The sequence below is a fragment of the Leuresthes tenuis genome, unplaced genomic scaffold (assembly GCF_036924035.1).
Source record: "Leuresthes tenuis unplaced genomic scaffold, fLeuTen1.0.hap1 SCAF_12, whole genome shotgun sequence".
Classification (NCBI taxonomy): Eukaryota; Metazoa; Chordata; class Actinopteri; order Atheriniformes; family Atherinopsidae; genus Leuresthes; species Leuresthes tenuis.
Window position 1 is genome coordinate 12,526,038 of NW_027325366.1, and position 72,089 is coordinate 12,598,126.

At 42.0% G+C, this 72,089-nt stretch overlaps 11 non-coding genes and 1 pseudogene across 11 annotated transcripts; 4 read left to right on the forward strand and 8 right to left on the reverse strand.

The window, feature by feature from the left end:
• Nucleotides 1–5,637: 5,637 nt before the first annotated feature.
• LOC140266511 (U2 spliceosomal RNA) lies at nt 5,638–5,828 on the reverse strand. The gene has a single exon (XR_011907135.1). It is a non-coding gene; the product is annotated as a U2 spliceosomal RNA (small nuclear RNA).
• A 9,748-nt stretch (nt 5,829–15,576) lies between these two features.
• On the forward strand, nt 15,577–15,726 carry LOC140320649 (U2 spliceosomal RNA; annotated as a pseudogene).
• A 4,632-nt stretch (nt 15,727–20,358) lies between these two features.
• Nucleotides 20,359–20,546, reverse strand: LOC140320566 (U2 spliceosomal RNA). Its single transcript, XR_011918402.1, has one exon. It is a non-coding gene; the product is annotated as a U2 spliceosomal RNA (small nuclear RNA).
• A 275-nt stretch (nt 20,547–20,821) lies between these two features.
• On the reverse strand, nt 20,822–20,935 carry LOC140266079 (U5 spliceosomal RNA). Its single transcript, XR_011906747.1, has one exon. It is a non-coding gene; the product is annotated as a U5 spliceosomal RNA (small nuclear RNA).
• A 411-nt stretch (nt 20,936–21,346) lies between these two features.
• LOC140320462 (U2 spliceosomal RNA) lies at nt 21,347–21,536 on the reverse strand. Its single transcript, XR_011918310.1, has one exon. It is a non-coding gene; the product is annotated as a U2 spliceosomal RNA (small nuclear RNA).
• Nucleotides 21,537–28,368: 6,832 nt separating this feature from the next.
• LOC140320568 (U2 spliceosomal RNA) lies at nt 28,369–28,556 on the reverse strand. Its single transcript, XR_011918403.1, has one exon. It is a non-coding gene; the product is annotated as a U2 spliceosomal RNA (small nuclear RNA).
• Nucleotides 28,557–28,831: 275 nt separating this feature from the next.
• On the reverse strand, nt 28,832–28,945 carry LOC140266080 (U5 spliceosomal RNA). The gene has a single exon (XR_011906748.1). It is a non-coding gene; the product is annotated as a U5 spliceosomal RNA (small nuclear RNA).
• A 411-nt stretch (nt 28,946–29,356) lies between these two features.
• Nucleotides 29,357–29,546, reverse strand: LOC140320463 (U2 spliceosomal RNA). Its single transcript, XR_011918311.1, has one exon. It is a non-coding gene; the product is annotated as a U2 spliceosomal RNA (small nuclear RNA).
• A 25,379-nt stretch (nt 29,547–54,925) lies between these two features.
• LOC140320560 (U2 spliceosomal RNA) lies at nt 54,926–55,113 on the forward strand. The gene has a single exon (XR_011918395.1). It is a non-coding gene; the product is annotated as a U2 spliceosomal RNA (small nuclear RNA).
• Nucleotides 55,114–55,501: 388 nt separating this feature from the next.
• Nucleotides 55,502–55,615, forward strand: LOC140266066 (U5 spliceosomal RNA). The gene has a single exon (XR_011906734.1). It is a non-coding gene; the product is annotated as a U5 spliceosomal RNA (small nuclear RNA).
• A 275-nt stretch (nt 55,616–55,890) lies between these two features.
• LOC140320561 (U2 spliceosomal RNA) lies at nt 55,891–56,078 on the forward strand. Its single transcript, XR_011918396.1, has one exon. It is a non-coding gene; the product is annotated as a U2 spliceosomal RNA (small nuclear RNA).
• Nucleotides 56,079–61,183: 5,105 nt separating this feature from the next.
• Nucleotides 61,184–61,374, reverse strand: LOC140320315 (U2 spliceosomal RNA). The gene has a single exon (XR_011918174.1). It is a non-coding gene; the product is annotated as a U2 spliceosomal RNA (small nuclear RNA).
• Between the last annotated feature and the right edge of the window lie 10,715 nt (nt 61,375–72,089).

The following is a 72,089-nucleotide window of genomic DNA, read 5'->3' on the forward strand; positions in this document are numbered from 1 at the left end:
ACAAGAAGGTGTGAAAGTCCGACCATGTTTTGTAAAAAGCGGTTAAGAAAAGGTGTGAATGCCCAACAATGTATGATCAAAAGAGGGAGCGGAGGTTTTCGGCTGCAAGAAGGTCTGAATGTCCAACCATAATTTGTAAAAACCGGGGAAGAAAAGGCTCGAAAGCCCGACTATACACCATCAAAAGCGGGAGCAGAAGTGTTCAGCTGCAAGAAGGTCTCAATGTCCATCAATAATTGCTAAAAAACATGAAAGAAAATTTTCGAATATCAAACCGCACATGATCATATGCGAGAGAGGAGGTGTTCAGCTGCAAGAAGGTGTGAATGTCCACCCATAATTCCTGAAAAATGGGTAAAAAAAGGTACGAATGCCCAACCATACATCATCAAAAGCCGATGTGAATGTCAGATCATAATTTGCAAAAACCTGATGAGAAATGGTGCGAATGCTCGTGGAACTCGTGGAAATAAGTTTATTCTTTGATTCCTAAAGGTTTAATGTTGTTCTTTGGTATACTGCAAAGTAATACTTTCTATTTTGTTGAAACCGATTCAGACATGGATGAATATGAAGGACAAAGCAGTTTTAACTTGGTTTGAGTGAAGGAATTCATTTTATATCAAAATCCGAAATTGTGTAGAACTCGTCAATCGACGCTTATTCTCGGATTCCTGAAAAGGTTTAGAGTTGTTCTTTCCTATCCTGCAAAGTACAACGTTCTTTTTTTGTTTAAAGCTATTTAGACATGGATAAATATGAAGGACAAAGCAGTTCCTTCTGTGGGTACAGTAGCTCCCGGAATATGGTGACTGCAGGCCCTGAGCCTGGTGGACATAAGGCCCTCCTGCCCTGTGTTGGGTCCCAGGTTGCGGGGATGCCTATTGCAGCCAGTCTCTGGCTGCCCTCTCCGGGGTTGGAGGGACCAGGCGGATGAATTAATTATTCTGCTAGTTTATATATTTTAAACATAAACAATAAACATTTATAAAACTTCCCTTGGCAAGGCAAATCTGTTTGGCATAAAAGGTATGCAGACTACAATTCTGCTGCCATAATGCACAACTCTGGATTTTGATATAAAATGAATTCCTTCACTCAAACCAAGTTAAAACTGCTTTGTCCTTCATATTTATCCATGTCATAATAGCTTTAAAGAAAAAAAGAACGTTGTACTTTGCAGGATAGGAAATAACAACACTAAACCTTTAGGAATCCGAGAATAATCTTATTTTCACGAGTTCTACACAATTTCGGATTTTGATATAAAATGAATTCCTTCACTCAAACCAAGTTAAAACTGCTTTGTCCTTCATATTTATCCATGTCTAAATAGCTTTAAACAAAAAAAGAACGTTGTACTTTGCAGGATAGGAAAGAACAACTCTAAACCTTTTCAGGAATCCGAGAATATGCGTCGATTGACGAGTTCTACACAATTTCGGATTTTGATATAAAATGAATTCCTTCACTCAAACCAAGTTAAAACTGCTTTGTCCTTCATATTTATCCATGTCTGAATAGGTTTCAACAAAAAAGAAAGTATTACTTTGCAGTATACCAAAGAACAACACTAAACCTTTAGGAATCCGAGAATAAGCTTCTTGTCACCAGTTCTACACAATTTCGGATTTTGATATAAAATGAATTCCTTCACTCAAACCAAGTTAAAACTGCTTTGTCCTTCATATTTACCCATGTCTAAATAGCTTTAAACAAAAAAGAACGTAGTACTTTGCAGTATACCAAAGAACAACACTAAACCTTTAGGAATCCGAGAATAAGCTTCTTTTCACCAGTTCTACACAATTTAGGATTTTGATATAAAAAGAATTCCTTCACTCAAACCAAGTTAAAACTGCTTTGTCCTTCATATTTATCCATGTCTGAATAGGTTTCAACAAAATAGAAAGTATTACTTTGCAGTATACCAAAGAACAACACTAAACCTTTAGGAATCCGAGAATAAACTTATTTCCACGAGTTCTACACAATTTCGGATTTTGATATAAAATGAATTCCTTCACTCAAACCAAGTTAAAACTGCTTTGTCATATTTTTCAGCAAGTATGGTCGGACATTCACACCTACTCACAGCTGAACACCTCCGCTCCCGCATTTGATGGTGTATAGTCGGGCATTCTCACCATTTCTCATCAGGTTTTTAGATTATGATCTGACATTCACACCTGCTTTTGATGTTGTATGGTTGGGCATTCGCACCTTTTTTATCCATTTTTCAGGAATTATGGGTGGACATTCACACCTTCTTGCAGCTGAACACCTCCTCTCCCGCATATGATTGTGTGCGGTTTGATATTCAAAAAATTTTCTTTCATGTTTTCTAGCAATTATTGATGGACATTGAGACCTTCTTGCAGCTGAACACCTCTGCTCCCGCTTTTGATGGTGTATAGTCGGGCTTTCGAGCCTTTTCTTCCCCGGTTTTTACAAATTATGGTTGGACATTTAGACCTTCTTGCAGCTGAAAACCTCCGTTCCCTCTTTTGATCATACATTGTCCGGCATTCGCACCTTTTCTTACCCGCTTTTTACAAACCATGGTCGGACTTTCACACCTTCTTTTAGCCGAACAACTCCGCTCCCGCTATTGATTGTGTAGAGTCGGGTATTTTAACCTTTTCTTACCCGCTTTTTACCAACTATGGTCGGACATTCACACCTTCTTGCAGCGAAACACCTCCGCTCCCTCTTTTGATTGTGTATGTTCGGGCATTCGAACCTTTTCTTACCCGCCTTTTACAAACTATGGTCGGACATTCAAACCTTCTTGTGGCCGAACACTTCCACATCTGCTTTTGATGATGTATAGTTGGGCATTCACACCTTTTCTTACCCATTTTTCAGTAATTATTGGTGGACATTCAGACCTTCTTGCAGCTGAACACCTCCGCTCCCGCTTTTGATGGTGTATAGTCGGGCTTTCGAGGCTTTTCTTCAACGGTGTTTACAAATTATGGTTGGAAATTCAGACCTTGCAGCCGAACAACTCCGCTCCCTCTTTTGATCATACATTGTCGGGTATTCGCACCTTGTCTTACCCGCGTTTTACAAACCATGGTCGGACTTTCACACCTTCTTGTAGCCGAACAACTCCGCTCCCGCTATTGATTGTGTACAGTCGGGTTTTTTAACCTTTTCTTACCCGCTTTTTACCAACTATGGTCGGACATTCGCAGCATCTTACAGCGGAACACCTCCGCTCCCTCTTTTGATGGTGTATGTTCGGGCATTCGAAGTTTTTCTTACCCACTTTTTACAAACTATGGTCGGACATTCAAACCTTCTTGTAGCAGAACACATCCACTTCTTCTTTTGATGATGTATGGTTGGGCATTCGCACCTTTTCTTACCCATTTTTCAGGAATTATTGGTGGACATTCACACCTACTTGCAGTCGAACAGCTCTGCTCCCACTTTTGATTATGTTTGGTTGGATATTCGAACCTTTTCTTAACTGCTTTTTACAAACTTTGGTCGGATGTTCACACCTTCTTGCAGCCGAACACCTCCGCTTCCTCTTTTGATGGTATATATTCGGACATTCGAACCTTTTCTTACCCGCTTTTTACCAACTATGGTCGGACATTCACACCGTCTTTCAGCGTAACACCTCCACTCCCTCTTTTGATGGTGTATGTTCGGGCATTCGCACCTTTTCTTACCCGCTTTTTACAAACTATGGTCGGACATTCAAACCTTCTTGTAGCCGAAAACCTCCACTCCCTCTTTTGATCATACTTTGTCGGGCATTCGCACCTTTTCTTACCCGCTTTTTACAAACTATGCTCGGACATTCAAACCTTCTTGTAGCCAAACACATCCACTCCTGCTTTTGTTGATGTATGGTTGGGCATTCGAACCTACTTGTTGCCCGCTTTTCATTAATTATGGGTGGACATTCACACCTTGTCGCAGCCAAACACCTCCGCTCCCTGTTTTGATCATGTATGGTTGGACATTCGCACCTTTTCTCACCCGCTTTTTGCAAACTATGGTCGGTCATTCACAGCTTCCTCTCCACCATACTTGTATGGTGGGATATTCACACCCACTTGCATCCGAAGATCTCCGCCCCCACTTTTGTTGATATTTAGTCGGTCATTCACACCTTACCCGTTTTCTTGCCGCCAAACACCTCTGATCTCACTTTTGATGATGTAAGATTGGGCATTCAGACCTTGCTTTTCCTGCTTTTCACCAACTATAGATGGACATTCACACCTTCTTGCAGCCGAACACTTCCGCTCCACCTTTTAGGTTTCTATCACACCTTTTTTTTCACTGCATTTTATAGATTATGGTCGGAAATTCTCAACCACTCATCCGAAGACCTCTCCTCCCGCTTTTGTTAATATATTTGAACTTTAATCAGACATTCACACCTACTTGCAGCCGAACACCACCTCTCTAGCTTTTGATGATGTATGGTCCGGCATTCTTACAGTTTCTAACACATTTTTCAGCAATTATGGTAGGACATTCACACCTTCTTGCAGCTGAACACCTCCTCTCCCACTTATGATCATGTGCGGATTGATTTTCGAAAATTTTCTTTCATGTTTTCTAGCAATTAATGATGGACATTTAGACCTTCTTGCAGCTGAACACCTCTGCTCCCGCTTTTGATCATACATTGTCAGGCATTCGCACCTTGTCTTACCCGCTTTTTACAAACTTTAGTCAAACATTCACACCTTTTTGCAGCCGAACACAGTTTTTTGCAGCCGAATTTGGGCATTCGAACCTTTTCATACCCACTTTTTACCAAATATGGTCGGACATTCACACAGTCTTACAGCGGAACACCTCCGCTCCCTCTTTTGATGGTGTATGTTCGGGCATTCGAACCTTTTCTTACCCGCTTTTTACAAACTATGCTCAGACATACAAACCTTCTTGTAGCCGAACACATCCACTCCTGCTTTTGATGATGTATGGTTGGGCATTCGAACCTACTTGTTGCCCGCTTTTCATTAATTATGGGTGGACATTCACACCTTGTCGCACCCAAACACCTCCGCTCCCTGTTTTGATCATGTATGGTTGGACATTCGCACCTTTTCTCACCCGCTTTTTGCAAACTATGGTCGGCCATTCACAGCTTCCTCTCCACCATACTTGTATGGTGGGATATTCACACCCACTTGCATCCGAAGACCTCCGCCCTCACTTTTGTTGATATTTAGTCGGTCATTCGCACCTTACCCGCTTTTGGCAAACTATGGCCTTCTTGCAGCCAAAAACCTCTGATCTCGCTTTTGATGATGTAAGGTTGGGCATTCAGACCTTGCTTCACCTGCTTTTCACCAAATATAGTCGGACATTCACACCTTCTTGCAGCCGAACACGTCTGCTCCACCTTTTAGTTTTCTCTGGGGCATTCACACCTTTTTTTTCAACGCATTTTATAAAAACACCACAGGAACACCGTATTGAGGCTTTGTTCTGACCGCTCATTCGGTTCGCGTTTCTTTCAAGCAATTCTCCTGGTTAGCCCGCACTCGGCTCGCTCCCAGAGCCGTGTTAAAGTCTACTTCGCATTCACTCTCTTTTCTCAGCAGACTAAAAGAAACTTCCATCCTGCACCGCTGTTTGCTTTTCCACAAGAGCAGAGGAGAGCGCACCGTTCCCAGCGGTACTGCAGTACCGGGTCGATGCTTGGAGTGAACGGAGCAAGCTCCTTTTTCAACTCCTATTGATAAAAATCCATTTAATATGTAGTCCTCGCATAGAGGACATATCAGACATTAAACTGATAAGAACAGATACTACACTTGATCTTAGCCAAAAGGCCGAGAAGCGATAACTGTCCACTGGTTCACGTCCGAGGGCCCTTCCTGGCACAATGGGCACTTGTAGCAGTGTTCTTTTTATGGCCATAGTGTCACTTTGCACCTCCGCCCACCCGCTGCACTGAGCACTCTTCAGCCCTTTTAAATGGTATAACTTTACACTACCGCATGCTCCAGCGAGCACCATTCAAGCAACAACTTTGCACTCCAGCTTCGAACATCGGCACAGTCGCAACAAGTAAGGCGACTCTACTCAGAGAAGTCACTCTGCACAGTAACAAGATTTCTTTTGCACAGACAGAAAGGGCTTCATCCGCAAAGGTAAAGCCTGCCAAAAATAGAAACAACTCATTAGTGCTGCTCAACGTTGTACTTTGCAGTAAAAGAAAGAGCAAATCTAAAGTTTCAGGAATCCGAGAATAAGCTTACTTTCATGAGTTCTTCACGATTTCGGATTTTGCTATAAAATGAATTCCTTCACTCAAACTAAATTAAAACTGCTAAACCGCTAATCTGTTACATACAAGGCAGATGTCAAATTCACCGAAATAGGATCTAAGGGTATTTGGCTTATCGAGCTGTAGCAGCTTCGGTAAAAGAGTATAAGTTGAAGAGTTTGTGAATAAAGGTGTGCGCACACATAGTGAGTTGTAGGAAAATAGGCAGGGAGCAATGCCGGCTGGGGTATATGTTCTTGTATGTTGTCTGACTGTTTGATTTGAATGTGTTGTGTAAGTGTCCTGTTGAATGTTACATGTTTGGGCTTTGACACGCTTCACTGTGGTTGTTAACTGTGTGGTGTGTCCTGAAATGTTATATGTTTGGGCTGTGTGACATGCTTAATGCTTTTCAGTAGCAACCCACTTATTCATATATAGCAACTGACAACATAAGAAGTCCGGACATCTTTGATAGTAGTTGTAGAAGTATCCTTATTGATAATAGATAAACTAATTCATAGTGATAGAACAGTAGATGAACAGGTGCCTGCACATGTCTCATGAAAATAAAATGGGTGTATGATTGCTGACGGCAGAGCAATACTGCCAAACTTATGAGTTCTTGTGGCAAACTTGATTCAGTGTCTTGACGTGTATACGCTGTTTCGCTGACTTGTCACAAGAAACAAAGTGTGTTTGATAAGATCCGACCATTTTATTACGGGAGGATCAGTATGTATGGATTCTGATGTGACTGATAAACCCATTCGTATCTTAAGCATAATCTAATACGTGAGACAACGCCCTGGCACACAATCAAAAAAAAAAAAAGAGAGAGCGGTTTTGTGTCCCCACAGTCCATAATGTAGAAAAGAGAGAAAAAAGCCTTTCTGATTTGGTGTGTGTGCTCACAGTGCAGAGTGTAGAGAAAAGAGAGAAAAGAAAGCCGTTTTGGTGTCACGGGAGACAGAACAGCAAAGGGCTTCATCGAACATTTAAAAAAGATTCAGATTGTTAGAATATCCAGAATTTATAGAAATGGTGGTGATTACTCTTATTTTCTAGAATGGAAATAACTGCACCATGTCTGTTTTATGAATTTAAGGGGCTAAAAAGTTTTGTTCTCGTTTTTCTATGATTAACCGAATGTATGTGAGAGTCCAAACAGACAGAAGGGTTACGGCCGAGCGCTGGACCTTCCAAAAAAGATGAGACAGGTTGGACCCGTGCCGTACTAGTTAAGACCTGCCTGTGGATAACAGGTTCTTTAAACTCTCACAAACTCACACACGTTCGCACACATACACCCATACACACACACATTCTTGAACTTGCTGCAAGATTAAACCTTTGCATTAACTGACTCCAGCAACTCTGAGTCTCATTGAGAGACTTTTCTCAACAATTGGGTCCTCAAACCAGATCTCAACGTTTTTTCCGCTGTCCAGGGTCGGAGCTGAAACCGTGCACGGGGGAGTCAAGTACTCCTAATGAAAGACCCCCTGCTGAATTGCGGTAATTAGGGGCCAGTGTCCACTGAAAGGGGGAAACAGGGACGAGATCGTACTTTTGAATCAATGGCCAGAAGCCATTGGCAGTGCAGGCATCAACAATAATGGTGTTATTTCACCCATTAACACTTAAGGTACCTCATGCAGTGGCTGTGATATGGTTACTTAACAAAATATCTTTACCAGACATCTCTCCTACATAACAGTTCTTCTTTCACAGCCACACCTTGTTGTCGAGAGATGTGCTACACTTAATCCATCCACACTGCTACCTACCCCACAGATGGAAAGCCTCATGATTGCATGTCAGAAATAACCATCAGTGTTTTACCCAGGCCAGACTTAACTGATATACGTTATGAAAATGCAGAAATAACTATATTTATTCAACAGGTCAAGCAAAAAACCCTGATGGCACAAATGCTACAGGATTTACAGTAGTAACAGAAACTGAAGTTTTCTTAAAACAACCACTACCAAAAAATTACTCTGTTCAAGCAGTCGAATTGGTAGCTTTAACTGAAGCTTGTAAATTAAATAACAAAAAGGTTGTTAACGTTTACACTGACAGTCAGTATGCTAAGTGTGACCAAATTTCATCTGCAGAGGCAAAAGTTTGCAAAGCATGGAGATCTGTGAGGGAGTCTTCTGCCTGCAAAGAGAGGGAAGCGAAAACAGGAAAAGATTTAGCTGCTTGCTTAGCTGCAGCATCAGCTCTGGCATTGCCACAAGCAACAGGATCGTCTGAGTTAGTGTGAGCCGCACACTTACAGACCGAGATTGCTGTAGGCAAAAGGATCGCATCAAGAAGATCAGAAACCTGCTTGGAGTTCAGAATAGTTTTACCATCTGATTTAAGGAAATGCCTGTGTTTCCACAGCGCACCAAAGTCATGAACAACACCAAAAGCATATCTGGAATCTGTGTAAATAGTGACTTACCAGCTGCCAACTTACAAGCTTCAGTAAGTGCATTAAGCTCAGTAGTTTGAGCAGAGAAATGTTTAGGAAGAGAACCAGACAACAAAGTGTCATGTGAAGAACATACTGCAAACCAAACACAGTTAGTACCTGTGGCTGGATCACGCAAAGCTGATCCATCTACAAAAAGAATCATGTCAGAGTTTGGAAGAGGAGTCTCTAAAAGATCAGGTCGGGGTGTACAAACTTGTTCCAAAACAGCTTCACAGTCATGAGGCTCCCCATCCTCAGGAGTTGGAAGCAAAGTAGCAGGATTCAGAACAGTACAACGTTTAACAGTGACATTTGGCATATCACAGAGGTGTATCTGAGCCAACGAGCAGTTGAAAGATGTGAAGTTTTCTGCTCGAGAAGAATAATGGCAACAGCATGAGGAACCAAAACAGTCAAATTAGCGTAGCCCACAATATCTTGGGAGGCCAGGACAGCTTTCTCTGCAGCTGCAACAGCACGAAGACAACCAGGCAGGCCTGCAGCCACAGAGTCCAGTTTTGCTGAGAAATGAGCCACTGGCCTTTGCCTGCCCCATGTTCCTGCATAAGAACAGATGTCATACAACCATGCTTCTCATCAACTGCCTGTATGAAAGGTTTATGAGGATCTGGAATGCCAAGTGTTGGTGCTGTTTGAAGAGCCAGCTTAAGCTGACTAAAGGCTGATTCAGCCTCAGGAGTCCATGGAACACGATCAGCTGACTGGAGGCCTTTACCATGGATAAGAGCACCTAAGAGAGCTTCGAGAAAAGAGTAGTTAGGAATAAAGTTCCTGCAGTAAGATGTTATACCTAAGAATGACATAAGCTGTTTTTTAGTAACCGGTTTAGGAATGATCTGAACTGCAGCAACACGTTTAGGAGAAAGTGAGCGCCCATCCTTAGAAATCACATGACCCAAAAAGGTGACTTCGTCCTGTACAAACTGTAACTTAGAAAGGCTGGCTTTATGGCCATAAGAAGGAAGATGTTTCAACAGATTCACTGTCTTTTTCACACTGTTGTTTAGATGGACTACATAAAAGGATGTCATCCACATACTGCAAAAGAGCAGAGCCTGTGGTTGATTGAAGTTAATCCAGACTAGCTTTGAGGGCAGCATTGTAAATAGTGGGACTTTCACAGTACCCCTGGCATAACCGGGTAAAAGTCCAAGATCTCCCTTCAAACTAAAAAGCAAACCAAAATGGGCTATCAGGGTGCACTGGCGACAAGTCAACCACTGAGAAAAACTGTGCATCTGATGTAATTTGAGACAAAATAGTGTGTGGGTTGGGCACAGTAGGAGCATGTGGCTGAACTGCAGCATTCACCGCTTGGAGGTCCTGTACAAAACGCCATTCATCTGGCTGGCCAGCATCTTTAATCTTTTTAACAGGAAACAATGGAGTAAGCACAGGTGAATTTTCAAAAGGAACAATAACGCCTGTTTTCTGAAAAGATTGAAAAACAGGTTTAATCCCTTTAATTGCTTCAGGCTTAAAAGGGTATTGTTTTTTACATGGACAAAAGTCTGATTTAGGGGTGACAATTACTGGTTCACAGCCTTTTATCAACCCCACATCATATTTGCTCTTAGCCCAAAGATCATTGGGCACTTCAGCCAACATGGGTATCGAAGACAAATCTGTTTCAGATAAAAAACATGCTTCAAAATGTGATTCTGTGGTAGGAATTAAGTCCACAATTCTTTGACAATGCATTGTACTCAAAAATGTTTTTTTGTACGCTGACAATCGTTCAGAAAACATCAAATTTGGATCAGCAGGTGAAACGGTCCACTCCATTTCTTTCTGACATGTAGCAACAAACTCTCCCACACCTTGTCACTGCAAGTGTGTACGTTTGGCCAAGGAAATGTGAGGGCGAGTACCACAAACATTAAAAAAATCGAAGTGCTCTGGAGTGAGCGACACAGCCAATAAAGTAGGCGCACATATTTTTTCACTTCTTCTCATAGTCATTGTCAGGCCCCAAAGAAATGTGTGATGTGCAGTGCAAATCAGTAGGTTGCATGAAATCAGAAAGGGGTGAAACTAACGCTTTTGCTTCTTCCACTAGTTGTTGTGAAAAAGGAGAGCTGGGAAGTTTCCACTGATAAGCATATGTAAGTGCCGATGAATCAAACTGCACTGCTGTGAAAACTTTGTCAGACTGTAACATAACCTTAACACCCTCTGGTGTAGAAGTTAAAATAATGCCTAATTTACACATGAGATCACAGCCCATCAGGTTAATGGGACACAACTCTGATAACAAAAATGAGTGTTTGAAGGAGAGCTCATCGGGAGTGAAAACACGCAATGGGCATTGTCATTTTCTCCTTCACAACCTGGCCTGATGCAGACATACAGTAAACGTGGTTTCCACTTAACTTTGGAGGACAATCAAACTCCCCTGACGTCACTACCGATGAACATAATTTCCTATATTCTGAGAGAAATATCTTTGCTCTAGGACGGAAATAGCATGCAAAACTTTACTACGTGAATCACAGTCGGCAAGCGTTTCTTCACTACACAGAGCAGGAAAAATGTGTGAGTGTGTTTATGCTATCACCCATTAGTGGAGGCTCCGCTGCCGCGTGACGTCCAGAACCTGCCTCCCACCCTCAGTCAGCCTTTTGCCCAATTTCATCACTTTTCAGCTGTGGACAGTCCTTCTTCCAGTGTCCAGCCTGGCCACAGTAAAAACAAATATTCGGATCATAGCTCTGGCGTGGCCCATTTCGACCTCCTCTCCCACACGTCCACGTCTTCGACTTCGGCCTCGTCCTCTGTTTACACACACTGCGTAATACATGGTCATGGCTGCCAAATGCAGCTCCTTTTCACACTTGTCCCTTTTGGTTGTCTTACGCGTCTCAACTTGGTTATGAGCATGGCGAGCATATCGGCGAACGTCAGCCAAACGAGGACCCTCACACCATCCCACGTAAATGTTCTTTACTTCAGTGGCGACATCTGGCATGAGGCCTTTAATTATTGCATCGCAAACTGTGGCCTTCTCTCAGCCAAACACCTCTGATCTCGCTTTTCATGATGTAAGTTCCTGCGTATGCTGCCGCTTACCTGGATGACGTCATCATCCATAGCAACAGCTGGGCGGAGCACGTTCAGCAGATGGCGGCAGTGCTGGAGTCACGGGGCTCACGGCCAACCCAAAGAAGTGTGCAGTTGGATGGAGGGAGGTACGGTATCTGGGGTACCACTTGGGCGGCGGACAGGTGCGTCCACAGGTAGACAAGACAGCAGCGATTGCATCCTGCCCAAAACCTAAGACCAAGAAAGAGGTGAGGCGGTTTTTGGGGCTGGCCGGATATTACCGGCGATTTATTCCCAACTTCGCGGAGCTGACCAGCCCTTTGACCAACCTTACCCGAAAAGGTGCCTCTGATCCGGTCCGGTGGACGAAGCAGTGCCAGGTGTCACTTGAGAGGGTAAAGCAGACCCTCTGTGGGGAGCCTCTTCTCCACACACCTAACTCCTCTCTCCCATTTGTCCTGCAGACTGATGCATCGGGAAGGGGGTTGGGGGCTGTTCTGTCCCAGCAGGTGCGGGGCGTTGACCACCCAGTGCTTTACATCAGCCAGAAACTATCCGAGAGGGAGACCAGATACAACACGGTGGAGAGGGAGTGCCTGGCCATCCGGTGGGTGGTCGGCGCTCTGCGGTATTACTTGCTGGGGCGCCCATTCACCCTTTGCTCGGACCTTGCTCCCCTCCAGTGGCTCCACCGAATGAAAAATGTCAATGCACGGATCACCCGCTGGTATCTGGCACTACAGCCTTTTAAATTCAAAGTGGTCCATAGGCCGGGGGCACAGATGGCTGTGGCCGACTTCCTTTACAGCTCGCATGGCGAGGTGTGTGTGTGTGTGTGTGTGTGTGTGTGTGTGTGGGGGGGGGTTAGGCCGGACCGCTCCCCGGCCAAGGTCAGGCGGTGGAGGTATGTGGAGGGGGCGTGGTGCATCAGCTGCAGGAGAGAGCTGTGGAGAGAGCTCTGGGGAGCAGGACTAGGTGAGTGATTAGTACACCGGCAGTCACTTGTCTAATCACTCTCCTCTTTAAAAAACTCAGAGCTGTAAGGAGGATTGAAGTGGAGTCGGCAGCACGAACCGGGAGGGAAGGCCTGCGAACGACTCCACATTCATGAAAAAAGGTTAAATAAACTATACGTTGAACCGTCCTCTGTCTCTGAGTCTCTCTGAAAGAACCCGCAGTGGCAACAGGCCGCCTCAATGTGCAATTATTAAAGACAGTAGAGGACAATCTCTCTCGTTGGAAGTCCTTACCTATATCACTTATGGGGAGAGTTACAACCATTAAAATGATGATACTACCAAAAGTTAACTATCTGTTCTCAATGATCCCCATAAAACCACCTGCTACTTGGTTTAAGTCACTAGATTCATGCATCTCTAAATTTCTGTGGAAAAACAAACCACCACGTATTAGTTTAAAAACCCTACAGAAGACCAAGGACAGGGTGGATTAGATTTACCTAATTTTCAGCACTATTCCTTAGCCAATAGGTTACAGTATATATCAAAATGGTTTAAACCTAGCCCAATAGATGAACATGGATAAGTATAGAACAAGCATTGTGTGATAATCTGGAAATCTCTGACCTGCCACTTATTAGTCAAATGGTGAAAAATCACAAATGTTTCAAAAGCATTAACATCAGCACCTCTCTGACAGCCTGGTGGGAATTTCTTAAAATAACAAAGTCTTCACTTGTCCCGTGTAAGCTTACACCCATCTGGAACAATCCTGACATCCTGCAAAACAAAAAAATGCTAAACTTTACTCTGTGGAAGATCAAAGGAATCAAACATCTGGAACATATAATCCAAAATGGACATTTTATTTCATTTGATGAGCTCATATCACAACATGAGATAGGCAGCAATAAATTCCTAGAATATCAACAACTTAAGTCTATAATAACAAAGAAATATATCCTCCACCAACCAGACTTACAACTCCCGATTAGGGTAGCAGAATTTCTAAGCATCTGCACCCCAAAACTACTATCAAAAATATATAAATTATTGTCTAAGATAGATGACACAATGTCTCTACCGTCCTCAAAATGGGAGGCAGATTTATCCATCAGTTCTAGTCATAGCTTCTGGCCACAAGTATGTTTGAACACCTTCACAATGACTCGAAATCCTAATTTACAGCTCATACAATACAAAATTCTTCATAGAACACACTATACAGGACAAAGGATGTTCAGGATGGGTCTAACACACTCAAACATCTGCTCACATTGCACAGATAACACACCTGATGATTATGCACACGCTTTGTGGTTTTGTGCGCCTGTCCAAAAGTTCTGGCTTGAAGTCTGTGCGGACCTATCAACATGGCTAAAGTGTAGCATTCCTGCATGCCCCACACTGTGCATACTGGGTGACTTAGACAACATCAACGTGGAATTTAGCTTAGCACACATGATCCTCACAGTGTTATGTATAGCAAAGAAAACTATTCTCATGAACTGGAAAGCGAAGAACAATCTGTGTATTAACCAGTTTAGAAATTTTCTTTTAGATTATATTAGCATGGAAACAATGTCTGCTTCCTCAAAACATCAATTGGCTGAATTTAATTCTCTCTGGTCCCCTCTGATTAGCTTGATCACATAGTGTTGGTGGTGGGTTGCTGTCCCGTCGCTCTGGGCGGTTGGGTGTGTGCTGGGGGGGGGCTGTGTGGCTTTGGGCGTCTGGTGGTCTCTCGGGTCGTGGGGACCGGGTTGGTCATTGCTGGGGGGGACTGTGTGTCGGGCTTGGAGGGCAGTTTTGGGGGCTTGCGGGTGGGGCTGTCTTGCGGTGTGGGGCGGGGTCCCTTAGGGGCCTTGGGGTGGTGGCTGCTGGCTCTGTACCGGGTGACGGGGCCGCTCTGGCGTGGGTGGTGGAGCTGGGCCTGGACCTGGGGGCTTGCCGCTGCCTTGTGCCCGGGGCGGGGCCCTGCCTGTGCCTGGGGGGTCTGGGTTGCCCTGGACATGCCACAGTATGCGTGGGTTGGTGCAGGTCCTGGTGCCGGCCTTGTTGCTCTGGGAACTCCAAGGTGTCCGCAGGTGGTTGTTTTTTTTAGGGTGTTGGGGCGTGCGGTGAGGAGGAGGGGGTCTGTATGGGGGTGTGCTTTTCCCCTGTTGGGGGGGGCCTGGGGGGGCCTGGGTGATGGTGGGTCTCAGGCCCGGGCTGCTGCGACTGGTGTAACCGGGTGATTTGTTTGTTTGTTTGTTTGATTTTTGTTGTTGTTTGTTTGTTTTTGTAGAGGTCCTCTGGGGTGGGGTTGGGTTGAGTGGGGTGGGGCGGGATGGGTTCCTTCTGGGGGTACAGTAGTTCCCGGAATATGGTGACTGCAAGCCCCGAGCCTGGTGGACATCAGGCCCTCCTGCCCTGTGTTGGGTCCCAGGTAGCGGGGATGCCTATTGCAGCCAGTCTCTGGCTGCCCTCTCCGGGGTGGGAGGGACCAGGAGGATGAATTAATTATTCTGCTAGTTTATATATTGTAAACATAAACAATAAACAATTATAAAACTTCCCTTGGCAAAGCAAATCTGTTTGGCATAAAGGTATTCAGACTACAATTCTGCTGCCATAATGCACAATTCCGGATTTTGATATAAAATGAATTCCTTCACTCAAACCAAGTTAAAACTGCATTTTCCTTCATATTTATCCATGTCCAAATAGCTTTAAACAAAAAAGAACGTTGTACTTTGCAGGATAGGAGAGAACAACACTAAACCTTTTCAGGAATCCGAGAATAAGCGTCGTTTCACGAGTTCTACACAATTCCGGATTTTGATATAAAATTAATTCCTTCACTCAAACCAAGTTGTGATATGTCTATGCAAGGACCACATATTAAATGGATTTGTATCAATAGGAGTTGAAAAAGGAGCTTGCTCCGTTCACTCCAAGCATCGACCCGGTACTGCAGTGCCGCTGGGAACGGTGCGCTCTCCTCTGCTCTTGTGAAAAAGCAAACAGCGGTGCAGGATGGAAGTTTCAGGGACCCCAAGATGAAACTTTCTTTTAGTCTGCTGAGAAAAGAGAGTGAATGCGAAGTAGACTTTAACACGGCTCTGGGAGCGAGCCGAGTGCGGGCTAACCAGGAGAATTGCTTGAAAGAAATGCGACACCGAATGAGCGGTCAGAACAAAGCCTCAATACGGTGTTCCTGTGGTGTTTTTATAAAATGCGGTGAAAATAAAGGTGTGAATGCCCCATAGAAAACTAAAAGGTGGAGCGGAAGTGTTCGGCTGCAAGAAGGTGTGAATGTCCGACTATATTTGGTGAAAAGCAGGTGAAGCAAGGTCTGAATGCCCAACCTTACATCATCAAAAGCGAGATCAGAGGTTTTTGGCTGCAAGAAGGCCATAGTTTGCCAAAAGCGGGTAAGGTGCGAATGACCGACTAAATATCAACAAAAGTGGGGGCGGAGGTCTTCGGATGCAAGTGGGTGTGAATATCCCACCATACAAGTATGGTGGAGAGGAAGCTGTGAATGGCCGACCATAGTTTGCAAAAAGCGGGTGAGAAAAGGTGCGAATGTCCAACCATACATGATCAAAACAGGGAGCGGAGGTGTTTGGGTGCGACAAGGTGTGAATGTCCACCCATAATTAATGAAAAGCGGGCAACAAGTAGGTTCGAATGCCATAACATACATTATCAAAAGCAGGAGTGGATGTGTTCGGCTACAAGAAGCTGTGAATGTCCAGCCATAATTACTCAAAAACGGGTAAGAAAAGGTAGTATTGCCAGACCATAAATGATCAAAACAGGGAGCGGAGGTGTTCCGCTGTAAGAAGGTGTGAATGTCCGACCATAATTGGTAAAAAGCGGGTAAGAAAAGGTTAAAATACCCGACTGTACACAATCAATAGCGGGAGCGGAGTTGTTTGGCTACTAAAAGGTGTGAAAGTCCGACCATGGTTTGTAAAAAGCGGGTAAGAAAAGGTGCGAATGCCGGACAATGTATGATCAAAAGAGGGAACGGAGGTTTTCGGCTGCAAGAAGGTCTAAATGTCCAACCATAATTTGTAAAAACCGGGGAAGAAAAGGCTCGGAAGCCCGACTATACACCATCAAAAGCGGGAGCGGAGGTGTTCAGCTGCAAGAAGGTCTGAATGTCCATCAATAATTGCTAGAAAACATGAAAAAAAATGTTCGAATATCCAACCGCACATGATCATAAGTGGGAGAGGAGGTGTTCAGCTTCAAGAAGGTGTGAATGTCCACCCATAATTCCTCAAAAATGGGTAAAAAAAAAGGTGCGAATGCCCAACCATACATCATCAAAAGCAGGACTGGATGTGTTCGGTTACAAGAAGGTTTGAATGTCCGAGCATAGTTTGTAAAAAAATTTCCAGTTCACTCCATTAAATGCTTTTTCTGCATCTAGAGAGTCGATTGTGGTTTCCAAGTTGTTGATGGTTGAATAGTCTATGAGATTAATGATCCGGTTTGTGAACGAACTGTTGTGCCTACTGCTCTTCAGCCTGTCAAATGAAACGTAGAATTTAAAACGTGACAAATGAACGAAGACCCAAGCAGTTGAGTCGTAAACTAATCAATACTGTTTCCTGTGCGAGGACCTGTCAGTCGAGGAGTTGAGTCATGAACGAATCAATACTGTTTCCTGTCCTGCTGACTGAGCTTATGAAGCTGCCGCCTGCCATGTGGTGAGGAAGGGTACTGCATGAAAATGAACGAATCACTCACTGAGACAACTCGTTACTCCCGAGTCATATAAAAAATTTGTTCATGTCGAACGAATCGCTCACGAACGACACATTACTATCTATTTGACGAGTTATGCATGAATTCGGATTTTGCAATAAAATTAATTCCTTCTCTCAAACCAAGTTCAAACTGCTTTGTCCTTCATATTTATCTACTTCTAATCTAGTTTCAACAATAAACAACCCCACATCATATTTGCTCTTCGCCCAAAGATCATTGGGCACTTCAGCCAACATGGGTATCGAAGACAAATCTTTTTCAGATTAAAAACATGCTTCAAAATGTGATTCTGTGGTAGGAATTAATTCCACAGTTCTTTGACAATGCATTGTACTCAAAAATATTTTTTTGTATGCTGACAATCGTTCAGAAAACATCAAATTTGGATCAGCAGGTGAAACGGTCCAATCCGTTTCTTTCTGACATGTAGCAACAAACTCTCCCACACCTTGTCAATGCCAGTGTGTAGGTTTGGCCAAGGAAATGTGAGGGCGAGTACCACAAACATTAAAAAAATCGAAGTGCTCTGGAGTGAGCGACACAGCCAATAAAGTAGGCGCACATATTTTTTCACTTCTTCTCATAGTCATTGTCAGGCCCCAAAGAAATGTGTGATCTTCAGTGCAAATCAGCAGGTTGCATGAAATCAGAAAGGGGTGAAACTAACGCTTTTGCTTCTTCCACTAGTTGTTGTGAAAAAGGAGAGCTGGGAAGTTTCCACTCATAAGCATATGTAAGTGCAGATGAATCAAACTGCACTGCTGTGAAAACTTTGTCAGGCTGTAACATAACGTTAATACCCTCTGGTGTAGAAGTTAAAATAATGCCTAATTTACACATGAGATCACAGCCCATTAGGTTAATGGGACACAACTCTGATAACAAAAATGAGTGTTTGAAGGAGAGCCCATCGGGAGTGACACACGCAATGGGCGATGTCATTTTCTCCTTCACAACCTGGCCTGATGCAGACATAGAGTAAACGTGGTTTCCACTTAACTTTGGAGGACAATCAAACTCCCCTGACGTCACTACTGATGAACATAAGTTCCTATATTCTGAGAGAAATATCTTTGCTCTAGGACGGAACTAGCATGCAAAACTTTACTACGTGAATCACAGTCGGCAAGCGTTTCTTCACTACACAGAGCAGGAAAAATGTGTGAGTGTGTTTGTGCTATCACCCATTAGTGGAGGCTCCGCTGCCGTGTGACGTCCAGAACCTGCCTCCCACCCTCAGTCAGCCTTTGGCAAAATTTCATCACTTTTCAGCTTTGGACAGTCCTTCTTCCAGTTTCCAGTCTGGCCACAGTAAAAACAAATATTCGGATCATAGCTCTGGCGTGGCCCATTTCGACCTCCTCTCTCACACGTCCACGTCTTCGACTTCCGCCTCGTCCTCTGTTTACACCAACTGCGTAATACATGGTCATGGCTGCCAAATGCAGCTCCTTTTCACACTTGTCCCTTTTGGTTGTCTTACGCGTCTCAACTTGGTTCTGAGCATGGCGAGCATATCGGCGAACGTCAGCCAAACGAGGACCCTCATACCATCCCACGTAAATGTTCTTTACTTCAGTGGCGACATCTGGCATGAGGCCTTTAATTATTGCATCGCAAACTGTGGCCTTCTCTCAGCCAAACACCTCTGATCTCGCTTTTCATGATGTAAGGTTGGGCATGCAGACCTTGCTTCACCTGCTTTTCACTAAATATAGTCGGACATTCACACCTTCTTGCAGCCGAACACTTCCGCTCCACCTTTTAGTGTTCTATCACACCTTTTTTTTCACCGCATTTTATAGATTATGGTTGGAAATTCTAAACCACTGTCATCCGAAGACCTCTCCTCCCGCTTTTGATCATAGATTGTCAGGCATTCGCACCTTGTCTTACCCGCTTTTTACAAAATTTAGTCGAACATTCACACCTTTTTGCAGCCGAACACAGTTTTTTGCAGCCGAATTTGGGCATTCGAACCTTTTCATACCCACTTTTTACCAACTATGGTCGGACATTCACACCGTCTTACAGCGGAACACCTCCGCTCCCTCTTTTGATGGTGTATGTTCGGGCATTCGAACCTTTTCTTACCCGCTTTTTACAAACTATGCTCGGACATTCAAACCTTCTTGTAGCCGAACACATCCACTCCTGCTTTTGATGATGTATGGTTGGGCATTCGAACCTACTTGTTGCCCGCTTTTCATTAATTATGGGTGGACATTCACACCTTGTCGCAGCCAAACACCTCCGCTCCCTGTTTTGATCATGTATGGTTGGACATTCGCACCTTTTCTCACCCGCTTTTTGCAAACTATGGTCGGCCATTCACAGCTTCCTCTCCACCATACTTGTATGGTGGGATATTCACACCCACTTGCATCCGAAGACCTCCGCCCCCACTTTTGTTGATATTTAGCCGATCATTCGCACCTTACCCGCTTTTGGCAAACTATGGCCTTCTTGCAGCCAAAAACCTCTGATCTCGCTTTTGATGATGTAAGGTTGGGCATTCAGACCTTGCTTCACCTGCTTTTCACCAAATATAGTCGGACATTCACACCTTCTTGCAGCCGAACACTTCCGCTCCACCTTTTAGTTTTCTATGGGGCATTCACACCTTTTTTTACACCGCATTTTATAAAAACACCACAGGAACACCGTATTGAGGCTTTGTTCTGACCGCTCATTCGGTGTCGCGTTTCTTTCAAGCAATTCTCCTGGTTAGCCCGCACTCGGCTCGCTCCCAGAGCCGTGTTAAAGTCTGCTTCGCATTCACTCTCTTTTCTCAGCAGATTAAAGAAACTTCCATCCTGCACCGCTGTTTGCTTTTTCACAAGAGCAGAGGAGAGCGCACCGTTCCCAGCGGCACTGCAGTACCGGGTCGATGCTTGGAGTGAACGGAGCAAGCTCCTTTTTCAACTCCTATTGATAAAAATCCATTTAATATGTAGTCCTTGCATAGACATATAACATATTAAACTGATAAGTACAGATACTACACTTGATCTTAGCCAAAAGGCCGAGAAGCGATAACTGTCCACTGGTTCACGTCCGAGGGCCCTTCCTGGCACAATGCGCACTAGTAGCGGTGTTCGTTTTATGGCTATAGTGTCACTTTGCACCTCCGCCCACCCGCTGCACTGAGCACTCTTCAACCCTTTTAAATGGTATAACTTTACACTACCGCACGCTCCAGCGAGCACCATTCAAGCAACATCGGCACAGTCGCAACAAGTGAGGCGACTCTACTCAGAGAAGTCACTCTGCACAGTAACAAGATTTCTTTTGCACAGTCAGAAAGGGCTTCACCCGCAAAGGTAAAACCTGCCAAAAATAGAAACAATTCATTAGTGCTGCTCTCCACGGAAGTCTTTAGTAAAAGGCGAAAGACTTGTACATTATGAAGAGAAACCAGTGTATGATTATCCATCACTGCGGGAGCAGGGCATCAGGCTAGTTGGCATAGCCACCTTCCCCATGGTGAGCTTTGCTTGGTTGAGACGCTTGCTCCCCCCCCTTGCTCCTCGGCTGACCAAGTAGGAACAATCGGGCCCTATTCGATGGCTGCCTTGTCTTTTACTCTGTGCAAAAGACAAGGCAGCCACAAACAACACGGGAACACCGTATTGAGGCTTTGATCTGACTGCTCATTCGGTGTCGCGTTTCTTTCAAGCAATTCTCCCGGTTAGCCCGCACTCGGCTCGCTCCCAGAGCCGTGTTAAAGTCTGCTTCGCATTCACTCTCTTTTATCAGCAGATTAAAAGAAAGTTTCATCTTAGGCTCCCTGAAACTTCCATCCTGCACCGCTGTTTGCTTTTTCACAAGAGCAGAGGAGAGCGCACCGTTCCCAGCGGCACTGCAGTACCGGGTCGATGCTTGGAGTGAACGGAGCAAGCTCCTTTTTCAACTCCTATTGATAAAAATCCATTTAATATGTAGTCTCGCATAGAGGACATATCAGACATTAAACTGATAAGAACAGATACTACACTTGATCTTAGCCAAAAGGCCGAGAAGCGATAACTGTCCACTGGTTCACGTCCGAGGGCCCTTCCTGGCACAATGCGCACTTGTAGCGGTGTTCTTTTTATGGCCATAGTGTCACTTTGCACCTCCGCCCACCCGCTGCACTGAGCACTCTTCAGCCCTTTTAAATGGTATAACTTTACACTACCACACGCTCCAGCGAGCACCATTCAAGCAACAACTTTGCACTCCAGCTTCGAACATCGGCACAGTCGCAACAAGTAAGGCGACTCTACTCAGAGAAGTCACTCTGCACAGTAACAAGATTTCTTTTGCACAGACAGAAAGGGCTTCATCCGCAAAGGTAAAGCCTGCTAAAAATAGAAACAAATCATTAGTGCTGCTCAACGTTGTACTTTGCAGTAAAAGAAAGAGCAAATCTAAAGTTTCAGGAATCCGAGAATAAGCTTACTTTCATGAGTTCTTCACGATTTCGGATTTTGCTATAAAATGAATTCCTTCACTCAAACTAAATTAAAACTGCTAAACCGCTAATCTGTTACATACAAGGCAGATGTCAAATTCACCGAAATAGGATCTAAGGGTATTTGGCCAATCGAGCTGTAGCAGCTTCGGTAAAAGAGTATAAGTTGAAGAGTTTGTGAATAAAGGTGTGCGCACACATAGTGAGTTGTAGGAAAATAGGCAGGGAGCAATGCCGGCTGGGGTATATGTTCTTGTATGTTGTCTGACTGTTTGATTTGAATGTGTTGTGTAAGTGTCCTGTTGAATGTTACATGTTTGGGCTTTGACACGCTTCACTGTGGTTGTTAACTGTGTGGTGTGTCCTGAAATGTTATATGTTTGGGCTGTGTGACATGCTTAATGCTTTTCAGTAGCAACCCACTTATTCATATATAGCAACTGACAACATAAGAAGTCCGGACATACTTTGATAGTAGTTGTAGAAGTATCCTTATTGATAATAGATAAACTAATTCATAGTGATAGAACAGTAGATGAACAGGTGCCTGCACATGTCTCATGAAAATAAAATGGGTGTATGATTGCTGACGGCAGAGCAATACTGCCAAACTTATGAGTTCTTGTGGCAAACTTGATTCAGTGTCTTGACGTGTATACGCTGTTTCGCTGACTTGTCACAAGAAACAAAGTGTGTTTGATAAGATCCGACCATTTTATTACGGGAGGATCAGTATGTATGGATTCTGATGTGACTGATAAACCCATTCGTATCTTAAGCATAATCTAATACGTGAGACAACGCCCTGGCACACAATCAAAAAAAAAAAGAGAGAGAGCGGTTTTGTGTCCCCACAGTCCATAATGTAGAAAAGAGAGAAAAAAGCCTTTCTGATTTGGTGTGTGTGCTCACAGTGCAGAGTGTAGAGAAAAGAGAGAAAAGAAAGCCGTTTTGGTGTCACGGGTGTTGTGACTTACACACACACATTTCTGAATTGAGAAAGGAAATTATTTTAGAGAAAGCACTAGAGTTTAGATCCCACATTTGTTGATAGGCATTCATTTAATTTTTCTTTTAATCAGTTTTAAAGTGAATACTAACTGAGAAATGAAAAAGGTGAAGAGTTTAGAAGCTTGGTTCAAGAGCAAAACTTGGTTTATGATCAGCTGAGTCTCTAAACAGAACAGCAAAGGGCTTCATCGAACATTTAAAAAAGATTCAGATTGTTAGGATATCCAGAATTTATAGGAATGGTGGTGATTACTCTTATTTTCTAGAATGGAAATAACTGCACCATGTCTGTTTTATGAATTTAAGGGGCTAAAAAGTTTTGTTCTCGTTTTTCTATGATTAACCGAATGTATGTGAGAGTCCAAACAGACAGAAGGGTTACGGCCGAGCGCTGGACCTTCCAAAAAAGATGAGACAGGCTGGACCCGTGCCATACTAGTTAAGACCTGCCTGTGGATAAAAGGTTCTTTAAACTCTCACACACACAAACTCACACACGTTCGCACACATACACCCATACACACACACATTCTTGAACTTGCTGCAAGATTAAACATTTGCATTAACTGACTCCAGCAACTCTGAGTCTCATTGAGAGACTTTTCTCAACAATTGGGTCCTCAAACCAGATCTCAACGTTTTTTCCGCTTTCCAGGGTCGGAGCTGAAACCGTGCACGGGGGAGTCCAGTACTCCTAATGAAAGACCCCCTGCTGAATTGCGGTAATTAGGGGCCAGTGTCCACTGAAAGGGGGAAACAGGGACGAGATCGTACTTTTGAATCAATGGCCAGAAGCCATTGGCAGTGCAGGCATCAACAATAATGGTGTTATTTCACCCATTAACACTTAAGGTACCTCATGCAGTGGCTGTGATATGGTTACTTAACAAAATATCTTTACCAGACATCTCTCCTACATAACAGTTCTTCTTTCACAGCCACACCTTGTTGTCGAGAGATGTGCTACACTTAATCCATCCACACTGCTACCTACCCCACAGATGGAAAGCCTCATGATTGCATGTCAGAAATAACCATCAGTGTTTTACCCAGGCCAGACTTAACTGATATACGTTATGAAAATGCAGAAATAACTATATTTATTCAACAGGTCAAGCAAAAAACCCTGATGGCACAAATGCTACAGGATTTGCAGTAGTAACAGAAACTGAAGTTTTCTTAAAACACCAACTACCAAAAAATTACTCTGTTCAAGCAGTCGAATTGGTAGCTTTAACTGAAGCTTGTAAATTAAATAACAAAAAGGTTGTTAACGTTTACACTGACAGTCAGTATGCCTTCTCAACTGTACATGTGTTAACACAGCATTGGAAAAACAGGTATGTTGACATCCACAGCTAAATGTATAAACTACAAATATTTTAGCATTATTAGATGTTATTCAATTGCCATCTACAATAGACTCGTATGAATGACCGGAAGGAAAACCATACTGCCAAAGAATTTGTTTAAATATGCTGCAGTATTGAGCCACGGACCATGTCATGTCTCAACAGGAGGGATGGAAGCAATAATGAACAAGGTTTTTACAGCATATGGTTTTACTAATTATTTAATTTTTTTTTTAGAATAAATAAATGAATAAAGTTTTGTCTAGCAGGTCAAATATGTGCAAAATACATTCCACAGGGCAATCTAAGACCAAAACGAAGATAATTCCCTAAGCCAGTGTATCTTTTTCAACATATTTGTTTGGATTTCATTATTTCATTATTGTGTAGATTTCATTGAACTAAATTAATGTTAAGGGAAACGATTCTGCTCAGTGACAACAGAGGTTTTTACCAAATGGTCTGAAATATTTCCATGTGCACAAGCAGATGCACTCTCAGTAGCAAAATCACGCGTAAAATAACTCATTTCTAGATTTGAAATTCCTGAAAAGATCTTCAGTGATAATTTGACACACTTTGTAAACTATGTCATCTCACTGATGGCAAAGAACTTAAAATAGATCTTAGAAACCACTGTGATATAGAAGGTTTCGCTAACACATTGGAATTGTTTTACTATTTACATATGCATGTGCAGTGAAGAATTGCTTGCTGCTGATAAATGCAAAGAAGAACAGCTTACACATAGATGCTCACATATAGGCTGCTGAATGCAATGAAGACCTGCTTATCCAGTAAAGTTCAATGTCAATGTGTAATATTCAATTAGGATTTGCAAAACAGTGAAGTTAAACAATGAATGGGTCCATAGTCGGTATGAGAAGACTACAGGAATATTTACCTGGGTGTACGTTCAAACAGAGATGAGAAAATTGCGATAAATTATTGTTTGTTTGTTTGTTAGTATGTATATGAATGTTATGTGTATAAACTGTGTTGAGTTGTAGTTACTCAGTAGTGTCTCAGTGAAACAACCGACGGGGGAAGCCTTGCGGTGACAACAAAAGCAGTGTTTTACTGATCAGTCAAGTTGCTCCAGTGTATTCCATACAAACTGGTTGGCTACTGAAGGGATAGAAAACGGGGAATACTTGTTTTAAAGGAAACAAGGAATTAGATGGGAAAAATACATGTTTTAACGGGAGCCAGACAATATTAAATACTCAGACAGATGGGAGAAGAAGTGTAGTTTTGTAGGAAATCACAAAATTATTACATAAAATTAGTGAAATCAATTGAAGAATGCCTTTCTGAAGAGCTGTTTACCACAGATGAGCAGCTTTGCGACCAAGCACATTGTAGATCGCTTTACTGCCAAAATGATCTAGTTTAATGGATTGGTTTAGACATGCATAACAGCATTTTAAGAACAAAGAGAGAAACAAAAAGGGACAACGCTTCATGGTGCAAGGTGATGTATAAATAACTGTGTATATGATGAAGGAGAGACCATTTGAGCAGCACAGCCATTTCGCAGCACAGGGACAGCAGTCCAAGTTAAAGGATCTCCCACGTGGTATCACCTGTCACACTGTGTCAAGGCATCAAAAGAAGAAAAAATCACCAAACTCAAGGACAAAGAGACGAAGACTCCGGTGAACGAAGAGAGAGGACTTACAAACCAGAAATACAAAAGGATGCTCGATATCAAGATCCAGAAGAAGAGGCTAACAATGCCACGAACACTTACGATGCTGGGAATGATGCCAGCAATGAACAGAGAAGAAGATTCAGTGTTATCAATCTGCAACACGTGCCTCTAATGAGGGGGTGAATATAGAATCCTCAACGATTACAACGTCTCTGGGAACTGTGACAACAACAAGGTTTAAACCATTTTGATATATATTGTAACCTATTGGCTAAGGAATACTGCTGAAAATTAGGTAAATCTAATCCACCACTGTCCTTGGTCTTCTGTAGGGTTTTTAAACTAATACGTGGTGGTTTGTTTTTCCACAGAAATTTGGAGATGCATGAATCTAGTGACTTAAACCAAGTAGCAAATGGTTTTATGGGGATCATTGAGAACAAATAGTTAACTTTTGGTAGTATCATCATTTTAATGGTTGTAACTCTCCCCATAAGTGATATAGGTAAGGACTTCCAATGAGAGAGATCGTCCTCTACTCTCTTTAATAATTGCACATAATTTAGCTTTGTTAGCTCTGAGAGCCTGGAGGAAATGTTTATGCCTAAATATCTAATATTTCCTGACTGTAAAGTGATCGCAGGTATATTCTGGACCATACAGTTAATGGGCAGAACTGTGGTCTTAGACCATTTGATAGAGTAGTCAGAAAGTGCCGAGAATTTATTTATGAGTGTGATCGTGTGAGTGAGAGACGTCTCTGAGTTCTGAAGGAAAAATAATACATCATCAGCATAAAGACTTATTTTATGCTCAATATTTTGGGGTTGGATGCCTTTAATATTTATATCTTGTCTGATAGCAGCTGCTAAAGGTTTGATGAAAATAGCAAAAAGTGAGGGAGAAAGTGAGCAACCCTGTCTTGTACCTCTCTGCAGACTGAAGCTTGGAGAAGTTTGATCATTTGTCCTGACACTTGCATTTGGGGAGCTATATAATATCCTTATCCAGTTGATGAAGTGTGACCCAAACCCGAATTTGTTTTATGCTGCGAATAAAAATTTCCAGTTTCCTCCATTAAATGCTTTTTCTGCATCTAGAGAGTCGATTGTGGTTTCCAAGTTGTTGATGGTAGAATAGTCTATGAGATTAATGATGCGGTTTGTGAACGAACTGTTGTGCCTACTGCTCTTCAGCCTGTCAAATGAAACGTAGAATTTAAAACGTGACAAATGAACGAAGACCCAAGGAGTTGAGTCGTAAACTAATCAATACTGTTTCCTGTGCGAGGACCCGTCAGTCGAGGAGTTGAGTCATGAACGAATCAATACTGTTTCCTGTCCTGCTGACTGAGCTTATGAAGCTGCCGCCTGCCATGTGGTGAGGAAGGGTACTGCATGAAAATGAACGAATCACTCACTGAGACAACTCGTTACTCCCGAGTCATATAAAAAATTTGTTCATATCGAACGAATCGCTCACGAACGACACTTCACTATCTATTTGACGAGTTATGCATGAATTCGGATTTTGCAATAAAATTAATTCCTTCTCTCAAACCAAGTTCAAACTGCTTTGTCCTTCATATTTATCTATTTCTAATCTAGTTTCAACAATAAACAACCCCACATCATATTTGCTCTTCGCCCAAAGATCATTGGGCACTTCAGCCAACATGGGTATCGAAGACAAATCTTTTTCAGATTAAAAACATGCTTCAAAATGTGATTCTGTGGTAGGAATTAATTCCACAGTTCTTTGACAATGCATTGTACTCAAAAATGTTTTTTTGTATGCTGACAATCGTTCAGAAAACATCAAATTTGGATCAGCAGGTGAAACGGTCCAATCCGTTTCTTTCTGACATGTAGCAACAAACTCTCCCACACCTTGTCAATGCCAGTGTGTAGGTTTGGCCAAGGAAATGTGAGGGCGAGTACCACAAACATTAAAAAAATCGAATTGCTCTGGAGTGAGCGACACAGCCAATAAAGTAGGCGCACATATTTTTTCACTTCTTCTCATAGTCATTGTCAGGCCCCAAAGAAATGTGTGATGTTCAGTGCAAATCAGCAGGTTGCATGAAATCAGAAAGGGGTGAAACTAACGCTTTTGCTTCTTCCTCTAGTTGTTGTGAAAAAGGAGAGCTGGGAAGTTTCCACTCATAAGCATATGTAAGTGCAGATGAATCAAACTGCACTGCTGTAAAAACTTTGTCAGGCTGTAACATAACGTTAACACCCTCTGGTGTAGAAGTTAAAATAATGCCTAATTTACACATGAGATCACAGCCCATCAGGTTAATGGGACACAACTCTGATAACAAAAATGAGTGTTTGAAGGAGAGCCCATCCTGCACCGCTGTTTGCTTTTTCACAAGAGCAGAGGAGAGCGCACCGTTCCCAGCGGCACTGCAGTACCGGGTCGATGCTTGGAGTGAACGGAGCAAGCTCCTTTTTCAACTCCTATTGATAAAAATCCATTTAATATGTAGTCCTTGCATAGACATATAACATATTAAACTGATAAGTACAGATACTACACTTGATCTTAGCCAAAAGGCCGAGAAGCGATAACTGTCCACTGGTTCACGTCCGAGGGCCCTTCCTGGCACAATGCGCACTAGTAGCGGTGTTCGTTTTATGGCTATAGTGTCACTTTGCACCTCCGCCCACCCGCTGCACTGAGCACTCTTCAACCCTTTTAAATGGTATAACTTTACACTACCGCACGCTCCAGCGAGCACCATTCAAGCAACATCGGCACAGTCGCAACAAGTGAGGCGACTCTACTCAGAGAAGTCACTCTGCACAGTAACAAGATTTCTTTTGCACAGTCAGAAAGGGCTTCACCCGCAAAGGTAAAACCTGCCAAAAATAGAAACAATTCATTAGTGCTGCTCTCCACGGAAGTCTTTAGTAAAAGGCGAAAGACTTGTACATTATGAAGAGAAACCAGTGTATGATTATCCATCACTGCGGGAGCAGGGCATCAGGCTAGTTGGCATAGCCACCTTCCCCATGGTGAGCTTTGCTTGGTTGAGACGCTTGCTCCCCCCCCTTGCTCCTCGGCTGACCAAGTAGGAACAATCGGGCCCTATTCGATGGCTGCCTTGTCTTTTACTCTGTGCAAAAGACAAGGCAGCCACAAACAACACGGGAACACCGTATTGAGGCTTTGATCTGACTGCTCATTCGGTGTCGCGTTTCTTTCAAGCAATTCTCCCGGTTAGCCCGCACTCGGCTCGCTCCCAGAGCCGTGTTAAAGTCTGCTTCGCATTCACTCTCTTTTATCAGCAGATTAAAAGAAAGTTTCATCTTAGGCTCCCTGAAACTTCCATCCTGCACCGCTGTTTGCTTTTTCACAAGAGCAGAGGAGAGCGCACCGTTCCCAGCGGCACTGCAGTACCGGGTCGATGCTTGGAGTGAACGGAGCAAGCTCCTTTTTCAACTCCTATTGATAAAAATCCATTTAATATGTAGTCTCGCATAGAGGACATATCAGACATTAAACTGATAAGAACAGATACTACACTTGATCTTAGCCAAAAGGCCGAGAAGCGATAACTGTCCACTGGTTCACGTCCGAGGGCCCTTCCTGGCACAATGCGCACTTGTAGCGGTGTTCTTTTTATGGCCATAGTGTCACTTTGCACCTCCGCCCACCCGCTGCACTGAGCACTCTTCAGCCCTTTTAAATGGTATAACTTTACACTACCACACGCTCCAGCGAGCACCATTCAAGCAACAACTTTGCACTCCAGCTTCGAACATCGGCACAGTCGCAACAAGTAAGGCGACTCTACTCAGAGAAGTCACTCTGCACAGTAACAAGATTTCTTTTGCACAGACAGAAAGGGCTTCATCCGCAAAGGTAAAGCCTGCTAAAAATAGAAACAAATCATTAGTGCTGCTCAACGTTGTACTTTGCAGTAAAAGAAAGAGCAAATCTAAAGTTTCAGGAATCCGAGAATAAGCTTACTTTCATGAGTTCTTCACGATTTCGGATTTTGCTATAAAATGAATTCCTTCACTCAAACTAAATTAAAACTGCTAAACCGCTAATCTGTTACATACAAGGCAGATGTCAAATTCACCGAAATAGGATCTAAGGGTATTTGGCCAATCGAGCTGTAGCAGCTTCGGTAAAAGAGTATAAGTTGAAGAGTTTGTGAATAAAGGTGTGCGCACACATAGTGAGTTGTAGGAAAATAGGCAGGGAGCAATGCCGGCTGGGGTATATGTTCTTGTATGTTGTCTGACTGTTTGATTTGAATGTGTTGTGTAAGTGTCCTGTTGAATGTTACATGTTTGGGCTTTGACACGCTTCACTGTGGTTGTTAACTGTGTGGTGTGTCCTGAAATGTTATATGTTTGGGCTGTGTGACATGCTTAATGCTTTTCAGTAGCAACCCACTTATTCATATATAGCAACTGACAACATAAGAAGTCCGGACATACTTTGATAGTAGTTGTAGAAGTATCCTTATTGATAATAGATAAACTAATTCATAGTGATAGAACAGTAGATGAACAGGTGCCTGCACATGTCTCATGAAAATAAAATGGGTGTATGATTGCTGACGGCAGAGCAATACTGCCAAACTTATGAGTTCTTGTGGCAAACTTGATTCAGTGTCTTGACGTGTATACGCTGTTTCGCTGACTTGTCACAAGAAACAAAGTGTGTTTGATAAGATCCGACCATTTTATTACGGGAGGATCAGTATGTATGGATTCTGATGTGACTGATAAACCCATTCGTATCTTAAGCATAATCTAATACGTGAGACAACGCCCTGGCACACAATCAAAAAAAAAAAGAGAGAGAGCGGTTTTGTGTCCCCACAGTCCATAATGTAGAAAAGAGAGAAAAAAGCCTTTCTGATTTGGTGTGTGTGCTCACAGTGCAGAGTGTAGAGAAAAGAGAGAAAAGAAAGCCGTTTTGGTGTCACGGGTGTTGTGACTTACACACACACATTTCTGAATTGAGAAAGGAAATTATTTTAGAGAAAGCACTAGAGTTTAGATCCCACATTTGTTGATAGGCATTCATTTAATTTTTCTTTTAATCAGTTTTAAAGTGAATACTAACTGAGAAATGAAAAAGGTGAAGAGTTTAGAAGCTTGGTTCAAGAGCAAAACTTGGTTTATGATCAGCTGAGTCTCTAAACAGAACAGCAAAGGGCTTCATCGAACATTTAAAAAAGATTCAGATTGTTAGGATATCCAGAATTTATAGGAATGGTGGTGATTACTCTTATTTTCTAGAATGGAAATAACTGCACCATGTCTGTTTTATGAATTTAAGGGGCTAAAAAGTTTTGTTCTCGTTTTTCTATGATTAACCGAATGTATGTGAGAGTCCAAACAGACAGAAGGGTTACGGCCGAGCGCTGGACCTTCCAAAAAAGATGAGACAGGCTGGACCCGTGCCATACTAGTTAAGACCTGCCTGTGGATAAAAGGTTCTTTAAACTCTCACACACACAAACTCACACACGTTCGCACACATACACCCATACACACACACATTCTTGAACTTGCTGCAAGATTAAACATTTGCATTAACTGACTCCAGCAACTCTGAGTCTCATTGAGAGACTTTTCTCAACAATTGGGTCCTCAAACCAGATCTCAACGTTTTTTCCGCTTTCCAGGGTCGGAGCTGAAACCGTGCACGGGGGAGTCCAGTACTCCTAATGAAAGACCCCCTGCTGAATTGCGGTAATTAGGGGCCAGTGTCCACTGAAAGGGGGAAACAGGGACGAGATCGTACTTTTGAATCAATGGCCAGAAGCCATTGGCAGTGCAGGCATCAACAATAATGGTGTTATTTCACCCATTAACACTTAAGGTACCTCATGCAGTGGCTGTGATATGGTTACTTAACAAAATATCTTTACCAGACATCTCTCCTACATAACAGTTCTTCTTTCACAGCCACACCTTGTTGTCGAGAGATGTGCTACACTTAATCCATCCACACTGCTACCTACCCCACAGATGGAAAGCCTCATGATTGCATGTCAGAAATAACCATCAGTGTTTTACCCAGGCCAGACTTAACTGATATACGTTATGAAAATGCAGAAATAACTATATTTATTCAACAGGTCAAGCAAAAAACCCTGATGGCACAAATGCTACAGGATTTGCAGTAGTAACAGAAACTGAAGTTTTCTTAAAACACCAACTACCAAAAAATTACTCTGTTCAAGCAGTCGAATTGGTAGCTTTAACTGAAGCTTGTAAATTAAATAACAAAAAGGTTGTTAACGTTTACACTGACAGTCAGTATGCCTTCTCAACTGTACATGTGTTAACACAGCATTGGAAAAACAGGTATGTTGACATCCACAGCTAAATGTATAAACTACAAATATTTTAGCATTATTAGATGTTATTCAATTGCCATCTACAATAGACTCGTATGAATGACCGGAAGGAAAACCATACTGCCAAAGAATTTGTTTAAATATGCTGCAGTATTGAGCCACGGACCATGTCATGTCTCAACAGGAGGGATGGAAGCAATAATGAACAAGGTTTTTACAGCATATGGTTTTACTAATTATTTAATTTTTTTTTTTAGAATAAATAAATGAATAAAGTTTTGTCTAGCAGGTCAAATATGTGCAAAATACATTCCACAGGGCAATCTAAGACCAAAACGAAGATAATTCCCTAAGCCAGTGTATCTTTTTCAACATATTTGTTTGGATTTCATTATTTCATTATTGTGTAGATTTCATTGAACTAAATTAATGTTAAGGGAAACGATTCTGCTCAGTGACAACAGAGGTTTTTACCAAATGGTCTGAAATATTTCCATGTGCACAAGCAGATGCACTCTCAGTAGCAAAATCACGCGTAAAATAACTCATTTCTAGATTTGAAATTCCTGAAAAGATCTTCAGTGATAATTTGACACACTTTGTAAACTATGTCATCTCACTGATGGCAAAGAACTTAAAATAGATCTTAGAAACCACTGTGATATAGAAGGTTTCGCTAACACATTGGAATTGTTTTACTATTTACATATGCATGTGCAGTGAAGAATTGCTTGCTGCTGATAAATGCAAAGAAGAACAGCTTACACATAGATGCTCACATATAGGCTGCTGAATGCAATGAAGACCTGCTTATCCAGTAAAGTTCAATGTCAATGTGTAATATTCAATTAGGATTTGCAAAACAGTGAAGTTAAACAATGAATGGGTCCATAGTCGGTATGAGAAGACTACAGGAATATTTACCTGGGTGTACGTTCAAACAGAGATGAGAAAATTGCGATAAATTATTGTTTGTTTGTTTGTTAGTATGTATATGAATGTTATGTGTATAAACTGTGTTGAGTTGTAGTTACTCAGTAGTGTCTCAGTGAAACAACCGACGGGGGAAGCCTTGCGGTGACAACAAAAGCAGTGTTTTACTGATCAGTCAAGTTGCTCCAGTGTATTCCATACAAACTGGTTGGCTACTGAAGGGATAGAAAACGGGGAATACTTGTTTTAAAGGAAACAAGGAATTAGATGGGAAAAATACATGTTTTAACGGGAGCCAGACAATATTAAATACTCAGACAGATGGGAGAAGAAGTGTAGTTTTGTAGGAAATCACAAAATTATTACATAAAATTAGTGAAATCAATTGAAGAATGCCTTTCTGAAGAGCTGTTTACCACAGATGAGCAGCTTTGCGACCAAGCACATTGTAGATCGCTTTACTGCCAAAATGATCTAGTTTAATGGATTGGTTTAGACATGCATAACAGCATTTTAAGAACAAAGAGAGAAACAAAAAGGGACAACGCTTCATGGTGCAAGGTGATGTATAAATAACTGTGTATATGATGAAGGAGAGACCATTTGAGCAGCACAGCCATTTCGCAGCACAGGGACAGCAGTCCAAGTTAAAGGATCTCCCACGTGGTATCACCTGTCACACTGTGTCAAGGCATCAAAAGAAGAAAAAATCACCAAACTCAAGGACAAAGAGACGAAGACTCCGGTGAACGAAGAGAGAGGACTTACAAACCAGAAATACAAAAGGATGCTCGATATCAAGATCCAGAAGAAGAGGCTAACAATGCCACGAACACTTACGATGCTGGGAATGATGCCAGCAATGAACAGAGAAGAAGATTCAGTGTTATCAATCTGCAACACGTGCCTCTAATGAGGGGGTGAATATAGAATCCTCAACGATTACAACGTCTCTGGGAACTGTGACAACAACAAGGTTTAAACCATTTTGATATATATTGTAACCTATTGGCTAAGGAATACTGCTGAAAATTAGGTAAATCTAATCCACCACTGTCCTTGGTCTTCTGTAGGGTTTTTAAACTAATACGTGGTGGTTTGTTTTTCCACAGAAATTTGGAGATGCATGAATCTAGTGACTTAAACCAAGTAGCAAATGGTTTTATGGGGATCATTGAGAACAAATAGTTAACTTTTGGTAGTATCATCATTTTAATGGTTGTAACTCTCCCCATAAGTGATATAGGTAAGGACTTCCAATGAGAGAGATCGTCCTCTACTCTCTTTAATAATTGCACATAATTTAGCTTTGTTAGCTCTGAGAGCCTGGAGGAAATGTTTATGCCTAAATATCTAATATTTCCTGACTGTAAAGTGATCGCAGGTATATTCTGGACCATACAGTTAATGGGCAGAACTGTGGTCTTAGACCATTTGATAGAGTAGTCAGAAAGTGCCGAGAATTTATTTATGAGTGTGATCGTGTGAGTGAGAGACGTCTCTGAGTTCTGAAGGAAAAATAATACATCATCAGCATAAAGACTTATTTTATGCTCAATATTTTGGGGTTGGATGCCTTTAATATTTATATCTTGTCTGATAGCAGCTGCTAAAGGTTTGATGAAAATAGCAAAAAGTGAGGGAGAAAGTGAGCAACCCTGTCTTGTACCTCTCTGCAGACTGAAGCTTGGAGAAGTTTGATCATTTGTCCTGACACTTGCATTTGGGGAGCTATATAATATCCTTATCCAGTTGATGAAGTGTGACCCAAACCCGAATTTGTTTTATGCTGCGAATAAAAATTTCCAGTTTCCTCCATTAAATGCTTTTTCTGCATCTAGAGAGTCGATTGTGGTTTCCAAGTTGTTGATGGTAGAATAGTCTATGAGATTAATGATGCGGTTTGTGAACGAACTGTTGTGCCTACTGCTCTTCAGCCTGTCAAATGAAACGTAGAATTTAAAACGTGACAAATGAACGAAGACCCAAGGAGTTGAGTCGTAAACTAATCAATACTGTTTCCTGTGCGAGGACCCGTCAGTCGAGGAGTTGAGTCATGAACGAATCAATACTGTTTCCTGTCCTGCTGACTGAGCTTATGAAGCTGCCGCCTGCCATGTGGTGAGGAAGGGTACTGCATGAAAATGAACGAATCACTCACTGAGACAACTCGTTACTCCCGAGTCATATAAAAAATTTGTTCATATCGAACGAATCGCTCACGAACGACACTTCACTATCTATTTGACGAGTTATGCATGAATTCGGATTTTGCAATAAAATTAATTCCTTCTCTCAAACCAAGTTCAAACTGCTTTGTCCTTCATATTTATCTATTTCTAATCTAGTTTCAACAATAAACAACCCCACATCATATTTGCTCTTCGCCCAAAGATCATTGGGCACTTCAGCCAACATGGGTATCGAAGACAAATCTTTTTCAGATTAAAAACATGCTTCAAAATGTGATTCTGTGGTAGGAATTAATTCCACAGTTCTTTGACAATGCATTGTACTCAAAAATGTTTTTTTGTATGCTGACAATCGTTCAGAAAACATCAAATTTGGATCAGCAGGTGAAACGGTCCAATCCGTTTCTTTCTGACATGTAGCAACAAACTCTCCCACACCTTGTCAATGCCAGTGTGTAGGTTTGGCCAAGGAAATGTGAGGGCGAGTACCACAAACATTAAAAAAATCGAATTGCTCTGGAGTGAGCGACACAGCCAATAAAGTAGGCGCACATATTTTTTCACTTCTTCTCATAGTCATTGTCAGGCCCCAAAGAAATGTGTGATGTTCAGTGCAAATCAGCAGGTTGCATGAAATCAGAAAGGGGTGAAACTAACGCTTTTGCTTCTTCCTCTAGTTGTTGTGAAAAAGGAGAGCTGGGAAGTTTCCACTCATAAGCATATGTAAGTGCAGATGAATCAAACTGCACTGCTGTAAAAACTTTGTCAGGCTGTAACATAACGTTAACACCCTCTGGTGTAGAAGTTAAAATAATGCCTAATTTACACATGAGATCACAGCCCATCAGGTTAATGGGACACAACTCTGATAACAAAAATGAGTGTTTGAAGGAGAGCCCATCGGGAGTGACACACGCAATGGGCGATGTCATTTTCTCCTTCACAACCTGGCCTGATGCAGACATAGAGTAAACGTGGTTTCCACTTAACTTTGGAGGACAATCAAACTCCCCTGACGTCACTACTGATGAACATAAGTTCCTACATTCTGAGAGAAATATCTTTGCTCTAGGACGGAACTAGCATGCAAAACTTTACAACGTGAATCACAGTCGGCAAGCGTTTCTTCACTACACAGAGCAGGAAAAATGTGTGAGTGTGTTTGTGCTATCACCCATTAGTGGAGGCTCCGCTGCCGCGTGACGTCCAGAACCTGCCTCCCACCCTCAGTCAGCCTTTTGCCCAATTTCATCACTTTTCAGCTGTGGACACAGCCACAGTAAAAACAAATATTCGGATCATAGCTCTGGCGTGGCCCATTTCGACCTCCTCTCCCAAACGTCCACATCTTCGACTTCGGCCTCGTCCTCTGTTTACACCAACTGCGTAATACATGGTCATGGCTGCCAAATGCAGCTCCTTTTCACACTTGTCCTATATCTTACGCGTCTCAACTTGGTTCTGAGCATGGCGAGCATATCGCGAACGTCAGCCAAACGAGGACCCTCACACCATCCCACGTAAATGTTCTTTACTTCAGTGGCGACATCTGGCATGAGGCCTTTAATTATTGCATTGCATGCAATACCCTCCCATGGTCCTGATTCATTACCCAAATCCGTTGGTCTCTGATGACCGCTGTGCTTGCTGACTTCCTCAAGGATGCGGTGTACAAAATCATCAGTCCCTTCACCGGGTTTCTGTTTGCAGGTGTAAATGTGGGACATATTGATTTTGGTTGGAAATTGAGTGGTGATGGCTTGACACAGTCTTTGGATGGCTGCTTCATATTGAGCGTTATCATTATGTCCTCGTTCACTGTTGGTAGGTCGCAAATCCAGTTGTAGCATACTGGCCTCTATTTTGCAGAGGTCGGTCAGTTTGAACTTTTTTGCCAATATGCGACGCAATTCAACCCCGGTCGGGCAGAATTGTGCGCAAAAATCTCGCAACTCGTCAGCAAAATGGGGTCCAGAAATCTCTGGATCTGGTAAGCATTGTTATGCTTCCATGATGTCAGTCTCAGTCCAGGGTCGATAAACCAGTAATGGTCCAGTGGGAACTGCAACTTTAACCATAGGCATGGTTTGAATCTGGTTTTGTTTTTTCTCACGTTTAGATCTCTGAAGTCCAGATTGTGGGTAAAGGATTTTTGTCACTTGCGTTAAAAGTTCTTGGGCAGGGAAAAACTCTAAACCTTTTCAGGAATCCGAGAATAAGCGTCGATTGACGAGTTCTACACAATTTCGGATTTTGATATAAAATTGAATTCCTTCACTCAAACCAAGTTAAAACTGCTTTGTCCTTGATATTTATCCATGTCTGAATCGGTTTCAACAAAATAGAAAGTATTACTTTGCAGTATACCAAAGAACAACACTAAACCTTTAGGAATCCGAGAATAAACTTATTTCCACGAGTTCTACACAATTTCGGATTTTGATATAAAATAAATTCCTTCACTAGAACCAAGTGAAAACTGCTTTGTCATATTTTTCAGCAAGTATGGTTGGACATTCACACCTACTCACAGCCGAAAACCTCCGCTCCCGCATTTGATGGTGTATAGTCGGGCATTCTCACCATTTCTCATCAGGTTTTTGCAAATTATGATCTGACATTCACACTTGCTTTTGATGATGTATGGTTGGGCATTCGCACCTTTTTTTACCCATTTTTCAGGAATTATGGGTGGACATTCACACCTTCTTGCAGCTGAACACCTCCGCTCCCACTTATGATCATGTGCGGTTTGATATTCGAAAATTTTCTTTCATGTTTTTTAGCAATTATTGATGGACATTGAGACCTTCTTGCAGCTGAACACCTCTGCTCCCGCTTTTGATGGTGTATAGTCGGGCTTTCGAGCCTTTTCTTCCCCGGTTTTTACAAATTATGGTTGGACATTCAGACCTTCTTTTAGCCGAAAACCTCCGCTCCCTCTTTTGATCATACATTGTCGGGCATTCGCACTTTTCTTACCCGCTATTTACAAAACATGGTCGGACTTTCACACCTTCTTGTAGCCGAACACATTCGCTCCCGCTATTGATTGTGTACAGTCGGGTATTTTAACCTTTTCTTACCCACTTTTTACCAACTACGGTCGGACATTCACACCTTCTTATGGCGGAACACCTCCGCTCCCTCTTTTGATGGTGTATGTTCGGGCATTCGAACCTTTTCTTACCCGCTTTTTACAAACTATGGTCGGACATTCAAACCTTCTTGTAGCCGAACACATCCAGTCCTGCTTTTGATGATGTATGGTTGGGCATTCGCACCTTTTTTTTTTACCCATTTTTGAGGAATTATGGGTGGACATTCACACCTTCTTGCAGCTGAACACCTCCTCTCCCACTTATGATCATGTGCGGTTGGATATTCGAAATTTTTTTTTCATGTTTTCTAGCAATTATTGATGGACATTCAGACCTTCTTGCAGCTGAACACCTCCGCTCCCGCTTTTGATGGTGTATAGTCGGGCTTCCGAGCCTTTTCTTCCCCGGTTTTTACAAATTATGGTTGGACATTTAGACCTTGCAGCCGAAAACCTCCGTTCCCTCTTTTGATCATACATTGTCCGGCATTCACACCTTTTCTTACCCGCTTTTTACAAACCATGGTTGGACTTTCACACCTTTTAGTAGCCAAACAACTCCGCTCCCGCTATTGATTGTGTACAGTCGGGTATTTTAACCTTTTCTTACCCGCTTTTTACCAATTATGGTCGGACATTCACACCTTCTTACAGTGGAACACCTCCGCTCCCTGTTTTGATCATTTATGGTCTGGCAATACTACCTTTTCTTACCCGTTTTTGAGTAATTATGGCTGGAAATTCACAGCTTCTTGCAGCCGAACACCTCTTCTCCCGCTTTTGATGATGAATGGTCCGGCATTCTTACTTTTTCTAACACATTTTTCAGCAATTATTGTCGGTCATTCACACCTTTCTCATCAGCTTTTTGCAAATTATGATCTGACATTCACACCTACTTGCAGCCGAAGACCTCGGCTTCCGCTTTTGATGGTGTATATTTTGGCATTCGAACCTTTTCTTACCCGCTTTTTACAAACCATGGTCGGACTTTCACACCTTCTTTTAGCCGAACAACTCCGCTCCCGCTATTGATTGTGTAGAGTCGGGTATTTTAACCTTTTCTTACCCGCTTTTTACCAACTATGGTCGGACATTCACACCTTCTTACAGCGGAACACCTCCACTCCCTCTTTTGATGGTGTATGTTCTGGCATTCGAACCCTTTCTTACCCACTTTTTACAAACTATGCTCGGACATTCACACCTTCTTGCAGCGAAACACCTCCGCTCCCTCTTTTGATTGTGTATGTTCGGGCATTCGAACCTTTTCTTACCCGCCTTTTACAAACTATGGTCGGACATTCAAACCTTCTTGTGGCCGAACACATCCACTTCTGCTTTTTATGATGTATAGTTGGGCATTCACACCTTTTCTTACCCATTTTTCAGTAATTATTGGTGGACATTCAGACCTTCTTGCAGCTCAACACCTCTGCTCCCGCTTTTGATGGTGTATAGTCGGGCTTTCGAGGCTTTTCTTCAACGGTGTTTTCAAATTATGGTTGGAAATTCAGACCTTGCAGCCGAACACCTCCGCTCCCTCTTTTGATCATACATTGTCGGGCATTCGCACCTTGTCTTACCCGCTTTTTACAAACCATGGTCGGACTTTCACACCTTCTTGTAGCCGAACAACTCCGCTCCCGCTATTGATTGTGTACAGTCGGGTATTTTAACCTTTTCTTACCCACTTTTTACCAATTATGGTCGGACATTCACACCGTCTTACAGCGGAACACCTCCGCTCCCTCTTTTGATGGTGTATGTTCGGGCATTCGAACTTTTTCTTACCCACTTTTTACAAACTATGGTCGGACATTCAAACCTTCTTGTAGCAGAACACATCCACTTCTTCTTTTGATGATGTATGGTTGGGCATTCGCACCTTTTCTTACCCATTTTTCAGGAATTATGGGTGGACATTCACACCTACTTGCAGTCGAACAGCTCTGCTCCCACTTTTGATTATGTTTGGTTGGATATTCGAACCTTTTCTTAACTGCATTTTACAAACTTTGGTCGGACGTTCACACCTTCTTGCAGCCGAACACCTCCGCTTCCGCTTTTGATGGTATATATTCGGGCTTTCGAACCTTTTCTTACCCGCTTTTTACCAACTATGGTCGGACATTCACACCGTCTGTCAGCGGAACACCTCCGCTCCCTCTTTTGATGGTGTATGTTCGGGCATTCGCACCTTTTCTTACCTGCTTTTTACAAACTTTGGTCGGACGTTCACACCTTCTTGCAGCTGAACACCTCCGCTTCCGCTTTTGATGGTATATATTCGGGCATTCGAACCTTTTCTTACCCGCTTTTTACCAACTATGGTCGGACATTCGCACCATCTTACAGCCGAACACCTCTTCTCACGCTTTTGATGATGAAACGTCCGGCATTCTTACCTTTTCTAACACATTTTTCAGCAATTATTGTCGGTCATTCACACCTTTCTCATCAGCTTTTTGCAATTTATGATCTGACATTCACACGTACTTGCAGCCGAACACCTCGGCTTCCGCTTTTGATGGTGTATATTTTGGCATTCGAACCTTTTCTTACCCGCTTTTTACAAACCATGGTCGGGCTTTCACACCTTCTTTTAGCCGAACAACTCCGCTCCTGCTATTGATTGTGTAGAGTCGTGTATTTTAACCTTTTCTTACCCGCTTTTTACCAACTATGGTCGGACATTCACACCTTCAACATGCCCTTCAATGTCCACAATTTTGGCATCACGAACAGGATCCCTCGACTGGTGTCTCTGGACCGGACCGCAGTGCATGGCCAGCCTGGACTGAAGTAGCTGTTCCAGCCTCATACCTCCAAGGCCTTTTCTGAGAGAGAGGACTGGCAGGTCCTTTTCCTGAATACCAGCGCTGGGATCATTTTTTAAATATGATAGTCTGAGATGATAGGACTGCTTTTTAGTTTTTATTTGAATAAAAGAGGGTTTCCCGGTTGTGTCATTAGTGAGACAGAGATTTCATGGGTAAGGGAAACTTTTGAAGCAGTCCGAAGAAGTGTGAGTACAGATTAAGGTCCTCATTGGAGACGTCCTTTGAGTGAAGGAATATATTTCCCCATTCAATTCAATTCAATTCAATTTTATTTATATAGCGCCAGATTACAACAATTGTCATCTCAAGGCACTTAAGTAATATAGTCCAATTCAAGCCAATTGGAATTCAATTCATTGTAATCATGATCCAATTAATTCTTATAGAGCCAATTCAAAAAATTTATATCCTAGCTAAGGAAACCAACAGATTGCACCGAAACGTGTCTTCAGTCCAATCTCCCGTCCTGAGCGTGCCTGTGGCAACTGTGGAAAGGAACGACTCCCTTTTAACAGGAAGAAACCTCTGGCAGAACCAGACTCAGGAAGGGTGGCCATCCGCCTCGACCAGCTGGGGTTTGAGAAGACAGAAAAGAGGGAAAAGAGGGGGGAAAAACACCATAACGCCATTCAAAGGATATCTGTTGGAACAGGGAAACATAGGTTAATAATCACAATAATGTCACATGTACATAAAATCAATTGTGAAATTAATCAGGGGGAAAAAGAGAGCAAAGTGAGGAAAGGTGTGACAGATGAGGTCCCCCAGCAGTCTAAGCCTATAGCAGCTTAACTATGGGATGTTTCAGGATTACCTGAGCCATCCCTAACTATAAGCTTTATCGAAAAGAAAAGTTTTAAGCCTAATCTTAAAAGTGGAAAGGGTGTCTGCTTCCCGGACATTTACTGGCAGCTTATTCCACAAGAGAGGGGCCTGATAACTGAAGGCTCTACCTCCCATTCTACTTTTAGAAACTCTGGGAACAACAAGTAAACCTGCAGTTTGGGAGCGAAGTGCTCTGTTAGGAAAATATCTTACAATTAAATCTTTAAGATATGATGGAGCTCGGGCATTAAGAACTTTATAAGTGAGAAGAAGAATCTTAAATTCTATTCTGAATTTAACAGGGAGCCAATGAAGAGAAGCTAAAACTGGAGAAACATGATCTCTCCTGTTAGTTCTCATCAGAACTCTGGCTGCAGCATTTTGGATCAGCTGGAGGCTTTTCAGAGAATATGTGGGACAGCCCAATAATAAGGAATTACAGTAGTCCAATCTTGAAGTAACAAATGCATGGACTAGTTTCTCTGCATCACCCTGAGACAGGATGTTCCTGATTTTAGCAATATTACGAAGGTGAAAGAAGGCAGTCCTAGAAACCTGTTTTATATGTGCGTCAAATGATAAATTCTGGTCAAAAATAACTCCAAGGTTCCTCACTGTAGAACTAGAAGCCAAGGAAATACCATCTAGAGTAACTATATAACTAGACAATTTCTCCCTGAAGCGCTCAGGTCCAAAGAGAACAACTTCAGTTTTGTCTGAATTTAAAAGCAGACAGTTCTGAGTCATCCAGGTCTTTATGTCTTTAAGACAGGCTTGTAGTCTGACCAACCTGTAGGTTTCATCTGGTTTCATAGATAAGTACAGCTGAGTATCATCAGCATAACAATGGAAATGTATGCCATGCTGTCTGATAATGTTACCTAATGGAAGCATGTATAAAGTAAAAAGAATCGGTCCAAGCACAGAACCCTGAGGAACTCCATGACTTACTCCAACGTGTGAGGAAGATTTTTCATTTACAAGAACAAACTGGAATCTATCAGATAAATATGACTTAAACCAGCCTAATGCAGTTCCTTTAATCCCAATAACATGTTCAAGTCTCTGTAACAGAATGCTGTGATCGATCGTATCAAATGCAGCACTGAGATCCAACAGGACAAGCACAGAAACAAGTCCGCTATCAGAAGCTAACAGGAGATCATTGGTAACTTTCACCAGTGCCGTTTATGTGCTATGATGCACTCTGAATCCTGACTGAAACTCTTCAAACAGATTATTTCTATGTAAATGATCACAAAGTTGAGCTGCAACTATTTTTTCAAGAACTTTGGACAAAAAAGGGAGATTGGATATAGGTCGATAATTAGCCAACACTTCTGAATCAAGAGTAGGTTTTTTAAGTAAAGGTTTAATTACAGCAACCTTAAATGTCTGAGGTACATATCCTATCAACAAAGACCGATTGATCAAATCCAAAATGGAAGTGTCAATTAAGGGGAAAACCTCCTTGAACAGTCTGGTTGGGATTGGGTCTAACATACAAGTTGATGGTTTAGAAGAGACTATTGCTGTTGTTAGCTCAGAAAGATCAACTGGACAGAAGCTGTCTAAATACAATTCAGGTTCGAAAGATACTTCTAAAGCTGCTCTACTTGATGATACATCAGTGATAATAATGGGAAGGATTCCATTAATCTTCTCTCTGATAGAAACAATTTTATTGATGAAGAATCTCATGAAATCATCACTGCTGAGAGTTAAAGGAATACATGGCTCAACAGAGCTCGGACTCTTTGTCAGCCTGGCAACAGTGCTGAAAAGAAACCTGGGATTATTCTTATTCTCTTCTATCAATAATGAGTAATAAGCAGTTCTAGCTTTACGAAGTGCTTTCTTATACGTTATTAAACTATCTTTCCAGACTAATTGAGACTCTTCTAAATTAGAGGAACGCCACTGTCTCTCTAGCTTTCTTGTCGTCTGCTTTAACGCACGCAGCTGTGAATTATACCAAGGAGCCAACCTCTTCTGACTGATTACCTTCCTTTTCAGAGGGGCAACATTGTCCAGTGTTGTACGCATTGAAGCTGTAGTGCTGTCAACAAGAGAGTCAAGTTCTACTGGAGTAAAATTTAGGTAGCCGTCCTCTGTCATATCTGCACATGGCAGTGAAGAAAAGGATGATGAAATCAACTCTTTAAATCTGGTTACAGCATTATCTGACAGACACCTTCTATATGTAGAATTCTTCTCAGAAACCGTGTAGTCAAGTAATGTAAATTCAAAAGTTATTAAAAAATGGTCAGACAAGACAGGGTTATGAGGGAACACTGTTAACTGTTCACTCTCAATGCCATAAGTCAGCACAAGGTCAAGGGTATGATTAAGGCAGTGAGTAGGTCTGTGAACACTTTGAGAAAATCCAATAGAGTCTAATATAGAATTAAAGTTAATATTTAGGCTGTCATTTTCAACATCTACATGAATATTAAAGTCACCCACTACAATGACTTTATCTGTACTCAGCACTAACTGGGATAAAAACTCTGAGAATTCAGATAGAAACTCAGAATAAGGGCCAGGTGGACGATACACAACAACAAACACAAGAGGTTTTTGTGATTTCCACTTTGGGTGGGAAAAACTGAGAATCAGAGATTCAAAAGAGCTAAAACTAATCTTGGGTCTAGGACTGATTAGTAACCCTGATCTGAAGATAGCTGCCACTCCTCCTCCTCTGCCTGTGGTTCTAGGAACATGAACATTTAAATAGTCAGAGGGAGTTGATTCATTAATGCTAACATGATCCTCCTGCTGCAGCCAGGTTTCTGTAAGACAAAATATATCAATATGATGATCACTAATCAAATCATTCACTAACAGAGACTTCAAAGGGAGAGATCTAATATTCAGCAAACCACATTTAATAGTTTGATGTTTTTGTTCAGTTAAAGTTTTTGTTTTAAATTTTTTTTGCACAAGAGGATTTGCTCCTTTTGTGTTTTTTGATTGAGGGGGGGGCAGCATCAGGTGGGAAGCCGCAGAGAAGTGTGTAAGACTACAACTCTGCATCCTGGTCTCAACCCTGGGATGTCATGTTTTTGGATGACTAATAAATTCGTCCATATTTCTAGAAATGAGAAGAGCTCCTTCCAAAGTGGGATGGATGCCGTCTCTCCTCATCAGACCAGGTTTTCTCCAGAAAGATTGCCAATTATCTATGTAGCCCACGTTGTTTGCTGGACACCATCTAGACAACCAGCGATTGAATGAGGACATGCGGCTAAACATGTCATCACTGGTCAGATTTGGCAGGGGTCCAGAGAAAACTACGGAGTCCGACATTGTTTTGGCAAAATTACACACCGATGCAACATTAATTTTAGTGACCTCCGATTGGCGTAACCGGGTGTCATTACCGCCGACGTGAATAACTATTTTACCGTATTTACGCTTATCCTTAGCCAGCAGTTTTAAATAGGATTCTATGTCGCCCGCTCTGGCCCCTGGAATGCATTTGACTATGGTCGCTGGTGTCGCTAATGCCACGTTTCTGACTATAGAGCTGCCAATTACCAGGGTTTTGTCCTCAGCGGGTGTGTCGCTGAGTGGGGAAAATCTATTAGAAACGTGGACAGGTTGATGGTGAACCACGGGCTTAACTTTAGGACTATGACTCCTCTTCCTGACAGTCACCCAGCCACTCTTAAGTCCCGGCTGCTCGGGATCTGCTCGGGGACGACTAACAGAGCTAGCTACGCTAGGTGGCTCCGCACTGACTAAAGGGGCCTGGCTCGCTATCGGGTGGTTTTCAACAGTGCAGAGCCGAGCTTCCAATTCAGATAACCTCGCCTCCAAAACTACAAAAAGACTACATTTGTTACATGTACCATTACCACTAAAGGAGGCAGAGGAGTAACTAAACATCTGACACACGGAGCAGGTGAAAGCAGGAGATAGAGGAAGAGAACTGGTAGCCATGCTAAGCTAGAGAACCAGACACACCGCTAAAAAGTGAAAAATAAAAACTAAAGATCTGTAAGAGTGAGCGTTAGAATATAACAAGTATGGGATAGAGTTAACTATGCAAGATGTGTAAATTATAGGGAGAAATAAGGTGATTATTAGTAGTTCAAGAAGAGCGAGAACTGTCACAGTGCACACACAAAGCAACAGGAAGTGATGCAATACGTCTTACCGCAAAGCAAAGCCGTCAATTCCGTCCGTAAGTGTAAAGTCTGAGAATGGGAAACAGTAGGTCTCAGACTTTTGAGACCTACTGTATAGAATGTTGGAAAAAATAAAGTGTATTAAGAGAAAGAAAGGAAAATGTTAAACAAATGCCATGACGGAATGATGATAATAATTTAGTATGTGGACGAAAAGATAATTCAGCTCTGATTAAGACTGAATCTTCTTTTAAACCACCACCATATTCCACTGATAACACTTTTTCTCCTTCTGCACCTCTTTACCCCACCCTGAGCGCTCTCGCTGTGCCGGATCCAGACCTGTACTCCTGCCCTCCACGACGCCTGCAACAACAACAGCCAGCCCTGCCACAAGCCTCTGGCTCTCGGGAAGAAGGGACTTCTTCCATCCTCCCTCGGGAAGAAATTCCATCATTCTCACAACATCAGTTACATAGGTCTGATGATGAGGAAAAGGAAGACGTTTGGTTCTCCAGCGTACCTGCCCAAGAACTTTTAACGCAAGTGACAAAAATCCTTTACCCACAATCTGGACTTCAGAGATCTAAACGTGAGAAAAAACAAAACCAGATTCAAACCATGCCTATGGTTAAAGTTGCAGTTCCCACTGGACCATTACTGGTTTATCGACCCTGGACTGAGACTGACATCATGGAAGCATAACAATGCTTACCAGATCCAGAGATTTCTGGACCCCATTTTGCTGACGAGTTGCGAGATTTCTGCGCACAATTCTGCCCGACCGGGGTTGAATTGCGTCGCATATTGGCAAAAAAGTTCAAACCGACCGACCTCTGCAAAATAGAGGCCAGTATGCTACAACTGGATTTGCGACCTACCAACAGTGAACGAGGACATAATGATAACGCTCAATATGAAGCAGCCATCCAAAGACTGTGTCAAGCCATCACCACTCAATTTCCAACCAAAATAAATATGTCCCACATTTACACCTGCAAACAGAAACCCGGTGAAGGGACTGATGATTTTGTACACCGCATCCTTGAGGAAGTCAGCAAGCACAGCGGTCATCAGAGACCAAGGGATTTGGGTAATGAATCAGGACCATGGGAGAGTATTGCATGCAATGCAATAATTAAAGGCCTCATGCCAGATGTCGCCACTGAAGTAAAGAACATTTACGTGGGATGGTGTGAGGGTCCTCGTTTGGCTGACGTTCGCCGATATGCTCGCCATGCTCAGAACCAAGTTGAGACGCGTAAGATATAGGACAAGTGTGAAAAGGAGCTGCATTTGGCAGCCATGACCATGTATTACGCAGTTGGTGTAAACAGAGGACGAGGCCGAAGTCGAAGACGTGGACGTGTGGGAGAGGAGGTCGACATGGGCCACGCCAGAGCTATGATCCGAATATTTGTTTTTACTGTGGCTGTGTCCACAGCTGAAAAGTGATGAAATTGGGCAAAAGGCTGACTGAGGGTGGGAGGCAGGTTCTGGACGTCACGCGGCAGCGGAGCCTCCACTAATGGGTGATAGCACAAACACACTCACACATTTTTCCTGCTCTGTGTAGTGAAGAAACGCTTGCCGACTGTGATTCACGTTGTAAAGTTTTGCATGCTATTTCCGTCCTAGAGCAAAGATATTTCTCTCAGAATATAGGAACTTATGTTCATCAGTAGTGACGTCAGGGGAGTTTGATTGTCCTCCAAAGTTAAGTGGAAACCACGTTTACTCTATGTCTGCATCAGGCCAGGTTGTGAAGGAGAAAATGACATCGCCCATTGCGTGTGTCACTCCAGATGGGCTCTCCTTCAAACACTCATTTTTGTTATCAGAGTTGTGTCCCATTAACCTGATGGGCTGTGATCTCATGTGTAAATTAGGCATTATTTTAACTTCTACACCAGAGGGTGTTAACGTTATGTTACAGCCTGACAAAGTTTTCACAGCAGTGCAGTTTGATTCATCTGCACTTACATATGCTTATGAGTGGAAACTTCCCAGCTCTCCTTTTTCACAACAACTAGTGGAAGAAGCAAAAGCGTTAGTTTCACCCCTTTCTGATTTCATGCAACCTGCTGATTTGCACTGCACATCACACATTTCTTTGGGGCCTGACAATGACTATGAGAAGAAGTGAAAAAATATGTGCGCCTACTTTATTGGCTGTGTCGCTCACTCCAGAGCAATTCGATTTTTTTAATGTTTGTGGTACTCGCCCTCACATTTCCTTGGCCAAACCTACACACTGGCATTGACAAGGTGTGGGAGAGTTTGTTGCTACATGTCAGAAAGAAACAGATTGGACCGTTTCACCTGCTGATCCAAATTTGATGTTTTCTGAACGATTGTCAGCATACAAAAAAACATTTTTGAGTACAATGCATTGTCAAAGAACTGTGGAATTAATTCCTACCACAGAATCACATTTTGAAGCATGTTTTTAATCTGAAAAAGATTTGTCTTTGATACCCATGTTGGCTGAAGTGCCCAATGATCTTTGGGCGAAGAGCAAATATGATGTGGGGTTGTTTATTGTTGAAACTAGATTAGAAGTAGATAAATATGAAGGACAAAGCAGTTTGAACTTGGTTTGAGAGAAGGAATTAATTTTATTGCAAAATCCGAATTCATGCATAACTCGTCAAAAAGATAGTGATGTGTCGTTCATGAGCGATTCGTTCGATATGAACAAATTTTTTATATGACTCGGGAGTAACGAGTTGTCTCAGTGAGTGATTCGTTCATTTTCATGCAGTACCCTTCCTCACCACATGGCAGGCGGCAGCTTCATAAGCTCAGTCAGCAGGACAGGAAACAGTATTGATTCGTTCATGACTCAACTCCTCGACTGACGGGTCCTCGCACAGGAAACAGTATTGATTAGTTTACGACTCAACTCCTTAGGTCTTCGTTCATTTGTCACGTTTTAAATTCTACGTTTCATTTGACAGGCTGAAGAGCAGTAGGCACAACAGTTCGTTCACAAACCGGATCATTAATCTCATAGACTATTCTACCATCAACAACTTGGAAACCACAATCGACTCTCTAGATGCAGAAAAAGCATTTAATGGAGTGAACTGGAAATTTTTATTCGCAGCATAAAACAAATTCGGGTTTGGGTCACACTTCATCAACTGGATAAGGATATTATATAGCTCCCCAAATGCAAGTGTCAGGACAAATGATCAAACTTCTCCAAGCTTCAGTCTGCAGAGAGGTACAAGACAGGGTTGCTCACTTTCTCCCTCACTTTTTGCTATTTTCATCAAACCTTTAGCAGCTGCTATCAGACAAGATATAAATATTAAAGGCATCCAACCCCAAAATATTGAGCATAAAATAAGTCTTTATGCTGATGATGTATTATTTTTCCTTCAGAACTCAGAGACGTCTCTCACTCACACGATCACACTCATAAATAAATTCTCGGCACTTTCTGACTACTCTATCAACTGGTCTAAGACCACAGTTCTGCCCATTAACTGTAGGGTCCAGAATATACCTGCGATCACTTTACAGTCAGGAAATATTAGATATTTAGGCATAAAAATTTCCTCCAGGCTCTCAGAGCTAACAAAGCTAAATTATGTGCAATTATTAAAGAGAGTAGAGGACGATCCTATATCACTTATGGGGAGAGTTACAACCATTAAAATGATGATACTACCAAAAGTTAACTATTTGTTCTCAATGATCCCCATAAAACCATCTGCTACTTGGTTTAAGTCACTAGATTCATGCATCTCCAAATTTCTGTGGAAAAACAAACCACCACGTATTAGTTTAAAAACCCTACAGAAGACCAAGGACAGTGGTGGATTAGATTTACCTCATTTTCAGCACTATTCCTTAGCCAATAGGTTACAATATATATCAAAATGGTTTAAACCTTGTTGTTGTCACAGTTCCCAGAGACGTTGTAATCGTTGAGGATTCTATATTCACCCCCTCATTAGAGGCACGTGTTGCAGATTGATGACACTGAATCTTCTTCTATGTTCATTGCTGGCATCATTCCCAGCATCGTAAGTGTTCGTGGCATTTTTAGCCTCTTCTTCTGGATCTTGATATCGAGCATCCTTTTGTATTTCTGGTTTGTAAGTCCTCTCTCTTCGTTCACCGGAGTCTTCGTCTCTTTGTCCTTGAGTTTGGTGATTTTTTCTTCTTTTGATGCCTTGACACAGTGTGACAGGTGATACCACGTGGGAGATCCTTTAACTTGGACTGCTGTCCCTGTGCTGCGAAATGGCTGTGCTGCTCAAATGGTCTCTCCTTCATCATATACACAGTTATTTATACATCACCTTCCACCATGAAGCGTTGTCCCTTTTTGTTTCTCTCTTTGTTCTTAAAATGCTGTTATGCATGTCTAAACGAATCCATTAAACTAGATCATTTTGGCAGTAAAGCGATCTACAATGTGCTTGGTCGCAAAGCTGCTCATCTGTGGTAAACAGCTTTTCAGAAAGGCATTCTTCAATTGATTTCACTAATTTTATGTAATAATTTTGTGATTTCCTACAAAACTACACTTCTTCTCCCATCTGTCTGAGTATTTAATATTGTCTGGGTCCCGTTAAAACATGTATTTTTCCCATCTAATTCCTTGTTTGCTTTAAAACAAGTATTCCCCATTTTCTATCCCTTCAGTAGCCAACCAGTTTGTATGGAGTACACTGGAGCAACTTGACTGATCAGTAAAACACTGCTTTTGTTGTCACCGCAAGGCTTCCCCCGTCGGTTGTTTCACTGAGACACTACTGAGTAACTACAACTCAACACAGTTTATACACATAACATTCATATACATACTAACAAACAAACAAACAATAATTTATCGCAATTTTCTCATCTCTGTTTGAACGTACACCCAGGTAAATATTCCTGTAGTCTTCTCATACCGACTATGGACCCATTCATTGTTTAACTTCACTGTTTTGCAAATCCTAATTGAATATTACACATTGACATTGAACTTTACTGGATAAGCAGGTCTTCATTGCATTCAGCAGCCTATATGTGAGCATTTATGTGTAAGCTGTTCTTCTTTGCATTTATCAGCAGCAAGCAATTCTTCACTGCACATGCATATGTAAATAGTAAAACAATTCCAATGTGTTAGCGAAACCTTCTATATCACAGTGGTTTCTAAGATCTATTTTAAGTTCTTTGCCATCAGTGAGATGACATAGTTTACAAAGTGTGTCAAATTATCACTGAAGATCTTTTCAGGAATTTCAAATCTAGAAATGAGTTATTTTACGCGTGATTTTGCTACTGAGAGTGCATCTGCTTGTGCACATGGAAATATTTCAGACCATTTGGTAAAAACCTCTGTTGTCACTGAGCAGAATCGTTTCCCTTAACATTAATTTAGTTCAATGAAATCTACACAATAATGAAATAATGAAATCCAAACAAATATGTTGAAAAAGATACACTGGCTTAGGGAATTATCTTCGTTTTAGTCTTAGATTGCCCTGTGGAATGTATTTTGCACATATTTGACCTGCTAGACAAAACTTTATTCATTTATTTATTCTAAAAAAAAAAATTCAATAATTAGTAAAACCATATGCTGTAAAAACCTTGTTCATTATTGCTTCCATCCCTCCTGTTGAGACATGACATGGTCCGTGGCTCAATACTGCAGCATATTTAAACAAATTCTTTGGCAGTATGGTTTTCCTTCCGGTCATTCATACGAGTCTATTGTAGATGGCAATTGAATAACATCTAATAATGCTAAAATATTTGTAGTTTATACATTTAGCTGTGGATGTCAACATACCTGTTTTTCCAATGCTGTGTTAACACATGTACAGTTGAGAAGGCATACTGACTGTCAGTGTAAACGTTAACAACCTTTTTGTTATTTAATTTACAAGCTTCAGTTAAAGCTACCAATTCGACTGCTTGAACAGAGTAATTTTTTGGTAGTGGTTGTTTTAAGAAAACTTCAATTTCTGTTACTACTGCAAATCCTGTAGCATTTGTGCCATCAGGGTTTTTTTCCTTGATATGTTGAATAAATATAGTTATTTCTGCATTTTCACAACGTATATCAGTTAAGTCTGGCCTGGGTAAAACACTGATGGTTATTTCTGACATGCAATCATGAGGCTTTCCATCTGTGGGGTAGGTAGCAGTGTGGATGGATTAAGTGTAGCACATCTTTCGACAACAAGGTGTGGCTGTGAAAGAAGAACTGTTATGTAGGAGAGATGTCTGGTAAAGATATTTTGTTAAGTAACCATATCACAGCCACTGCATGAGGTACCTTAAGTGTTAATGGGTGAAATAACACCATTATTGTTGATGCCTGCACTGCCAATGGCTTCTGGCCATTGATTCAAAAGTACGATATCGTCCCTTTTTCCCCCTTTCAGTGGACACTGGCCCCTAATTACCGCAATTCAGCAGGGGGTCTTTCATTAGGAGTACTGGACTCCCCCGTGCACGGTTTCAGCTCCGACCCTGGAAAGCGGAAAAAACGTTGAGATCTGGTTTGAGGACCCAATTGTTGAGAAAAGTCTTTCAATGAGACTCAGAGTTGCTGGAGTCAGTTAATGCAAATGTTTAATCTTGCAGCAAGTTCAAGAATGTGTGTGTGTATGGGTGTATGTGTGCGAACATGTGTGAGTTTGTGTGTGTGAGAGTTTAAAGAACCTGTTATCCACAGGCAGGTCTTAACTAGTATGGCACAGGTCCAGCCTGTCTCATCTTTTTTGGAAGGTCCAGCGCTCGGCCGTAACCCTTCTGTCTGTTTGGACTCTCACATACATTCGGTTAATCATAGAAAAACGAGAACAAAACTTTTTAGCCCCTTAAATTCATAAAACAGACATGGTGCAGTTATTTCCATTCTAGAAAATAAGAGTAATCACCACCATTCCTATAAATTCTGGATATTCTAACAATCTGAATCTTTTTTAAATGTTCGATGAAGCCCTTTGCTGTTCTGTTTAGAGACTCAGCTGATCATAAACCAAGTTTTGCTCTTGAACCAAGCTTCTAAACTCTTCACCTTTTTCATTTCTCAGTTAGTATTCACTTTAAAACTGATTAAAAGAAAAATTAAATGAATGCCTATCAACAAATGTGGGATCTAAACTCTAGTGCTTTCTCTAAAATAAATTCCTTTCTCAATTCAGAAATGTGTGTGTGTAAGTCACAACACCCGTGACACCAAAACGGCTTTATTTTCTCTCTTTTCTCTACACTCTGCACTGTGAGCACACACACCAAATCAGAAAGGCTTTTTTCTCTCTTTTCTACATTATGGACTGTGGGGACACAAAACCGCTCTCTCTCTTTTTTTTTTGATTGTGTGCCAGGGCGTTGTCTCACGTATTAGATTATGCTTAAGATACGAATGGGTTTATCAGTCACATCAGAATCCATACATACTGATCCTCCCGTAATAAAATGGTCGGATCTTATCAAACACACTTTGTTTCTTGTGACAAGTCAGCGAAACAGCGTATACACGTCAAGACACTGAATCAAGTTTGCCACAAGAACTCATAAGTTTGGCAGTATTGCTCTGCGGTCAGCAATCATACACCCATTTTATTTTCATGAGACATGTGCAGGCACCTGTTCATCTACTGTTCTATCACTATGAATTAGTTTATCTATTATCAATAAGGATACTTCTACAACTACTATCAAAGTATGTCCGGACTTCTTATGTTGTCAGTTGCTATATATGAATAAGTGGGTTGCTACTGAAAAGCATTAAGCATGTCACACAGCCCAAACATATAACATTTCAGGACACACCACACAGTTAACAACCACAGTGAAGCGTGTCAAAGCCCAAACATGTAACATTCAACAGGACACTTACACAACACATTCAAATCAAACAGTCAGACAACATACAAGAACATATACCCCAGCCGGCATTGCTCCCTGCCTATTTTCCTACAACTCACTATGTGTGCGCACACCTTTATTCACAAACTCTTCAACTTATACTCTTTTACCGAAGCTGCTACAGCTCGATAAGCCAAATACCCTTAGATCCTATTTCGGTGAATTTGACATCTGCCTTGTATGTAACAGATTAGCGGTTTAGCAGTTTTAATTTAGTTTGAGTGAAGGAATTCATTTTATAGCAAAATCCGTAATCGTGAAGAACTCATGAAAGTAAGCTTATTCTCGGATTCCTGAAACTTTAGATTTGCTCTTTCTTTTACTGCAAAGTACAACGTTGAGCAGCACTAATGAGTTGTTTCTATTTTTGGCAGGCTTTACCTTTGCGGATGAAGCCCTTTCTGTCTGTGCAAAAGAAATCTTGTTACTGTGCAGAGTGACTTCTCTGAGTAGAGTCGCCTTACTTGTTGCGACTGTGCCGATGTTCGAAGCTGGAGTGCAAAGTTGTTGCTTGAATGGTGCTCACTGGAGCGTGTGGTAGTGTAAAGTTATACCATTTAAAAGGGCTGAAGAGTGCTCAGTGCAGCGGGTGGGCGGAGGTGCAAAGTGACACTATGGCCATAAAACGAACACCGCAAGTGCGCATTGTGCCAGGAAGGGCCCTCGGACGTGAACCAGTGGACAGATATCGCTTCTCGGCCTTTTGGCTAAGATCAAGTGTAGTATCTGTACTTATCAGTTTAATATGTGATATGTCTATGCAAGGACTACATATTAAATGGATTTTTATCAATAGGAGTTGAAAAAAGAGCTTGCTCCGTTCACTCCAAGCATCGACCCGGTACTGCAGTGCCGCTGGGAACGGTGCGCTCTCCTCTGCTCTTGTGAAAAAGCAAACAGCGGTGCAGGATGGAAGTTTCTTTTAATCTGCTGAGAAAAGAGAGTGAATGCGAAGCAGACTTTAACACGGCTCTGGGAGCGAGCCGAGTGCGGGGTAACCGGGAGAATTGCTTGAAAGAAACGCGACACCGAATGAGCAGTCAGAACAAAGCCTCAATACGGTGTTCCCGTGTTGTTTGTGGCTGCCTTGTCTTTTGCACAGAGTAAAAGACAAGGCAGCCATCGAATAGGGCCCGATTGTTCCTACTTGGTCAGCCGAGGAGCAAGGGGGGGGAGCAAGCGTCTCAACCAAGCAAAGCTCACCATGGGGAAGGTGACTATGCCAACTAGCCTGATGCCCTGCTCCCGCAGTGATGGATAATCATACACTGGTTTCTCTTCATAATGTACAAGTCTTTCGCCTTTTACTAAAGACTTCCGTGGAGAGCAGCACTAATGAATTGTTTCTATTTTTGGCAGGCTTTACCTTTGCGGGTGAAGCTCTTTCTGTCTGTGCAAAAGAAATCTTGTTACTGTGCAGAGTGACTTCTCTGAGTAGAGTCGCCTTACTTGTTGCGACTGTGCCGATGTTGCTTGAATGGTGCTCGCTGGAGCGTGCGGTAGTGTAAAGTTATACCATTTAAAAGGGTTGAAGAGTGCTCAGTGCAGCGGGTGGGCGGAGGTGCAAAGTGACACTATGGCCATAAAACGAACACCGCTACAAGTGCGCATTGTGCCAGGAAGGGCCCTCGGACGTGAACCAGTGGACAGATATCGCTTCTCGGCCTTTTGGCTAAGATCAAGTGTAGTATCTGTACTTATCAGTTTAATATGTGATATGTCTATGCAAGGACTACATATTAAATGGATTTTTATCAATAGGAGTTGAAAAAAGAGCTTGCTCCGTTCACTCCAAGCATCGACCCGGTACTGCAGTGCCGCTGGGAACGGTGCGCTCTCCTCTGCTCTTGTGAAAAAGCAAACAGCGGTGCAGGATGGAAGTTTCTTTTAATCTGCTGAGAAAAGAGAGTGAATGCGAAGCAGACTTTAACACGGTTCTGGGAGCGAGCCGAGTGCGGTTTAACCAGGAGAATTGCTTGAAAAAACGCGACACCGAATGAGCGGTCAGAACAAAGCCTCAATACGGTGTTCCTGTGGTGTTTTTATAAAATGCGGTGTAAAAAAAGGTGTGAATGCCCCATAGAAAACTAAAAGGTGGAGCGGAAGTGTTCGGCTGCAAGAAGGTGTGAATGTCCGACTATATTTGGTGAAAAGCAGGTGAAGCAAGGTCTGAATGCCCAACCTTACATCATCAAAAGCGAGATCAGAGGTTTTTGGTTGCAAGAAGGCCATAGTTGGCCAAAAGCGGGTAAGGTGCGAATGATCGGCTAAATATCAACAAAAGTGGGGGCGGAGGTCTTCGGATGCAAGTGGGTGTGAATATCCCACCATACAAGTATGGTGGAGAGGAAGCTGTGAATGGCCGACCATAGTTTGCAAAAAGCGGGTGAGAAAAGGTGCGAATGTCCAACCATACATGATCAAAACAGGGAGCGGAGGTGTTTGGCTGCGACAAGGTGTGAATGTCCACCCATAATTAATGAAAAGCGGGCAACAAGTAGGTTCGAATGCCCAACCATACATCATCAAAAGCAGGAGTGGATGTGTTCGGCTACAAGAAGGTTTGAATGTCCGAGCATAGTTTGTAAAAAGCGGGTAAGAAAAGGTTCGAATGCCCGAACATACACCATCAAAAGAGGGAGCGGAGGTGTTCCGCTGTAAGACGGTGTGAATGTCCGACCATAGTTGGTAAAAAGTGGGTATGAAAAGGTTCGAATGCCCAAATTCGGCTGCAAAAAACTGTGTTCGGCTGCAAAAAGGTGTGAATGTTCGACTAAATTTTGTAAAAAGCGGGTAAGACAAGGTGCGAATGCCTGACAATCTATGATCAAAAGCGGGAGCGGAGGTGTTCAGCTGCAAGAAGGTCTAAATGTCCATTTTTAATTGCTAGAAAACATGAAAGAAAATTTTCGAAAATCAATCCGCACATGATCATAAGTGGGAGAGGAGGTGTTCAGCTGCAAGAAGGTGTGAATGTCCACCCATAATTCCTGAAAAATGGGTATAAAAAGGTGCGATTGCCCAACCATACATCATCAAAAGCATGTGTGAATGTCAGATCATAATTTGCAAAAACCTGATTGTGTGCAGCTGAACACCTCTGCTCCCGCTTTTGATGGTGTATAGTCGGGCTTTCGAGGCTTTTCTTCAACGGTGTTTACAAATTATGGTTGGAAATTCAGACCTTGCAGCCGAACACCTCCGCTCCCTTTTTTGATCATACATTGTCGGGCATTCGCACCTTGTCTTACCCGCGTTTTACAAACCATGGTCGGACTTTCATACCTTCTTGTAGCTGAACAACTCCGCTCCCGCTATTGATTGTGTACAGTCGGGTATTTTAACCTTTTCTTACCCGCTTTTTACCAATTATGGTCGGACATTCACACCGTCTTACAGCGGAACACCTCCGCTCCCTCTTTTGATGATGTATGGTTGGGCATTCGCACCTTTTCTTACCCATTTTTCAGGAATTATGGCTGGACATTCACACCTACTTGCAGTCGAACAGCTCTGCTCCCACTTTTTATTATGTTTGGTTGGATATTCGAACCTTTTCTTAACTGCTTTTTACAAACTTTGGTCGGACGTTCACAACTTCTTACAGCCGAACACCTCCGCTTCCGCTTTTGATGGTATATATTCGGGCATTCGAACCTTTTCTTACCCGCTTTTTACCAACTATGGTCGGACATTCACACCTTCTTATGGCTGAACACCTCCGCTCCCTCTTTTGATGGTGTATGTTCGGGCATTCGAACCTTTTCTTACCCGCTTTTTACAAACTATGCTCGGACATTCAAACCTTCTTGTAGCCTAACACATCCAGTCCTGCTTTTGATGATGTATGGTTGGGCATTCGCACCTTTTTTTATCCATTTTTCAGGAATTATGGGTGGACATTCACACCTTCTTGCAGCTGAACACCTCCTCTCCCACTTATGATCATATGCGGTTGGATATTCGAACATTTTTTTTCATGTTTTCTAGCAATTATTGATGGACATTGAGACCTTCTTGCAGCTGAACACCTCTGCTCCCACTTTTGATGGTGTATAGTCGGGCTTCCGAGCCTTTTCTTCCCCGGTTTTTACAAATTATGGTTGGACATTCAGACCTTCTTGCAGCCGAAAACCTCCGCTCCCTCTTTTGATCATACATTGTCGGGCATTCGCACCTTTTCTTAACCGCTTTTTACAAAACATGGTCGGACTTTCACACCTTCTTGTAGCCGAACACATCCCTTCCCACTATTGATTGTGTACAGTCGGCCATTTTAACCTTTTCTTACCCGCTTTTTACCAACTACGGTCAGACATTCACACCTTCTTATGGCTGAACACCTCCGCTCCCTCTTTTGATGGTGTATGTTCGGGCATTCGAACCTTTTCTTACCCGCTTTTTACAAACTATGCTCGGACATTCAAACCTTCTTGTAGCCGAACACATCCAGTCCTGCTTTTGATGATGTATGGTTGGGCATTCGCACCTTTTTTTTTACCCATTTTTGAGGAATTATGGGTGGACATTCACACCTTCTTTTAGCCAAAAACCTCCACTCCCTCTTTTGATCATACTTTTACGGGCATTCGCACCTTTTCTTATCCGCTATTTACAAAACATGGTCGGACTTTCACACCTTCTTGTAGCCGAACACATTCGCTCCCGCTATTGATTGTGTACAGTCGGGTATTTTAACCTTTTCTTACCCACTTTTTACCAACTACGGTCGGACATTCACACCTTCTTATGGCGGAACACCTCCGCTCCCTGTTTTGATCATTTATGGTCTGGCAATACTAACTTTTCTTACCCGTTTTTGAGTTATTATGGCTGGACATTCACAGCTTCTTGCAGCCGAACACCTCTTCTCCCGCTTTTGATGATGAATGGTCCGGCATTCTTACCTTTTCTAACACATTTTTCAGCAATTATTGTCGGTCATTCACACCTTTCTCATCAGCTTTTTGCCAATTATGATCTGACATTCACACCTACTTGCAGCCGAACACCTCGGCTTCCGCTTTTGATGGTGTATATTTTGGCATTCGAACCTTTTCTTACCCGCTTTTTACAAACCATGGTCGGACTTTCACCCCTTCTTTTAGCCGAACAACTCCGCTCCCGCTATTGATTGTGTAGAGTCGGGTATTTCAACCTTTTCTTCCCCGCTTTTTACCAACTATGGTCGGACATTCACACCTTCTTACAGCGGAACACCTCCGCTCCCTCTTTTGATGGTGTATGTTCTGGCATTCGAACCTTTTCTTACCCACTTTTTACAAACTATGCTCGGACATTCACACCTTCTTGCAGCGAAACACCTCCGCTCCCTCTTTTGATTGTGTATGTTCGGGCATTCGAGGCTTTTCTTCAACGGTGTTTACAAATTATGGTTGGAAATTCAGACCTTGCAGCCGAACAACTCCGCTCCCTCTTTTGATCATACATTGTCGGGCATTCGCACCTTGTCTTACCCGCGTTTTACAAACCATGGTCGGACTTTCACACCTTCTTGTAGCCGTACAACTCCGCTCCCGCTATTGATTGTGTACAGTCGGGTTTTTTAACCTTTTCTTACCCGCTTTTTACCAACTATGGTCGGACATTCGCAGCATCTTACAGCGGAACACCTCAGCTCCCTCTTTTGATGGTGTATGTTCGGGCATTCGAACTTTTTCTTACCCACTTTTTACAAACTATGGTCGGACATTCAAACCTTCTTGTAGCAGAACACATCCACTTCTTCTTTTGATGATGTATGGTTTGGCATTCGCACCTTTTCTTACCCATTTTTCAGGAATTATGGGTGGACATTCACACCTACTTGCAGTCGAACAGCTCTGCTCCCACTTTTGATTATGTTTGGTTGGATATTCGAACCTTTTCTTAACTGCTTTTTACAAACTTTGGTCGGACGTTCACACCTTCTTGCAGCCGAACACCTCCGCTTCCGCTTTTGATGGTATATATTCGGGCATTCGAACCCTTCTTACCCGCTTTTTACCAACTATGGTCGGACATTCACACCGTCTTTCAGTGTAACACCTCTGCTCCCCCTTTTGATGGTGTATGTTCGGGCATTCGCACCTTTTCTTACCCGCTTTTTACAAACTATGGTCGTACATTCAAACCTTCTTGTAGCCGAAAACCTCCACTCCCTCTTTTGATCATACTTTGTCGGGCATTCGCACCTTTTCTTACCCGCTTTTTACAAACTATGCTCGGACATTCAAACCTTCTTGTAGCCAAACACATCCACTCCTGCTTTTGTTGATGTATGGTTGGGCATTCGAACCTACTTGTTGCCCGATTTTCATTAATTATGGGTGGACATTCACACCTTGTCGCAGCCAAACACCTCCGCTCCCTGTTTTGATCATGTATGGTTGGACATTCGCACCTTTTCTCACCCGCTTTTTTTTCAAACTATGGTCGGCCATTCACAGCTTCCTCTCCACCATACTTGTATGGTGGGATATTCACACCCACTTGCATCCGAAGATCTCCGCCCCCACTTTTGTTGATATTTAGTCGGTCATTCACACCTTACCAGTTTTCTTGCCGCCAAACACCTCTGATCTCGCTTTTGATGATGTAAGATTGGGCATTCAGACCTTGCTTTTCCTGCTTTTCACCAACTATAGATGGACATTCACACCTTCTTGCAGCCGAACACTTCCGCTCCACCTTTTAGTTTTCTATGGGGCATTCACACCTTTTTTTTCACCGCATTTTATAAAAACACCACAGGAACACCGTATTGAGGCTTTGTTCTGACCGCTCATTTGGTGTCGCGTTTATTTCAAGCAATTCTCCTGGTTAGCCCGCACTCGGCTCGCTCCCAGAGCCGTGTTAAAGTCTACTTCGCATTCACTCTCTTTTCTCAGCAGACTAAAAGAAACTTCCATCCTGCACCGCTGTTTGCTTTTTCACAAGAGCAGAGGAGAGCGCACCGTTCCCAGCGGCACTGCAGTACCGGGTCGATGCTTGGAGTGAACGGAGCAAGCTCCTTTTTCAACTCCTATTGATAAAAATCCATTTAATATGTAGTCCTCGCACAGAGGACATATCAGACATTAAACTGATAAGAACAGATACTACACTTGATCTTAGCCAAAAGGCCGAGAAGCGATAACTGTCCACTGGTTCACGTCCGAGGGCCCTTCCTGGCACAATGCGCACTTGTAGCGGTGTTCTTTTTATGGCCATAGTGTCACTTTGCACCTCCACCCACCCGCTGCACTGAGCACTCTTCAACCCTTTTAAATGGTATAACTTTACACTACCGCACGCTCCAGCGAACACCATTCAAGCAACAACTTTGCACTCCAGCTTCGAACATCGGCACAGTCGCAACAAGTAAGGCAACTCTACTCAGAGAAGTCACTCTGCACAGTAATAAGATTTCTTTTGCACAGACAGAAAGGGCTTCATCCGCAAAGGTAAAGCCTGCCAAAAATAGAAACAACTCATTAGTGCTGCTCAACGTTGTACTTTGCAGTAAAAGAAAGAGCAAATCTAAAGTTTCAGGAATCCGAGAATAAGCTTACTTTCATGAGTTCTTCACGATTTTGGATTTTGCTATAGAATGAATTCCTTCACTCAAACTAAATTAAAACTGCTAAACCACTAATCTGTTAAATGCAAGGCAGATGTCAAATTCACCGAAATAGGATCTAAGGGTATTTGGCCAATCGAGCTGTAGCAGCTTCGGTAAAAGAGTATAAGTTGAAGAGTTTGTGAATAAAGGTGTGCGCACACATAGTGAGTTGTAGGAAAATAGGCAGGGAGCAATGCCGGCTGGGGTATATGTTCTTGTATGTTGTCTGACTGTTTGATTTGAATGTGTTGTGTAAGTGTCCTGTTGAATGTTACATGTTTGGGCTTTGACACGCTTCACTGTGGTTGTTAACTGTGTGGTGTGTCCTGAAATGTTATATGTTTGGGCTGTGTGACATGCTTAATGCTTTTCAGTAGCAACCCACTTATTCATATATAGCAACTGACAACATAAGAAGTCCGGACATACTTTGATAGTAGTTGTAGAAGTATCCTTATTGATAATAGATAAACTAATTCATAGTGATAGAACAGTAGATGAACAGGTGCCTGCACATGTCTCATGAAAATAAAATGGGTGTATGATTGCTGACGGCAGAGCAATACTGCCAAACTTATGAGTTCTTGTGGCAAACTTGATTCAGTGTCTTGACGTGTATACGCTGTTTCGCTGACTTGTCACAAGAAACAAAGTGTGTTTGATAAGATCCGACCATTTTATTACGGGAGGATCAGTATGTTTGGATTCTGATGTGACTGATAAACCCATTCGTATCTTAAGCATAATCTGATACGTGAGACAACGCCCTGGCACACAATCAAAAAAAAAAAAAAGAGAGAGCGGTTTTGTGTCCCCACAGTCCATAATGTAGAAAAGAGAGAAAAAAGCCTTTCTGATTTGGTGTGTGTGCTCACACTGCAGAGTGTAGAGAAAAGAGAGAAAAGAAAGAAGTTTTGGTGTCACGGGTGTTGTGACTTACACACACACATTTCTGAATTGAGAAAGGAAATTATTTTAGAGGAAGCACTAGAGTTTAGATCCCACATTTGTTGATAGGCATTCATTTAATTTTTCTTTTAATCAGTTTTAAAGTGAATACTAACTGAGAAATGAAAAAGGTGAAGAGTTTAGAAGCTTGGTTCAAGAGCAAAACTTGGTTTATGATCAGCTGAGTCTCTAAACAGAACAGCAAAGGGCTTCATCGAACATTTAAAAAAGATTCAGATTGTTAGAATATCCAGAATTTATAGAAATGGTGGTGATTACTCTTATTTTCTAGAATGGAAATAACTGCACCATGTCTGTTTTATGAATTTAAGGGGCTAAAAAGTTTTGTTCTCGTTTTTCTATGATTAACCGAATGTATGTGAGAGTCCAAACAGACAGAAGGGTTACGGCCGAGCGCTGGACCTTCCTACCCGGCTGGGGTATATGTTCTTGTATGTTGTCTGACTGTTTGATTTGAATGTGTTGTGTAAGTGTCCTGTTGAATGTTACATGTTTGGGCTTTGACACGCTTCACTGTGGTTGTTAACTGTGTGGTGTGTCCTGAAATGTTATATGTTTGGGCTGTGTGACATGCTTAATGCTTTTCAGTAGCAACCCACTTATTCATATATAGCAACTGACAACATAAGAAGTCCGGACATACTTTGATAGTAGTTGTAGAAGTATCCTTATTGATAATAGATAAACTAATTCATAGTGATAGAACAGTAGATGAACAGGTGCCTGCACATGTCTCATGAAAATAAAATGGGTGTATGATTGCAGGCAGAGCAATACTGCCAAACTTATGAGTTCTTGTGGCAAACTTGATTCAGTGTCTTGACGTGTATACGCTGTTTCGCTGACTTGTCACAAGAAACAAAGTGTGTTTGATAAGATCCGACCATTTTATTACGGGAGGATCAGTATGTATGGATTCTGATGTGACTGATAAACCCATTCGTATCTTAAGCATAATCTAATACGTGAGACAACGCCCTGGCACACAATCAAAAAAAAAAAAAAGAGAGAGTGGTTTTGTGTCCCCACAGTCCATAATGTAGAAAAGAGAGAAAAAAGCCTTTCTGATTTGGTGTGTGTGCTCATAGTGCAGAGTGTAGAGAAAAGAAAGCCGTTTTGGTGTCACGGGTGTTGTGACTTACACACACACATTTCTAAATTGAGAAAGGAAATTATTTTAGAGGAAGCACTAGAGTTTAGATCCCACATTTGTTGATAGGCATTCATTTAATTTTTCTTTTACTCAGTTTTAAAGTGAATACTAACTGAGAAATGAAAAAGGTGAAGAGTTTAGAAGCTTGGTTCAAGAGCAAAACTTGGTTTATGATCAGCTGAGTCTCTAAACAGAACAGCAAAGGGCTTCATCGAACATTTAAAAAAGATTCAGATTGTTAGAATATCCAGAATTTATAGGAATGGTGGTGATTACTCTTATTTTCTAGAATGGAAATAACTGCACCATGTCTGTTTTATGAATTTAAGGGGCTAAAAAGTTTTGTTCTCGTTTTTCTATGATTAACCGAATGTATGTGAGAGTCCAAACAGACAGAAGGGTTACGGCCGAGCGCTGGACCTTCCAAAAAAGATGAGACAGGCTGGACCCGTGCCATACTAGTTAAGACCTGCCTGTGGATAACAGGTTCTTTAAACTCTCACACACACAAACTCACACACGTTCGCACACATACAACCATACACACACACATTCTTGAACTTGCTGCAAGATTAAACCTTTGCATTAACTGACTCTAGCAACTCTGAGTCTCATTGAGAGACTTTTCTCAACAATTGGGTCCTCAAACCAGATCTCAACGTTTTTTTCCGCTGTCCAGGGTCGGAGCTGAAACCGTGCACGGGGGAGTCCAGTACTCCTAATGAAAGACCCCCTGCTGAATTGCGGTAATTAGGGGCCAGTGTCCACTGAAAGGGGGAAAAAGGGACGAGATCGTACTTTTGAATCAATGGCCAGAAGCCATTGGCAGTGCAGGCATCAACAATAATGGTGTTATTTCACCCATTAACACTTAAGGTACCTCATGCAGTGGCTGTGATATGGTTACTTAACAAAATATCTTTACCAGACATCTCTCCTACATAACAGTTCTTCTTTCACAGCCACACCTTGTTGTCGAGAGATGTGCTACACTTAATCCATCCACACTGCTACCTACCCCACAGATGGAAAGCCTCATGATTGCATGTCAGAAATAACCATCAGTGTTTTACCCAGGCCAGACTTAACTGATATACGTTATGAAAATGCAGAAATAACTATATTTATTCAACAGATCAAGGAAAAAAACCCTGATGGCACAAATGCTACAGGATTTGCAGTAGTAACAGAAACTGAAGTTTTCTTAAAACAACCACTACCAAAAAATTACTCTGTTCAAGCAGTCGAATTGGTAGCTTTAACTGAAGCTTGTAAATTAAATAACAAAAAGGTTGTTAACGTTTACACTGACAGTCAGTATGCCTTCTCAACTGTACATGTGTTAACACAGCATTGGAAAAACAGGTATGTTGACATCCACAGCTAAATGTATAAACTACAAATATTTTAGCATTATTAGATGTTATTCAATTGCCATCTACAATAGACTCGTATGAATGACCGGAAGGAAAACCATACTGCCAAAGAATTTGTTTAAATATGCTGCAGTATTGAGCCACGGACCATGTCATGTCTCAACAGGAGGGATGGAAGCAATAATGAACCAGGTTTTTACAGCATATGGTTTTACTAATTATTGAATTTTTTTTTTTAGAATAAATAAATGAATAAAGTTTTGTCTAGCAGGTCAAATATGTGCAAAATACATTCCACAGGGCAATCTAAGACCAAAACGAAGATAATTCCCTAAGCCAGTGTATCTTTTTCAACATATTTGTTTGGATTTCATTATTTCATTATTGTGTAGATTTCATTGAACTAAATTAATGTTAAGGGAAACGATTCTGCTCAGTGACAACAGAGGTTTTTACCAAATGGTCTGAAATATTTCCATGTGCACAAGCAGATGCACTCTCAGTAGCAAAATCACGCGTAAAATAACTAATTTCTAGATTTGAAATTCCTGAAAAGATCTTCAGTGATAATTTGACACACTTTGTAAACTATGTCATCTCACTGATGGCAAAGAACTTAAAATAGATCTTAGAAACCACTGTGATATAGAAGGTTTTTCTAACACATTGGAATTGTTTTACTATTTACATATGCATGTGCAGTGAAGAATTGCTTGCTGCTGATAAATGCAAAGAAGAACAGCTTACACATAGATGCTCACATATAGGCTGCTGAATGCAATGAAGACCTGCTTATCCAGTAAAGTTCAATGTCAATGTGTAATATTCAATTAGGATTTGCAAAACAGTGAAGTTAAACAATGAATGGGTCCATAGTCGGTATGAGAAGACTACAGGAATATTTACCTGGGTGTACGTTCAAACAGAGATGAGAAAATTGCGATAAATTATTGTTTGTTTGTTTGTTAGTATGTATATGAATGTTATGTGTATAAACTGTGTTGAGTTGTAGTTACTCAGTAGTGTCTCAGTGAAACAACCGACGGGGGAAGCCTTGCGGTGACAACAAAAGCAGTGTTTTACTGATCAGTCAAGTTGCTCCAGTGTACTCCATACAAACTGGTTGGCTACTGAAGGGATAGAAAATGGGGAATACTTGTTTTAAAGCAAACAAGGAATTAGATGGGAAAAATACATGTTTTAACGGGACCCAGACAATATTAAATACTCAGACAGATGGGAGAAGAAGTGTAGTTTTGTAGGAAATCACAAAATTATTACATAAAATTAGTGAAATCAATTGAAGAATGCCTTTCTGAAGAGCTGTTTACCACACATGAGCAGCTTTGCGACCAAGCACATTGTAGATCGCTTTACTGCCAAAATGATCTAGTTTAATGGATTGGTTTAGACATGCATAACAGCATTTTAAGAACAAAGAGAGAAACAAAAAGGGACAACGCTTCATGGTGGAAGGTGATGTATAAATAACTGTGTATATGATGAAGGAGAGACCATTTGAGCAGCACAGCCATTTCGCAGCACAGGGACATCAGTCCAAGTTAAAGGATCTCCCACGTGGTATCACCTGTCACACTGTGTCAAGGCATCAAAAGAAGAAAAAATCACCAAACTCAAGGACAAAGAGACGAAGACTCCGGTGAACGAAGAGAGAGGACTTACAAACCAGAAATACAAAAGGATGCTCGATATCAAGATCCAGAAGAAGAGGCTAACAATGCCACGAACACTTACGATGCTGGGAATGATACCAGCAATGAACAGAGAAGAAGATTCAGTGTCATCAATCTGCAACACGTGCCTCTAATGAGGGGGTGAATATAGAATCCTCAACGATTACAACGTCTCTGGGAACTGTGACAACAACAAGGTTTAAACCATTTTGATATATATTGTAACCTATTGGCTAAGGAATAGTGCTGAAAATGAGGTAAATCTAATCCACCACTGTCCTTGGTCTTCTGTAGGGTTTTTAAACTAATACGTGGTGGTTTGTTTTTCCACAGAAATTTGGAGATGCATGAATCTAGTGACTTAAACCAAGTAGCAGATGGTTTTATGGGGATCATTGAGAACAAATAGTTAACTTTTGGTAGTATCATCATTTTAATGGTTGTAACTCTCCCCATAAGTGATATAGGTAAGGACTTCCAACGAGAGAGATCGTCCTCTACTCTCTTTAATAATTGCACATAATTTAGCTTTGTTAGCTCTGAGAGCCTGGAGGAAATTTTTATGCCTAAATATCTAATATTTCCTGACTGTAAAGTGATCGCAGGTATATTCTGGACCCTACAGTTAATGGGCAGAACTGTGGTCTTAGACCAGTTGATAGAGTAGTCAGAAAGTGCCGAGAATTTATTTATGAGTGTGATCGTGTGAGTGAGAGACGTCTCTGAGTTCTGAAGGAAAAATAATACATCATCAGCATAAAGACTTATTTTATGCTCAATATTTTGGGGTTGGATGCCTTTAATATTTCTATCTTGTCTGATAGCAGCTGCTAAAGGTTTGATGAAAATAGCAAAAAGTGAGGGAGAAAGTGAGCAACCCTGTCTTGTACCTCTCTGCAGACTGAAGCTTGGAGAAGTTTGATCATTTGTCCTGACACTTGCATTTGGGGAGCTATATAATATCCTTATCCAGTTGATGAAGTGTGACCCAAACCCGAATTTGTTTTATGCTGCGAATAAAAATTTCCAGTTCCCTCCATTAAATGCTTTTTCTGCATCTAGAGAGTCGATTGTGGTTTCCAAGTTGTTGATGGTAGAATAGTCTATGAGATTAATGATGCGGTTTGTGAACGAACTGTTGTGCCTACTGCTCTTCAGCCTGTCAAATGAAACGTAGAATTTAAAACGTGACAAATGAACGAAGACCTAAGGAGTTGAGTCGTAAACTAATCAATACTGTTTCCTGTGCGAGGACCCGTCAGTCGAGGAGTTGAGTCATGAACGAATCAATACTGTTTCCTGTCCTGCTGATTGAGCTTATGAAGCTGCCGCCTGCCATGTGGTGAGGAAGGGTACTGCATGAAAATGAACGAATCACTCACTGAGACAACTCGTTACTCCCGAGTCATATAAAAAATTTGTTCATATCGAACGAATCGCTCACGAACGACACATCACTATCTATTTGACGAGTTATGCATGAATTCGGATTTTGCAATAAAATTAATTCCTTCTCTCAAACCAAGTTCAAACTGCTTTGTCCTTCATATTTATCTACTTCTAATCTAGTTTCAACAATAAACAACCCCACATCATATTTGCTCTTCGCCCAAAGATCATTGGGCACTTCAGCCCACATGGGTATCGAAGACAAATCTTTTTCAGATTAAAAACATGCTTCAAAATGTGATTCCGTGGTAGGAATTAATTCCACAGTTCTTTGACAATGCATTGTACTCAAAAATGTTTTTTTGTATGCTGACAATCGTTCAGAAAAGATCAAATTTGGATCAGCAGGTGAAACGGTCCAATCTGTTTCTTTCTGACATGTAGCAACAAACTCACCCACACCTTGTCAATGCCAGTGTGTAGGTTTGGCCAAGGAAATGTGAGGGCGAGTACCACAAACATTAAAAAAATCGAATTGCTCTGGAGTGAGCGACACAGCCAATAAAGTAGGCGCACATATTTTTTCACTTCTTCTCATAGTCATTGTCAGGCCCCAAAGAAATGTGTGATGTGCAGTGCAAATCAGCAGGTTGCATGAAATCAGAAAGGGGTGAAACTAACGCTTTTGCTTCTTCCACTAGTTGTTGTGAAAAAGGAGAGCTGGGAAGTTTCCACTCATAAGCATATGTAAGTGCAGATGAATCAAACTGCACTGCTGTGAAAACTTTGTCAGGCTGTAACATAACGTTAACACCCTCTGGTGTAGAAGTTAAAATAATGCCTAATTTACACATGAGATCACAGCCCATCAGGTTAATGGGACACAACTCTGATAACAAAAATGAGTGTTTGAAGGAGAGCCCATCTGGAGTGACACACGCAATGGGCGATGTCATTTTCTCCTTCACAACCTGGCCTGATGCAGACATAGAGTAAACGTGGTTTCCACTTAACTTTGGAGGACAATCAAACTCCCCTGACGTCACTACTGATGAACATAAGTTCCTATATTCTGAGAGAAATATCTTTGCTCTAGGACGGAAATAGCATGCAAAACTTTACTACGTGAATCACAGTCGGCAAGCGTTTCTTCACTACACAGAGCAGGAAAAATGTGTGAGTGTGTTTGTGCTATCACCCATTAGTGGAGGCTCCGCTGCCGCGTGACGTCCAGAACCTGCCTCCCACCCTCAGTCAGCCTTTTGCCCAATTTCATCACTTTTCAGCTGTGGACACAGCCACAGTAAAAACAAATATTCGGATCATAGCTCTGGCGTGGCCCATTTCGACCTCCTCTCCCACACGTCCACGTCTTCGACTTCGGCCTCGTCCTCTGTTTACACCAACTGCGTAATACATGGTCATGGCTGCCAAATGCAGCTCCTTTTCACACTTGTCCTATATCTTACGCGTCTCAACTTGTTTCTGAGCATGGCGAGCATATCGGCGAACGTCAGCCAAACGAGGACCCTCACACCATCCCACGTAAATGTTCTTTACTTCAGTGGCGACATCTGGCATGAGGCCTTTAATTATTGCATTGCATGCAATACTCTCCCATGGTCCTGATTCATTACCCAAATCCCTTGGTCTCTGATGACCGCTGTGCTTGCTGACTTCCTCAAGGATGCGGTGTACAAAATCATCAGTCCCTTCACCGGGTTTCTGTTTGCAGGTGTAAATGTGGGACATATTTATTTTGGTTGGAAATTGAGTGGTGATGGCTTGACACAGTCTTTGGATGGCTGCTTCATATTGAGCGTTATCATTATGTCCTCGTTCACTGTTGGTAGGTCGCAAATCCAGTTGTAGCATACTGGCCTCTATTTTGCAGAGGTCGGTCGGTTTGAACTTTTTTGCCAATATGCGACGCAATTCAACCCCGGTCGGGCAGAATTGTGCGCAGAAATCTCGCAACTCGTCAGCAAAATGGGGTCCAGAAATCTCTGGATCTGGTAAGCATTGTTATGCTCCCATGATGTCAGTCTCAGTCCAGGGTCGATAAACCAGTAATGGTCCAGTGGGAACTGCAACTTTAACCATAGGCATGGTTTGAATCTGGTTTTGTTTTTTCTCACGTTTAGATCTCTGAAGTCGCTTGCCGACTGTGATTCACGTAGTAAAGTTTTGCATGCTAGTTCCGTCCTAGAGCAAAGATATTTCTCTCAGAATATAGGAACTTATGTTCATCAGTAGTGACGTCAGGGGAGTTTGAAGTTTGATTGTCCTCCAAAGTTAAGTGGAAACCACGTTTACGCTATGTCTGCATCAGGCCAGGTTGTGAAGGAGAAAATTACATCGCCCATTGCGTGTTGTCACTCCCGATGGGCTCTCCTTCAAACACTCATTTTTGTTATCAGAGTTGTGTCCCATTAACCTGATGGGCTGTGATCTCATGTGTAAATTAGGCATTATTTTAACTTCTACACCAGAGGGTGTTAACGTTATGTTACAGCCTGACAAAGTTTTCACAGCAGTGCAGTTTGATTCATCTGCACTTACATATGCTTATGAGTGGAAACTTCCCAGCTCTCCTTTTTCACAACAACTAGTGGAAGAAGCAAAAGCGTTAGTTTCACCCCTTTCTGATTTCATGCAACCTGCTGATTTGCACTGAACATCACACATTTCTTTGGGGCCTGACAATGACTATGAGAAGAAGTGAAAAAATATGTGCGCCTACTTTATTTGCTGTGTCGCTCACTCCAGAGCAATTCGATTTTTTTAATGTTTGTGGTACTCGCCCTCACATTTCCTTGGCCAAACGTACACACTGGCAGTGACAAGGTGTGGGAGAGTTTGTTGCTACATGAAAGGGATTGCACCGTTTCACCTGCTGATCCAAATTTGATGTTTTCTGAACGATTGTCAGCATACAAAAAAACATTTTTGAGTACAATGCATTGTCAAAGAACTGTGGAATTAATTCCTACCACAGAATCACATTTTGAAGCATGTTTTTAATCTGAAAAAGATTTGCCCAATGATCTTTGGGCGAAGAGCAAATATGATGTGGGGTTGTTTATTGTTGAAACTAGATTAGAAATAGATAAATATGAAGGACAAAGCAGTTTGAACTTGGTTTGAGAGAAGGAATTAATTTTATTGCAAAATCCGAATTCATGCATAACTCGTCAAATAGATAGTGATGTGTCGTTCGTGAGCGATTCGTTCGATATGAACAAATTTTTTATATGACTCGGGAGTAACGAGTTGTCTTAGTGAGTGATTCGTTCATTTTCATGCAGTACCCTTCCTCACCACATGGCAGGCGGCAGCTTCATAAGCTCAGTCAGCAGGACAGGAAACAGTATTGATTCGTTCATGACTCAACTCCTCGACTGACGGGTCCTCGCACAGGAAACAGTATTGATTAGTTTACGACTCAACTCCTTGGGTCTTCGTTCATTTGTCACGTTTTAAATTCTACGTTTCATTTGACAGGCTGAAGAGCAGTAGGCACAACAGTTCGTTCACAAACCGCATCATTAATCTCATAGACTATTCTACCATCAACAACTTGGAAACCACAATCGACTCTCTAGATGCAGAAAAAGCATTTAATGGAGGGAACTGGAAATTTTTATTCGCAGCATAAAACAAATTC